The sequence below is a fragment of the Eubalaena glacialis genome, chromosome 1 (genome assembly GCF_028564815.1).
Source record: "Eubalaena glacialis isolate mEubGla1 chromosome 1, mEubGla1.1.hap2.+ XY, whole genome shotgun sequence".
In the NCBI taxonomy this organism is placed as follows: Eukaryota; Metazoa; Chordata; class Mammalia; order Artiodactyla; family Balaenidae; genus Eubalaena; species Eubalaena glacialis.
In genome coordinates, this window is record NC_083716.1 from 11,835,319 (window position 1) to 11,906,157 (window position 70,839).

The following is a 70,839-nucleotide window of genomic DNA, read 5'->3' on the forward strand; positions in this document are numbered from 1 at the left end:
GGGCTTCTGGATTTATTTTGAAGGTGGAACCTGCAGAGTTACTTGATGGACTAGATGTGAGGTGTGAGAAGGATGATCAGAAGGGACTCCAAGATAATTGGTCTGAGCAACTGCAAGGGTGGAGCTGTCTTCAGGGGAGAGGAGAAGGCTGCGGGTAGTGTGGGTGTGGGCGGGAAGAGGCGGATCCGTTTTGGACACACTCAGTTTGAGATGTCTTAGTCAGCATCCAAGAGGAGATGTCAAACAGGCAAGTCCAGGCTGGAGATGGAAAGGTGGGAGTTCTGTGGTCTGAAAATGGTATTCCAGGGATTTCCCTGGCGGTCCAGTGGTTAGGACTCAGCACTTTCACTGCTGAGGACCCGGGTTCGATCCCTGGTCGGGGAACTAAGATCCCACAAGACAAGTGGCGCGGCCAAAAAAAAAAGTTAAAAATGGTATTTCACATGTACTTGGGTGAAAATGATGTGTCGATACAGGTTCGCCGCTTGTCGCAAATGTACCACCCTGGTGGGGTAGGTTGATGGTGCGGGAGGCTGTACTGGGGGCGGTGAGTGAGGGGTGCGTGGGAACTCTGTGGACTTTCTGTTTAATTCTGCTGTGGAACCAAAATTGTTCTAAAAAACAAAGTCTATTTTTATTTTTTATATATATATATATTTTTTAAAGTACAAACAGATTATTTTTTAAATTCATTTATTTATTTATGGCTGTGTTGGGTCTTCATTTCTGTGCGACGGCTTTCTCTAGTTGCAGCAAGCGGGGGCCACTCTTCATCGCGGTGCGCGAGCCTCTCACTATCGCGGCCTCTCTTGTTGCGGAGCATAGGCTCCAGACGCGCAGGCTCAGTAATCGTGGCTCACGGGCCCAGTTGCTCCGCGGCATGTGGGATCTTCCCAGACCAGGGCTCGAACCCGTGTCCCCTGCATTGGCAGGCAGATTCTCAACCACTGCGCCACCAGGGAAGCCCTATTTTTTATATTTTTAGCAGCGCTGCACGACTTGCGGCATCTTAGCTCCTCGATCAGGGATCGAACCTGAGCCCCCTGCAGTGGAAGCGCAGAGTCTTAACCACTGGACAGCCAGGGAAGTCCCCAAAGTCTGTTTTTTTTAATGGTATTAAAAGCCATGAGACTTGATGAGTTGGTCAAGGGAGTAAGTGTGCAAGACGAGAGATCCTAAAATTAAGCATGCGGTGCCCACCTTTAAGTGGAAGGAGAGGTGGCAGTGGGGACAGCAAACGTGGTGGAAAGAACACCAGGAGAGAGCGGTATCTTGGAAGTCAAAGGAAGAAAGTGGTTCAAGGGAGGAAGGCATCAACAGGGTCCGATGCTGACAGTTGCTCAAGTAAGACGGAGATGGAACTGACTTAAATTTCCCAAGGGGGATGCCACTGTGACTTTGCAAGAGCAGTTGAGTGGGGTGGTGGAGAGGCAAGCAGACCGGAGAGGGCTTAGGAGAGTGGAGGAGAGGGATGGGAGACGATGAGTACAGAGAACTCATTTGAGGCACTTTGCTGAGAAGTGCTGCAGTGAAATAGAGCAATAGAGAACTGCTTTGTTTTGTTTTTGGTTTTTTTTGCTTTGAGACTGGAGAAATACAAGTATGATTGCATACTGAAATAATTAACCTGCCTTTGTTTAGCAGGAATCCCGACTTGAATCTTAAACGTACATAAAGGTCTTCCTTTTTCAGGTGTATCTTCATGGATGCAGCATGGTACAAGATAGAGAGTGCTATGCCAGGAAGATCACTTTCCTATGACTCAGGAAACCTAGCATCACTCCTAGCCAAAGCCATCTGGGCCTCAGTTTCCTGATCTGCAGCGTAATATGCTGATCTCCAAGGATCCATCCAGCTGTGATATGCCATGAATGTGTGACTTGAAAAGCAAGGGAAATCAAAGATGGGAAAGGCAGTCAATGTCTGTTTGCTTCTTCCACGGGAAATTAAAGAAAGCACAACTAACGTTGTAAAGATGTGGGCTTAAATATTTGTAGATTAAACCTAGTAGAGATTTTGATGTTTCCAACTACTGATCCCCTCCCCCCCCCCGCCCCACTGAAAAGCATATTCACTGCAGAAATTTTGTAAAACACGAAAATATAATAATGGAAATTAAAATTACCCATTATCCCATCATCTAGAGGTAAATGCTAATAACATTTGGGAATCGTTTCCATAAAGCTTTCTATCCATAAATATACTATATTTCCTCTCCTCTCCTACTGAAAACTCTCTATATTTGTATCCTACTTTTTTTCAATGACAGCTTCACAAGCACGTTCCCTACATCAGCAGTCCCCAACCCTTTTGGCACAAGGGACCGGTTTTGTGGAAGACAGTTTTTCCACGGATGGGGGAGGGAGGGCGGGGGCAGGAGGGTTTGGTTCAGGCGGCAATGCTAGCGATGGGGAGCAGCAGATGAGGCTTCACTTGCTCACCCGCCGCTCACCTCCTGCTGTGTGGCTGGCTCCTAACAGGACTGGTACCCATCCACCGCCCGGGGGCTGGGGACCCCTGCCCTACATCACCAAATATTCTTCATTCAGTTCTTACAACTGTTCAATATTCCATCATAGGAATATACTGTAACTTAGTCATTCTATTAATGGACATTTATAGCTACCATAAATAGCACTGATAAAAGAAGTGTTATGATGTTCAACTTTGCACACAAATCTTTGTATTTCTCTTCTTTCTTTGGCATAAATTACCAGTTGTAGAATTATTCACTGGTCCAATGGGTATAAACATTTTGAAGGCTCTTATGCATGTTGCCAAACATCATCTTAACACATCTGCCTCTCTTGCCTTCCAGAGAGGTTGTTAACAATTTACTTTCCCGCCTTCACTGTGTGTGTCCATTGCATCATGCTGTTACTAACCCTGCCAACTTCCTATAATTCCTTTTTAAAATGCCACTTTTCACCACATATAAGCTAAAGTTTATTATTTATTAAAACAGCATTGTAGGGGGAGTGAGTAATTCAGATTCCAGTACATTTTTGTGTGCCTACATGTGCTGGGCACTATACCGGGTGCTTTCTTGTTTGTTGCTAGTGAACACCACACCCTTAGAATGTGGGTGGCATCCTTTCCTTGTCCAATCCTAGGAGGCTGTGTTTAAAGACACACAGCTGGGGAATCCTTGGCAGTCCAGTGGTTAGGACTCTGCGCTTTCACTGCTGAGGGCGCAGGTTCGAACCCTGGTCAGGGAACTAAGATCCCACAAGCTGTGGGGTGGGGGGATGGGATGTGGGAAGACACACAGCTGGTCTGCTATATGGCCAGGATTGGTAACCAGGTCTCTTGGCTTCAAGCTGCGCACTTATGTATTTACTTAGTTTACTATATCTCACCTGCTTCAAATGGCTGAGCATATTCTTTATAAGAGACTAAAATATATTTTATTGTAAAAGACTATAATGTATTCACAGCTTACCAGTTTTTTTTTTAAGTTTTTGAGAATTAAAAATGTCAAACTCTAGAGTCAATGATCACTCTGAAATTCTGCTTTACCAGAAGACATCCTAGTCCCCAGTGAAAGTTATTCAACCAAAGGTGAGACCAGCAGGGGTAAGACCAGCAGGGGTAGGAAGGGGCCAAACTTTACTTGTCCTCTTCTTGCTCAGACTGACTACCAGTGTTTGTAAAGGCTTGAGATGAGCTACAGAAAGTGAGCAATGCTATTTTTTCTTTTTTATATTCATTTATTTGGCTGTGCCGGGTCTTAGCTGTGGCACGTGGGATCCTTGTTTCGGCGTGAGGGATCTAGTTCCCTGACCAGGGATCAAACCCAGGACCCCTGCATTGGGAGCACGGAGTCTTAACCACTGGACCACAAGGGAAGCCCCTGAGCAATGCTGTTTGGATGGAGAGTACCTTCAGCCATTGCAAACCACAGGCAGAACTTGAATCACGTGGGAGGGGTGTGTGTGTGTGTGTGTGTGTGTGTGTGTGTGTGTTTTCTTTTGGCAAGCCTTAGGAACTGTGTGGCTCTATACTTTCTATACATGGTCTTCTGCACAGCACATGTTGAAAATTGGCTTTTGGATTTTCAGACACTTGAAACAGGTATTTATAGCAATTTCATGAGGACAGTCTTTTCATGCCCCGAAACAAATTTTAAACTGTGACCATTAAACCATGGGTCTTTATTTTTGTACTCACTATCTGATATGCTAACAGGACAGTAAAAGTGATTTGAAGCTGTTCTATATTCCCTTCATTTCAGAAAGCTGTTCCAGCTAAGACTGGCCACAGTGTTAGCTCAGGACAGATTCCTAAGGATGTCCTAGGCCACAGCAGGTTTTTTTCCGGACACAGCAGGGGTGGACCTGGAAAGTGGCATAACATTTAGCTGTGCCTAACTTTCACCCATTGTGCCAGTCTCTCTACTTCCTGCGTTAGAATTACTTGTAATTTGGTCTCTGGAGACGCTTTCTGGGGAGGTGCTGCACAAATTCCCTGGTTATTGTTACCTCATTTGTATGCAGGACTCTGTAGAGTTTGAAAGTCCTACTCAACAATGGCTGAACATGCTGCCTGGAGTTTAAGCATCACGGTTCAATCCCGTTATAACGGAGAGGAAGCTGGCAGGAGCCCAGGGCCGGAGGAGGCCGGCAACAGGAGACGCTTTAAAAATCGAGCTTTTCAGCTGAATTCTAAGTCTGCTCCTGGTCACAATAGCCTGCCTCCTCGAGTTGCAGCTGCAAACCCGCAGCAGAGGGGCAGGGTGCTTAGAAATACTCTGAGTAAAATACTTTGAGAGGGGAAGGGAAGGTAGGGAGAGAAATGAGAAACAAGCATAGAAGGCCAGAGATGGGGGTGGGATTGGGGCTGAAGGGGTGGGTAGAGGGAGGGAGGAAAAATTAGCGGAATGGGAAGCTCAGAATAGAAGACATAAAAGAAAATGCCAACTAGTGCAAATACTGAGAAAGGATGGGTGGAGGGGGGACCGACGACTGGGGAACAGTTTAGAAAAATAGCAATTAGTACAGCTAAAAATAAAGACCAATTTAGAGACAAAGCCAGATACAGAGGAGAAAACTAGGACTCGCCAGAAAGACAGTTCCTCGTAAACCAAATCCTCAAGAAAATGGGGCTAATGATACCCCCTCTTGGGCTGTTTTGCAGAAGAAATGAGATAATAGATTCGAGTGGCGCTGCCGGCCCTGAGCAGGTGACTGGCGGCGGGAGAGGAGAAATCAGAAGTAGAGCGCAGTGCGGCCCGAGCGATTCCGAGCGTTGAGCGTGAAGGCCCTGCCGAAAGGTGCGCCACGTGTCCCGAAAGTTAGTGTCTCCGGCCAGCCGGTGTGCGGGGCAGAGGTATAGCTCCGCGCTGGAACCTGAGGGGTTCCTACGGATTTCCCCCGAGGTCCGCCCTTGGAGCCTCAAGACCAAGGGCAGAAGGCGCCCAAATTTCGGCGCTCGCGCAGCGCGGCCCGGGAGAGGGCGCCCACCGGCTCCGGCTCGGCTCGCTCAGCCCGCGGACACCGCGGCCCGGGTCCTGGCAACGCCTCGCTGGCTTTCGCGGCCGTGGGAAGGCCCAGCGCCCACGGAGTCGCGGGACGGGCAAGCCCGGGCGCTCAGGGATCCTGGAACCCGAGGGCAAGGAGGCGAAGGCCGTGGGCCGCACCTGGGTTTTGCAGAACCACGAGGCCTCAGCTTCCCGGTCTCTGGACCAGGAGGTGACCCTCGCCGGCCGCCCGGCAAAAGCGCGCGGAGCCACGAAGCGCAGTGCGCCGAAGGCGCCGCGTCCGTTTCCCAGGGCTGCAGGGAGAGGGCGGGAGGCAAGGATGGACGCTGGAGCTGGGGGCAGGGTAGGGCGGGGCTCGGGCGGCTTCTCTGGAGAACCCCGCCGGGCGGCGAAGGGTTCCCAGGACCCGCGAACCGCCTGGTCAGGGTTCCTAAGTCCCGGGCGGCGCGGACTACTTCCGAGAGAGTGCGCTCCGTCCTGGGATCTGGGCCAGGTCCCGGCGTTTGGGAGTCACCCGGGTGCGCCCTGCCCGCCCAGGCACCACGGCGCGGGGCCAGTAGGGCGCACGGAGCGCGCCACGCGGCGTCTGGCTGGGAGGAGGGCGGCAGGGTGGGGGCCGCACGCTCCGGGGCGGTGCTGAGCGGGCTCCTCCTCCTCGGCCTCCTCCTCCTCGCCTTCCTCCGGCTCAGCCGCCGCGCTGCCCAGCGGATCCTCCTTCCACCCTGGGGTGCCCGCGGCTATGTTTAACCGCGCCGTGAGTCGGCTGAGCAGGAAGCGGCCGCCGTCAGGTAAGCTCCCGGGACCCCGCGTGCTGGGGATTGGGGCGCCCGCAGGGGCTGAGATGAACCGCCCGGGCAGGCGCTGCCCGCCCAGGGCATCCTTACTAGGCTCGGGCGCGGCTCTGCGATGCCGCACCGAGGGGAGCCCCGGCCGAACGCGCCACTTCTCCCTGCTCCGTCCAGCGCCCCTATGGTCCCAGCCGCGGCGGGAGCGCAGAGCCCCGAGAAGCGCGCTGGGGAGGAAGTTTGTCTGAAAGGAGGAACAACAGCAGTTTTCTGTTTAGTGATGGTCTGGGAGAAAAAGGAGATCCAAAACACCTCCAAACTTTGGAGGTAGTATGGGCTCTAGATTCCGAAAGCAGAACGTCGCGCGAGTTCCCTCCCTTCGGGAGTCCTCTGCCTCCGCTGCGGGCGTTGGTGCGAATGATGCCCACGCGGCGCCAGGAAAGGCACGCCTGGACCCCGGGCATCCGACAGGGCTGCCAGGCCTTGGCTGCCGGACGCCTTCTGTTCTGCGCCGAGGAGCCGAACTATGGGGCAGAGAAGGAGGGTGAATACCAGGTGAAGGGCGCATCTGCAGTTCGCGCCAGGGAAGAGCCGACAAAGGATACAGTTTGGCTGTCACTCTGGACCAGCCACAATTTGGAACGATTTGATAGGACAAAGAACCCATGGTGAAGATGAAACCATGCCCTTGATTCCAACCATCTTACCCTTTTTGCTCCTAATAGCTAAGCCCCTTTGAGCGCTAATTGTGGGCCCGGGTCTGTGTTCACTCTGTTTTGTGAATTCTCTCTTCACCTTTAGGGCAACCCATTGAGATAGGCATTGTTCTCCCCACTTTACGGAGAAGGGAACTGAAGCCAGGAGCTATTAGGTAACGTGCTCCAAGTCACACTTAGGTGATGGAGAATCTTTCAAACCCAGCTCGGCCTGACTCTGGAGTTCAGAGGCTTTTCTGCCGCCTCCCACTCCGAGACGCTTCTGCTAGTACCAAGAGGCTGTACATGTTGGCCCATATCTTTTTTTCACCTAATGTATTTTATGAGGGACACTCTGGTGAAGAGGATGGACTGAAAGTAGGTTGGCTGGGTCCAAATCCCACCTCCACCACTACTAGCTGTGGAGCCTATCTGTGCAGATAAGGATCTGCAAAATGGGAATAAAATACCCTTCTTTAAACACTAAATCGAAGCTGGTTTCTCATCCATCAAATTTTGCAAATTATTGCATTTAATATTTAGGACAACTCTAATAAAGTAGGACTTAATAGAGTTATAAATTGCTTATATTAGAGTTAGTGTTAGTAATCATGTAAACCTTTCTGTGTTACCTGTGGGTCAAAGGATTCCCCTGTGGGCGTTCATTTTAGCCATTCCTTATTGTTAGATATTCACAGGCCTATGGAGTGGTGGTCAGAGCCTGGACTCTGAAGTTAAACTCCTGGTTCCCACCGTGACTCTATCATTCAGCTACCTTGGGCAAGTTACTTTACCTCTGAGCCAATTGCTAAATTATTGGGAAATTTGGAAGCTGGTTGCTAAACCGTAGGTAGCTTGAAATTGGCTACCAGTGGCCATTTACACCGTGGAAATCAGCAGATGCTAAAAATCAAGTTTTTTTGTTTTTGTTTTTCCCTGGGAGAGCTGGTTTACCAGCACACCTCTGCGTCCGTTTTCCCATCTGTAAAGTGGGTTCCATAGAGCTGTGGAATCAAATACATGAAAGCATATATATGAAGTCCCTAGTACAGTGCGTGGCATTACTGAGTAATAATGGTTAGCTGTTATCTTTTCCACCTTTTCCTATTATAAATAGAGCTGCTTTGAACATCCCTGCACAGTTCGCTTTTGGGTTGAAGTCTTCCAAATAGAACAAATGAATTATGGGACATACATGGTTTTGGGGTGCTGTTGCATATGGGCAGGTTGTACCCCAGAAAGACTGGGGGCAGTTTTAGGGACACCAGTGGAGTGTACCTCTTTCAGGGTAACACACTTTAAGGCTGATGAAATGTGGTTAGGTCACTGATAGAAAGATCAGTAGCTAAAAATCATGGATTGGTATTAAATGCCTGACTTCCAAGAGCCTGATTTCTTTATGATTTTTAGGTTTAATGTCTACCCCCTGATGGGAAAGGACAAATGAGCCCCTGCCAGTTTGGTCATCACCACCCAGCAGTGAGAAGGGGGGAATGTGGGCCCCGAGGCAAAGGCACTGGGAAGCCAGCCAAGTGGTCCATGGGACCCTGGACTGATTTTTTTTTTTTGGTAATTTTGAATTATTTTTCTTAAAGTGGCTCTCCAGATTGTGTAAGTTTCTGGCCCCACAAAAACCGGATCCATCCCTGCTGGACCCTGATTTGAGCCTGGCTGCAGTCCTGCCTCCCAGCTCCTTTTACTCCAAACCTTTCTTGCTTTTCTGCAAAATCTTATTGGAGACAATGTCTTTAAACTGAGGTTTGGTGCTCCCAAGCCTTAATTCCAAGTTTCGAAGTGCGATTCAAAGTGCAAATATTCTCCTTCCTGAGCTTTCGCAAAGTGTGTTCACGAACCACAGGGGGGTGGGAGTGGAGGTGGGCTAGACAAAATGCAGCTTTCCAGGCCCCCCCAGACCCTGCCCCCCCTCCCTGTCCCGGATTCAGTCCTGCGGACCCGAGGTGGGAGGGAGAGTTGGCTGCATTTTTGACAGTCGATTCTTAGGGCACTGAAGTGTGAGGACCCCTCCAAGGATTCTGTGCACCCACCCTGCCCCCCACAGCGACTTGCACTGTTGATGGTAAATGGGATGCTCTTCGCTTGAAAAGCAAAGCCAGAGCCACAGCCTTGCACCACCCCCTGCGAGCAAAACACGGGCTGAACCGCCAGGGGAATTCCCCGCGCCCCCGCCCCGAGCCTATTATACATTATCCCATTAAATCTCTGGGACCAGTTTCAGATTTATGGCAGGGCTTAAGTTTTTATTTAAAGATGACAGTTGACATAATTTAATGTCTCTGTTGTAACAACCCAGCGGCAGGGCCGGCTTGGCTGCTGGGGGAAATTTTCCCTGCAGAAAATCACTGGGCCGGGCCTTCAGATTCAGGGAGAACGCAGCGGGCACAGAGAAGCGGGGCTGAGCGAGGGGCGTGGTTTATACACGTGTGGTCCGCCCCTCCCCCCCAGCTGAGTCCACGGTGCCGACCTGAACACCACCACGGGCAGCTCGCGGACTGGTGGGTGCCGGGCGCTCGGGGTGCTTTACTTGCCTTCACAGACTTTGTATTTGAACTGATGTCTCCTTTACTCACTGTTAGAAATTGTGGAAACCAGGCAGGTGCCTGGCTGGGCCATTTCCTAGGGCTTTCTGGGTGAACTGAGTCATTTCCCTCCCTGGGGTTGAGTAATCCCCTCGGCCCCCTGCCGCTGGGCTCTGGGAACTTGCTTTTTAAATTGTACTAAATTTACACTCACCAGTTTCTTCTGCTTCCCCCAGATAGCTCTCCACGGCAGCAGCCCCGGGGGTGGCAGCAGGGGCCCAGGCAGGCGACAGAAGCAGCCCTGCGATAAGAGCTGTCAGGAGGCGCACACTGGAGCCAAACAGTCCCTTGCAGACTTCCGGGGACCAATTTCCCTTCCCAGTAGGTTCCCATCTCTCGAGGGCCCCGCCGAGTGCCTGGGGTCAGCTCTGCTGCCCCCGCTCTGTGGTGGGCTCAGGGACCCCTCATCTGGCTTGCCTTCTCGCCCAGTCCCCCCGCTGCCCGCCCCGCCCCTGGGTGGCTGGACATTTCCACCTCTGTCCTGTGTCCTCTCCCAAAGCTCCAGGAGGCCCGCTCTTCCAGGCCTCCTGCCTCCCTCTCTGCACCTGAAATGCAGCCTGCCCATCTTGTCTCTCCCTGGACAGCTGCAGAGGCCGCCCATTTCAGAAGGGACAGACCAGGGGACTCAGATCTCTGACCCGAGCCCAGAGCTGCCTGCATGACCTCACACAGTATCCAGTGTGTCATCTTGCTCGCGTGTATTTAGAGAGTGAGTGTGGAACGGTGGGCTTTTCTCTTTCCTTCCTTGCCTCCCTGCTTCTCTGCTCCACTTCCTTCTTTCTTTCTTTTCTTTCTTTCTTTCTCCAGTTGGGACATTAAAAACCAACAATACCATCATCAACTGTCTTTATCATCCCACAAATGAAGGATGTTTCAACAGCCCAAATAGTAGGAGAGATGTAATCTCGTGTAAAGAACTTGTCCTGATACACAAGAATCTTCCAGAGGCTGTTGCTTCTAGGGGAGAGGCTCTGGGTCGCTGAAGGACAGGGGTGATAGGAAGACCTGTCCCACTGTGCTCCCTTGTGTAGCTCTTGTCTTTTGTACCCTGTAAATAAATGTAATTATCTACTTAAAAAAGACAACCCAAGACTGTCCCACTCAATCAGCACAGCTCACTTGGTAAATATTTCCTTCTGCTTATTCTCATTCTTTCATGGACCAGTGAAGAAAACTTCATGGCAGTGTGTGGCATTGCAGGCAGATGGCCATCTGGGAATGCCTGGCCTCATCTTCTCAATTAATTTTAATTTCCCTGAGAAAAAGAGCCTGCCTTTTATTTCTTGCATCTTTCCCTGCCCTTCCCTTAACAGCCTCTGCAGCCAGACAGCCTAGGGTTGAGTCCCAGCTCATCGACTTCCTGGCTTTCCCCTTTGGAGCAAGTGATTTAACCTTGTTGTGCCTCAGTTCCCTCATCTGTAAAATGGGCCACCGATGGGCCCACCCTCCAAGGGCTGTGAGGTTGAGATGGGATGTAGTCAGTGTTCAGTAAGTGCCATCTCTTTTTTTTTTTTAAGTTTTTTTTTTTTTTAAAGTTTGCTGTTCTTTCTTTATTTATTTATTTATATTTATGGCTGTGTTGGGTCTTAGTTTCTGTGCGAGGGCTTTCTCTAATTGTGGCAAGTGGGGGCCACTCTTCATCGCGGTGCGCAGGCCTCTCACTATCGCGGCCTCTCTTGTTGCGGAGCACAGGCTCCACACGCGCAGGCTCAGTAGTTGTGGCTCACGGGCCTAGTTGCTCCGCGGCATGTGGGATCTTCCCAGACCAGGGCTCGAACCCGTGTCCCCTGCATTGGCAGGCGGATTCTCAACCACTGCGCCACCAGGGAAGCCCCCTGCCATCTCTTTTTACAACCGTCATCCTCCTCTCTGCTTTGTCCCCCGCTCAACCTGACAATCTATCAGAAAACAGCTATCACTATAAATCTATACATGATAGTGCCCGGCACTGCAGACCCTGAGGAAGACACAGCTCTTACTCTCAAGAAATACACAGTCTACCCTACTGACACCGGAGGGAAGAAGTTACTTATTTGCCCTGAGGTGGGGGCAAGGGGAGAGCGAGGGCACATTTCTGCATAAGTCAGGTCCCAGAGGAAGCATGGGGGCTTCTGGAAAGTGAGAAAAAATACGGACAGGGTCTTCACTTTCACCTCCAGAATTGGGCTCCTGGATAGTTTTTATTTTTTCTGGGCCTTTGCCTAGAAAGTGAGGATTCTAGGGAGGCTACAGATAACAGTCTGGCGTTCTTATTTCCTTCCCTCTGGTAGAAAGTGGAAACCGGGGCCATCTGTTGTTTAGTCCACTCAGAAGAGGATGTTGAGGCTTGTTTTTCCTCCGGACCCAAAAGGGTGCTCAGGAGCCCCGCAGCCACCGTCTGTCTCGCACAAAGCGTCTCTGAGAAGGCAGCGGAGTTTTGGGCTGCGGGGACCTCCCCAGGCAGACCCCAGAGCATGGCACGTAAGGAAGGGTCCCCACCCCTTTGGCTATCAGATATGCCCTCAGCTCACCCATCGCTGGGTGCTGGCGGGCAGAGTAGAGGTAGGGGTGTGTGTGGTGCAGACGCAGGTGCACAGGGGGCCTCTGGAGGGCTTGCCTGAGCAACTTGACTTTTTCTGAGGCCTCAGACCTCGTGGGAAAACTGCCATGAGGCCGTTTCTGAGCCCAGCTGACCTCTCCAGCCTGTTGGCCTGCTCTGGTCTTTGATGCTTGCTATCAGTATGATTATTTCAAAACGTTTTTATTTTTATTTTCTGCTAATGGCAGTTCATGCAAACCTCCCTACCAAGGGAATTGCATGCCTGAAGGGTCATTATTCTCAGAAGCTAGATACTGGAGCTGATAAACACTTAAGTAATATTTAGATAGAGGGTTTCCATGACCCAGTTTCTCTGGAGCCTTACATGGATCACCAGTTGTGAAAACGGATTCTCTGCTTCTAAGTGGGATGACTTTTTAAAAAAATGTAATGTTTGATGTGATATAGGTGATATGAGGTTTTAAATCAGTTTTGTGGGGTGTGTACTTTCCCTGAGTATTTTAAAGGAGTATGGTGTGTGTGTGTGTGGTACCAAACCATGTTAGAATTTAGGGTTAACATTTCTGCCTTTTCCTGGGCTTGAATGTTTAGTTTGTTTTCTTTAATGTGCTGTGTGTTTGGGGGGTGCCTTTGACAAACCCTCTGAGGATGTAAGTTGACTCTGCTGTTGAGGAAGCTGGATATGAGGAAGCTGGAGATTTTACTAAAATCTTTGACTTGGGGAAATTGTCTATGCAGGATCATTAGCCAGACCTTCCTGAAGACTAATAGCAGGAATTTGTTCTGATGAGTGTTAGAGATGCCTTTTGAGTATGGATTTCCAAGGAATTAATGTCTGGAGAAGGTCTCTGTTAGATATGACATCATAGCATCTATAAATAATGCATCACACAATATGCTGCAAGCAGTCAGACTCAGCCCTCTGTACCTGGATGCTGTGCCGGCTTTGAAATAACAGCTTTTACCACACAGAACAGCGTAAACGTAAATGGAAAGCGTATGCCCGTTGTGTTTATGTGCTGGATGATTCTGGCCCAGTCGTAGGTGGGTTTTTGTCTGCAAGGAATTGGACTCTTAGTTTTTGCAGTCTTCTCACACATAAGTGTTATCATTCTTTTCAAGGCCGTCATGTTCTGGCTTCTGTGAGTGTGAAGATCAGCAGATATCAAAACTAACAATGGCAGGCCATTGTGGCAGATGGCCTGGGCTCTGGAGGCAGGACTACCTGGGCTTGGACCGTGACTCCCCGTTTCTAGCTGGGTGCCCCTTGCGAGTTACTGTACCTCCGTTTCCTCATCTGTGAAGTGAGGATAATACTAACCACATCTGAGGGTCGTTGTGAGAACAGAATGATTTAACCCATGGAAAAAGCTTGGAATAGTACCCAGCACATTGTGACTAATTCGTTAAGTGTTAATGGTTATTATTAGCCAATGACAGATTCATCTGAAAATTAGTATATTGAAACGTAAGTATCGTGCCTGCAAAAATCTGAAGATCTAAAATGCTTTGAAGGGCCCAGGAGGTTAAAAAAAATTATTTTTTTCATTGCAGAAATGTTTTACAGATGATCTAAATGACAACAACAAATGAGCAGAGCTGGACAAAATGGAAACAAACAAATGTCATCACCAACTGCTCCTTACTAGCTTGAGTGATCTTAAAGCTGCTAGAGAGATAGCTTTAACTCTTTTTCCAGCTGTGCATTCCCAACCTACCTTCTTGTGTAATCCATCTAAAATGGAAACTTTTATCAATGAAAAAGGAAAGAAGAGTGTTGGACCTTTGTGTTTCCAAGTGCCAGGAACTGGGAAGGAGTTGGGAAGCTGGGAACTCTTGGTTTTGCTTTATTCTTAAGCTCAGAAGTAAACTTGCTTGCTGTGAAGAAAGGTTATTTCTTTCTCCTATACATCATTGGACTGATTGTAACATTTAAAGTGAACCAAGTTGTCTTAGGAAGCCCTTACTTAACATGCATCGGAAAATAGTGGAAGTCTACTTGTACGACGAGGATCCTGAGAAATGGAAATGCCTCAGGTTAGGGGGCAGTCTCTTAGGGCATTGCCAAAAGGAGTGGACCCCTGCCAGTCTCATTGGAGGTTGGGGATAATGACTGGGAAAAGAGAGACATCATTAAGTGAATGGAGTTTGCAAATGTTGCTCTAACTAGAGCAATCAAACCTTTTAAGCCAAAGGCCTTAATCAAAATTGAAAGACAATCAGGAAGTCTTGGCAAAATTCAAGTCAGTATTTCTGGAAAAGTGAAAACACATGGCAGTAGAGTTTGAGCAGAAGATTCCTATAGTAAAAGGTCTGCTAGGCCAGAAGGTAAGCAGAAGGGCAAGAAGAAATTTCTCTTTATCCATGACACCAAAGCCAGAAACTAATAACCATGGCTATTCGAGATACTTTCTGTGTCTTGGTATGCTTTCTGGGCCAGCCCTGAAAATTCTGTGCCTTCTGTAACAGTGTCAGCCATAGATGTATTTCATGACATCGATGGAAGGGAAATGGTAGCCTAGGAGGGAACTGAAAGGAAGGGCCACCCATCTGCAAACTCCTGTGTTCCAAGGCACCCTGGGGTTCCATAGAGGTGGTCCTGGTGGGGACAATTGCCCGCATATTTAAGTCCCAGTACTGGTTCCATCCAGCAGTTCCTTAGCTGGGTCACCTTACCCTCTGGACCTTTATTTCTCAGTCTGTTAAATAAGGAGACTAGATCAGATGAGTGGGTTTTGAATTGTAAAACTTTTTGTTCACACGAAAGCCAGCACAGAAACCTAATATGCAAAATGACTAGAGTATGAAATAAAAGAGGGGAGTGAGGGAGCAATTGTCTCATGGTGGGGATGGCTATCTTATCTCTCAGTTAACCAGAAGACCTAGTTAACCAGAGCACTCTATTGGCTAAATGGGAATCCACCAAGTGTATTTATTTGCAAGACAGTGAGGCCGTGAAAACCCAAATGTGGTTTGGTTTATTATTGAAAAGAACGTCAAGAGTTTTGGAATCACTACAGGCCAAGGTTGAAAAGTTATAGCCAAAGCAGTTGTTCTGCAATGGCGAGAGAAATTTCTGGCTACCTACGATTTTTCTGGAACAGCGAACTTGTGTCTCGAATTTATTTACTTAAGAGAAGATCTGCTAGGGGAGTGGAGTAAACTGTCAAATTGTATTCTTCGGGTAAAGAACAGGGAGTAAATTTGTGAAATGCTTGGCAGAATGAACCCTGTTGCAGAAACTTCTTACGATAATGATCTTTTAATTTGATTTATACTTCGTTGGGAAGAAATGCAGTGTTCAGAAGCTTGCCGTTCTAACATTTGCAAAGAGAGCAGGGAACTAATTTAATATCCACAAACTGAAGGTTCACTTTAGAGAAGTGTCAGGTCCACTTGTGATGTTTGAGTGAGTTTGCCTCTCAAGTAAAGGAATGGATTTGTCCCAAACAACTCTCTTGTGTGCTCCATCAGCAATGCATATTGCCTCTGCTTTATTTAGGCCAAATCAGCCAATCAGTGTATAGAACCCAGGTAGTTTTCCCAGATGCTAGGAGACCGAGTCTCAGCTGCTTGAGAAATTAATATGTTTGTTGACCTCCAATAGAATACAATAGATCACAGGAGCTGAGTTACTTCCATGTTCAACATATTCTGATACAACTTTCCTCCAAAAACATTTGAAACCATATGACCGACCGCCTAGCTACTTGCAGCAATTAATATTCATAAGACTTTTAAAATTTATCCTTTTAAAATGATTTGTTTTGCTGATTTCTTAATTTAAAGTTTATTTTCTCCCAGATTCAAACTTTTCTTTAGAGAGACATGTCTCTACTTTGAAAAAAAAAGAGAGCAGTGGAGAAAAGAAGTATTAGCTATAAAAATAGTTCACTTGATAAATCATTATTTTAAGGAAGCAGAGAGAAGAACTAATATTTTTTGAGGGTCCACTGTGAGCATCTAGGTGCCTGATGTGTTTCCTCCTTTAATCCTTCTGATAACCCCAAGAGATAGGGGGATTATCTTCATCTTACACAGAGTTTTGCCCATGTTCACATAGTTCGAATTGGCAAAACTGGCTTTAGAACCTGGGCCCATCTGAAGTGACATTCCATGGATTTTCCCTTGACTCCAGGAAGGGGCCAAATTCTGTAGATGAGGTGTGTTTGTGTTGTTACTTCCTCCTTCAGGCAAGTAGCCAGAGTGTGTTAGTTGGAGGTCCCCGTCCCCTTTCCTTTAGTCAAGAGGCTCTTTTTAGAGGTAAGAGTAAGAGAGTGCAGCAGATGTGCAGGTGCCAAGTCACTGATTCATTTAGCCTATGCCCGTCGTAACAGTGTCCCGCCAAGACATATTGGAGCCTGAGAGGCACAAGGAAAAATCAGTTATAATGATCCTATCTTTATTTAAATTTTTGGTATTTTGCTCATTATGGAATTTTTTTGCATTAATTTTGATTTTTCAGAATATTGCATGAAAACCTCATTTATATGATGCCTGAGTTTTTGGGGCACCCCCTTAAATTTTGCACCTCTGGCCAGTGCCTCCCTTTCCCCACCCTAGTCCCGGCCCTGGTACACACTTTAATTTATGTGCCAGGAAATGAGCTACCTGCTGGAGATACATCAAGATGCAGAGGAGCTTTCAGACTGGTGAGAGCCGGTCGTGCAGTCACAACACAGCAGGGTAATTATAAGACTGTGCACAGAATGTAATGGGGAAGAGTTGCTGTTGAGTCAAGGTCCCGGAGAGGAGGGCTTGAGGGAGACTTGAAGGCTGCCTGTGGGTCAGCCAGTGGACACGTGGGTGGGGGAAGGATATATGGGGAGTGTTGGGAAATGACAAGTCCCTTCTTAACTGGGAGCCACAGTTTTCCGCATCTGTAAAATGGAGGGAATAGCAGCAGCCCCTTCATAAGGTTGTTGTCAGGACTAGAATGAATTCACTGTGTTAAGCACGGAGAGTAGATTCTGGCATATAGCTTACTATTACATCTTAGCCATAATGGTGATGATGATGATCATAATGCCCGTTACAAGATGACAGTATCTTTGGGCCACATACACAGTCTAAACTTTGCTTTGCAGACATCCACGACAGTGATGGGAGTTCCAGCAGCAGCCACCAGAATCCCAAGAGCACAGCTAAATGGGCGGCTTCTCTGGAGAATCTGCTTGAAGACCCGGAAGGCGTGAAAAGATTTAGGGTTTGACTTTTTTCGTTGTTCACTGGGCTTGATGTACATACAAAGCAGTTTAGAAGCCTGTGGGTGGAACACAGGCCAGGTTTTAACACTGTCTGTCCCGACTTGAGAAGCAGAACTTCTCACCTGTCACGACCAAGATGGAAATGCTTTCCTGGGTAGTCATGGACCAGCACGGAGGGGCGTGCACAGACTGTTTCTGTTTTGTTTTTTTTTTAATTTATTTATTTGGTTGCACCGGGTCTTAATAGCGGCAGGCGGGCTCCTTAGTTTTAACACATGGGCTCCCTAGTTGTGACATGCGAACTCTTAGTTGTGGTATACATGTGGGATCTATTTCCCTGACCAGGGATTGAACCTGAGCCCCCTGCATTGGGAGCGCAGAGTCCTGTCCACTGCGCCAGCAGGGAAGTCCCTCTTTCTGGTTTTTATATAGCTGGATGGGAGGGGGGTGGGGTGATGAGGAAGAGGTACTGTGCTCATTGGCAGAATCTACAAAGAATTTCCAGCTCTGTGACACCTGGGAGGGGGTGGTCTGGGTCTCTCTGGTGTGAAGGTTTGTTCACTTGTATGTTGGGGATTCTCAGGATACATATTAACAGAGTGAAAGAGGCTGGACATCAGCTGACAAAGTGAAGATGAACTCAGAGAGGAGGGCACGTGGGTGGGGAAGTGTCAGGACTGCCTAGAAATGGCCTGCAGAAACCCCAAGTGTCAGAAGAAGCACAGGTGAATTTCAAGAATGCCTTGTATCTGCCTGAGTCCCACTGACTTCTGTCTTTAAGTCTTGGGTCAGGCCAGGATAAGCCCTCATGCTGTTGGTCTCTGTAGCAGACTCCAAGGAGGGGGTAGCAGGCATTTCTGGACACAGGGCCACCATCTAGAGCACCGTCTAGATCTCGGGGAGAAAACTTTTCCGTGCACAGCAGGATAGCTGGCTGTGCCACTAAGCCCCCAACATCTGCCAAAAGAAAGCACACCTCCAGCTTGAAATAGTTTTCACTGTGGCATTTTTAGACATGCTTAGTATGTTTTCTTTTCTTTTGTTTAAAAAAATGAGCCTGATTTTGGAGGAATGTACTTTGTTTAAACACTGGAAGGAACTAATATATCTTCCACTTTAATTTACTTTTTGGTAATTTATTGTCAGTTGAGAATTGTGAGTAGATTCCTACTTCATTTTTACTCTTCCTCACAGTGTCAAACCCATTAAGTTCAAATACATATGAAATTCCAGCTTTAACATTAAACATACACTTTGTTTTCAGGGTGGAGCTTTTACAGGGTGAATGAACACTCTCATTTGTTGAATTTTGACTTAGTTCTTGAAGGGAAATGCATTATGTTTTTTAAGTAGAATACTGTTTGATATTTTCTCTTCTTTTCATCCGTAGGAATTTTTAAAAAAGGAATTCAGTGAAGAAAATGTTTTATTTTGGCTAGCATGTGAAGATTTTAAGAAAACACAAGATAAAAAGCAGGTACTTCTACTCTATAATCACATTCTTGGTAATTTTCTTCTCTCCTTATAAAGTTACATTTGCCTTTCCAATAAATTTTGAAATTGCCTAGGGAAATCTGATCCACATTGGATTTTGGGGAAGATTTAAGCTTCAGAATAGCCTATGTTGTATTGATCAAATATTAACAATTTTTTTAAAAAGTGTGTTAATCTATTTTTAAAAATTAATCAATTTATTTATTTTCGTCTGCGTTGGGTCTTCGTTGCTGCACGCGGGCTTTCTCTAGTTGCGGTGAGCGGGGGCTACTCTTCGTTGCGGTGCGCGGGCTTCTCATTGCGGTGGCTTCTCTTGTTGCAGAGCACGGGTTCTAGGCGCGCGGGCTTCAGTAGTTGTGGCACTTGGGCTCAGTAGTTGTGGCTCGCAGCCTCTAGAGCTCAGGCTCAGTAGTTGTGGCGCACGGGCTTAGTTGCTCCGTGGCATGTGGGATCTTCCCGGGCCAGGGCTCGAACCCGTGTCCCTTAACCACTGCGCCACCAGGGAAGCCTTGTTAATCTATTTTTAAATGGAGCTGTTCAAATGGACAAATGTTTAAAGTAAAAATAATGATTTAAGTCATTGAGAGTTTCTCATCGAGTATGATTTCTTTTTAATGAATAAGTTGTGTGAATGCTTCCCCCAGAGTTTGACATGTCTGTGTTTTGTACGGACACCGTAAAGCAGATGTGTGGTGATAAAAGCACAGCGCACATCAGATGGATTGTCAATTATTCAGTATATCTTTACGAAACACCTTGTAGTTGGCAGGCATCCCACATAGAAAGTTTCTGACTGTTCTCCTGGGTGGATGTGTGCTCTTTGCAGGAGGTAGCCTTTAGCTCCAATGCCAGCCAGATTTTCTGCCACTGAAGGTTGGGTGTTGGGGAGGTGGAGGAGATTATGGGGAAGGAGGCTGGTGGATTGGGTGTGTTTACGAGGCTCATGCCTCTGTATTTCTAAGAGGCTAGTGGCTAAATGCCTACAGGAGCCGGTAATAATGTGCACGAGTGAGGTTTTTTTGTATGAGGCTGCAGGGAGTGGTGGGGATTGGGGCCATCAGGGGGTGGCCTGCCCTGCCTCCAGAGGCTGTAGCTGGTTGTTTAGCTGACTTTGGCAGTGAACGCTTTGGGGTCTGTGGCCGTCTGAGCTTTCCCTGCTTTGGGTTCTACCCACCTAGGTCTTCGCTTGCCCACCCTTGCCCCAGAACCCTGAGGGACCTTGCTTCCTAAGGCATCTTCTCCCATCTTTAGTCTGATGCTGCCTGTTTTTCCAGAGAAGCTGGACATTTGGATTCTTATGTGAAACCATCCAATTTTATAAATGATGGAACTAATTTTTTAAAAATGTAAAACCTTGCCTGCCAAACAAAACATATCCATGGGCAGATGTGGCTTGTGGGCTGCCAGTTTTTAAGCCTCTGGCTCCAAAAGTTGGAATCCATGAGGCCAAAAGCCATTATACATTTGCAGAAAATGTCTCTCACTGGTTTATTCAAAGGCTTTTCCACCTCAGACACCCTTTCCCCAAGATGGAACAGTGTGACCTTCGCTCTGTCACCTTCCCCTCTGTAGCGGCAAGGATGGATTCCAAGATCCCTTGAGCTGAATTTCCTAGGTCAGCCCAGAAAGCCGTCCCGGGCATGATGCTGGGCATTTGCTTCCTTCCTGCTTCTTCACCCTGGATGACTTTATCTGAGCCCTTTGGGTTGGTGAATGGTCTCAGGTGTTGGCTGTGCCCCTTCAGGCAGGCATGCCCATCGCAATCCTTTGCCCCCAGCACCCAGCACATGGCCCAGGGACAACTGTCAGTAAATGCTGGCCTGGGCAATGGATTCACCCGGCCTCACCCTAAAACCCTAGCTCAGAGTCAAGCAGGCAGACAGATGTCCATTTCTCTGCCTTAATTTGCGTGTTGGAGGTTAGAGGGGCTGACAGGCCAGCCAGCCACCCCTGCAGTGTACAACCCAGGCGGTTGAGGTCCCCGCGCGGCTGAGCTGGGACTTGAACCTGCCCCCTGAGCCGCCCAGTCGTTTTCCCTGCACGTGATGCTGACGTGCCCTTCAATTCAGTTGAGTTTGCCAGATCTTTGCAGCGCGCCTGCTCGGGGCCAGGCCTTGTGAAAAGCATGGGTGACACACAGGGACAAGACAGATGAGACTCTTTAGGGAACAGGCCTCTAGAGGGGAAGCTCCTTGTTAAACAAGCCTTTGCAAGTGTGACGAGAACAGAAATGGGAAGTGCAGGATCCGTGGAAGCACAGGCAGTGGGTGTCGGGAAGGTCCCTGGGGAAGTGACTCTTAAGCTGACATCTAAGTGGAGTTTGGAGTTGGGGGGAGTGTTCCTGGAAGAGGGGACAGCCTGTGGGGAGGAAGGCCTGGAGGCAAGAGCTGAGGGAAGACCAGAAGGCGGGAGGCTTGTGCTTGAGGGGTAGGCTGGGTCTGCTGTGTCTGAGACTGGGGCCACAGCTGGAGAACCGGGGTGTCAAGGTGAACACTGAAAAGCCACGGGGTTGGATTGCACTGGCCCGTCCACATCCTACAGCCAGAGCTTCCAGAATCTGGCAGCCCCTCTCTGCTCCCCCAGCCCTGACACCTAGCATATGACTCCTTGAAGGTTTGTGTCCTGAGGCCTGGATGTTGCTTCTGGGCAATGAATGCTGCCTTGCCGTCAGCTGCCTGAGGATGCAGACAGAGCTGGGAAGGGGAGGAGCATGTGTGAGGCCTGCGGGGTCCACACCTTGGTCTGGGTCATCACACTCAGCGTCGTCGTGACAGTTCCCACCCTTCCAGATGCTGGTCTGTGGTCTGGGAGGTTAAGCTGTGGCTCGCCTACAGCCGTCCAGCTCGGTGCAGACAGAGCCGGGATGCAGCCCAGGTCTCCGCTCCAGACCATGTAGTGGGTCTGGCTGCAGGGGAAGTAGAACCAGAAGTAAGTTCTGTTTCACTGATTTTAAGAAGCAGAGAGGACATAGCACAGGGAGAAGTCAGCCCAACTGCATTTCACAATCAGACTTATTACGTCTGATCCAGCATGAAGTTTGTGGACCATTAATCTCTACAGTGAACTAAGGCAGTTGTGGGATTGATGCAAGTCTCACTTTTGCATCTATTTAAATAAGACCTGTGCTGGTTTGTTTTTTTTTTTTCATCTTTTTACTATAATTATCCAGCCAGATCTCTGGTACCTTGTATAATTTATTTATCTTCTGTACAGTTTGATTTTCCCTCTATCATGCAGGCTCTATAAGGTTTATGATCTTTGTCTGTCTTCTCCCCCACTGGGACTGTGTGCCTAGGACAGTGCCGGGCTCGCTGTTTGCTTCCCAATCTCCACTCAGGTCAGCTGACACCTGAGGATCTGTCGTGGGTATGGTCCCGCCCTCCTGCTCGCCTTGAGCTGCAGTTGCAGCCTTAGGGGTGGACTTGAGAGAGGAGCGTGCCATCCTTTCTGCTGGGGCTTGCATTCTCAGAACCTCCAAACAGTGGACTGCTGCTGTGTCTTTGCTGCCTTCCCTGGTCTGTGCTTCGCCCCCTGGCAGACAGGAAAGCAGCCCTTTAGTTTGGGAGGGTCTCAACGCTCTGTGTTTATGGTGGGGATGCTGGGGCTTTAGGAAGTTGGGAGGGTGATGCCTCCCACCCTCCCTGGGGTTGTAATTGCCAGGTGTTCATATTCCACAATCAGCTTTCAAAGCAGTTCTCTCCCTTTGCTATTTCTTTATGATTTAACATTTTTCTATGAAGAGCCTCTTCCCCATGAAGTAGCATGTGAGATCCATCTATCTTTTAACATAAAGCAACATTTATGTCTTATAAAACCTCAGAAAAAGCTCCAAGAAGGTGTTCATTCTTTGGCTATCCCTGAATTCATTCATTCATTCATTCATCAGCACATGCATATTGGGCCTGTTTACTATGTAACAAGGATGGAGATGGATGCAGCAGCTCGTACAGATTTGTAAAAACCAAACCAAGTGGGGGTGGGGAAGTGGTGGGGTGGTACAAGATGTCTAATAATCATAACTCTGAGAGCAACTTGCACTGATATTTAAATATAATAGTACCATGCATTTTTATAGTGTTTTAGAGTTAACAGTTATGAGGGGAGGGGTCTATGGTATTTATTAATTTTATTGTATTTATTTAACACTAAAACTTGATCCAGGGTTTTAGAGTGTTTGATGTTCTTATTTAAAGTAATAGTAAAGATTTTCCTGAAAGGCTAAAACACCATCTTCTTTATTTAAAAAAAAAAAAAAAAACTACTTAAAAATCCAAAAGTGATGAGTGCTCCTTATATGAAAGTCATTCAGTTCACAAGCAGATGGGTTCATAAGAAGGGTTCATTCCCTCAGCATCCTCCAGATTTCACTCTGTCTCTGGTTTGGGCTGTGTCTTTCTGACCTTTGACGTGGACTTGGCCAGGTCCAGGCGGGACCGGATAGAAGCTCAGCTGCTCACGGTGTGGGCTGGGGTCTGGCGTGGGCCTGCCCGGCATCTCCACTCCTTCCTGGCTCACTGTGTAACTTTCCGACGTCCTCTACTGTCTTCTTACTGTAACCAAGGTTTCACTTACTTTACATCCCTGTCTACTGCATTTTCCTTATTAAAACTTTATTGTTTACTGTTTGCTGCTGAGCCAAAGAGGATGCTACGATTACATTTTTTTCTTCTCGGACCATTTTTTGCTTTTCTTATTTTTATACTCTCGGATAGCCCTTTAAAATGCTTCTCGATACGGTGTTACACAGGTCTCTCAGATCATCTCTGCAGTCTGAGTTGCCCTGGGGACTCCTCCCGGGGCCCCCTGACTACCCCACCCACTGGGGCGTCCCCAGGTCTTCCTTTGCCACCAGTGGCCATTCCCTCTGTCCCTCCCCTGCCTCCTGGACCCAGAGCCTCGTCTGTCTGGAGCCACTCCCTCATTTTGGGGGAGCACGACCAGCAATAGCTTCCTGCGAACGGGCACATGGCAGGTAGACCTTTAAAGATCATGTTGAGTGAAAATGTTATTTTTTTCCTCTTCTCCTGCTTCATGGATAATCTGATGGAGCATAGAATTGAATTCTACGTTAAAACTCACTCAGAATTTTGAAGACATTGTCCCATTATCTTCCATTTTTGTTAAGAATCAGTATGTTACATGTAAGCTGTTTGGTTTTCTTTGCTTTTTCATCACCAGTATTCTAAAATTGTACAGTCAGAGGCTTAGAGGGGGGTGAGGTTCATTCATCGTGTGGGGCATTTTGTGGAGCCTTTTAACCTGGAAATTTGTAGTTCTGGGAGATGTTCTTATATTGTTATTTTTATCATCATTATTTTTTAGTAACTTCTTTCCATCCGTTTTCTCTAGTTTCTTTCCCAGTGATGGTCCTCCTCTCCTGGACTGAGCCCTTAATTTTATCTTTTTTACCCTCCTAGTTTTTCATCTTTGTGGCTTTTGGCTCCTACTTTTTCTTTTGGAGATTTCAACTTTATCTTTAAATCTTCCTATGGAATTTTTCTGCTTTTGTTTTCTATAGACTGGGGCCCTCTAGTCTCTTCCTGGTGGCCACAAGCCAGATGTGTTTATATTTTATTTTATTTTGTATTTTTATTTTTAAAATTATTTTATTTATTTATTTTTGGCTGTGTTGGGTCTTCGTTGCTGCGCGCGGGCTTTCTCTAGTTGGCGAGCAGGGTCTACTCTTCCTTGCGGTACACGGGCTTCTCATTGCAGTGGCTTCTCTTGTTGCGGAGCACGGGCTCTAGAGCGCAGGCTCAGTAGTTGTGGCGCACGGGCTTAGCTGCTCCGCGGCATGTGGGATCTTCCCGGATGGGCTCGAACCCGTGTCCCCTGCATTGGCAGGTGGATTCTTAACCAGTGTGCCACCAGGGAAGTCCCCCGATGTGTTTATAAACTAAACATACCTCCAATCAGCTGGGTTGGGAGAAATTTGCTGGGCGTCTGTGTGCGGAATTTCACTTAACCCTTGTGTTCAGTTTGGCATCTCTTCCTTGCCCTCCTTCGTGTCTCTGTCTGCAGCTTCCCTGAGTCAATTTCTTTAGAGAAGAAAACTCCAGGCTCTCGGGGGTGGGGGGTGGATAACTGCTCAGAGCTAGGGGTCGGGACCTGGGGGTCTAACGGCTTCTTTCTGCTGCCCTCTTCATCCCTTCTGCCTGGGTTCCCAGATGCCCCTGAGTTCCTGCCATTTTGGGCCATTTCTTTGCATCCCCAGCCCTGCCGCCTCCCCTCACCAACCTTGCTGGTGCCTAGGTTTCTCCTTGCTGCTCTCTGCAGAGTCATTCGCTGTCCCTCCAACTGCTTTCCATTTCCTGAGCCTGTTCTCAGAAATATTCTCAAATCGTTTACTTGACATTTTCTTTGCCTCATTCTCTTTCTGAAGCTGATATTAATAAAGGTAGTGGCTTGATCCTTTAATTTCCTTATGTGTCCTGTCCCGTTGTCCATCTCTGGCAGAGTGATGGGGACAGAGGGGAATGGGCTGGCAAGACGAGCAGGACTCAGTGACAGGCAGGGTGCGGGGTGAAAGAGGCACTGGGGGATCACTGTTCCCGGCTTCCTGGAGTAGAGACGGCAGGACCCCCCTGCCAGGAGGGGACCACTTCTTTCCTTGGTGTTAGGTGTGAGGTGTCTGTGGGACATCCAAGCCCACATTACTAGAAATCAGTTGGCTACATGGTCAGTAGCTTCGGGGAGAGGGATGGGCTGAAATCTTGGGAGAGCTTGTGGCTAGGAAAGCGTTCAGCCTAGGGCAGAACTTGGGAAACCCCAGAATTTATGGGGGTGAGGGGGACAGAGGGACAGGAGCTGGCAAAGGAGACAGAAGCACGGAGGTGCTGGGGAATCCTGAGAGGGCAGCGGCGCTGAGCAGGGCGGGGGCCAGAGAGCAGTCCAGGAGAAGGACGTCAGTGAGCTGGTGGGAGGCCGAGCTGGCAGGGTGGGCAGAAGCCAGGGGCCGGGGAGCAGGTGGGAGGGAGAAAGTGGAGACACAAAATGCACATTTTTTTCTTTTGAGATGTTTCAGTAAGAAGTCACTAACTATAGGGGGATGTGGGGTAAAAGGTTTTGTTTTATTTTCCCAATGGAAAAATTGAAAGCACGCTTATTGGATGAGGGAGAGGAGCCAGAACGTACAGCGGAACGCTCGTCGGAGCGTGGGCTGCCGATGCCTTTGCCTTTGTTCTGGGTCGATTTTTGTTTCTGGGGCTGATACTAAAGTGAATTTGCTTCTCCTAAACGTGCACTTCCTGGGAGCAGCGTTGGAGTGCTGACTTCTGCTGAGCGTCGCTGTGGCTGATGCACTGCCAGGCGGGGAGGAAGGTCCCGGGCTTGGGGCGTGCCTGGGAGGCAGACCTGGGTGCACACGCTCCCACGGGCAGTCCTCAGGTTGATGCCGGGAGCCATCACACGGGCCCAGGGGGGATCCTTTTCCAGCACTGTCTGGGGCAGGGTTGGGCGCTGGGCACGGCTGCTGTCCACGGTGGGGCAGCTGCTCTGGTAGAGTCTGTAGAGTCTGGTAGGAGAGCGGCCGACCATCCTTCCAGGTCACACCGAGGGTCCCAGACCCAGGCGGCCTCACCAGTGGGGGATGTTCTCACCCTGTCCCGACAGGAGCTGCAATAGGGTTAACCAAGCTCTGGAAAATATACCAAAATAACTCAAGAGACCCGGTTCTTCTTTTTTGTTAAGTGTTCTTGGCGTGGACACCAGGCCTTCCCATGACCGGCCTGCGGTTGGCAGTCTCAGGGTTTCCCTTCTCAGTCACGCTTCCTAGCCCAGCCAGATAAGCTCTGCCCACGAAGCCGTCACTCTGAGTGATCAGTCAGAAATGAGGGTGGCCCTGGCCTGGGCGCCTCGGGGGCCCTGCACTCTTCCCAGAGACTCGGGGTGTTGGGGACATGCAGGGGTTGCTGAGAGGCCTGAGGCTGATACACCTACAGGCCCTGCCTCCCCGGAACCTGCTTCCTGCCCTCCCTCCCACCCCCTCCCGCCCCAGTCTAAGCCTCAAGCTACTCATACTTCTTCTTTTCAGAACCACCCAAGACAGCTTGCATCCATCTGGAAAACTCTGTGTGTGTGTGTGTGTGTGTGTGTGTGTGTGTGTGTGTGTGTGTTCAGGGGGAAGGGAAGGGGGAGGGGAGGCCTAAAGTGATTTCTGCTTCCAGGGCCTCACATGGAGTTTGCTAATCTGACTGGCTGAAAGTCTACTTTCATGAAGTATTGTTAAAACAGGAAGTGGTTTTCCAAAAACGTTCCTTCCTGACAGATGGGGGTGGTGGGAGGGAAGCTCATGGCTTCCTGGAGGGAGTGGGTCTTCAAGAGGCGGGTGGCCCCAAAGTACTGCCCCATCCAGGTCTCCACAGCGGTCTCCAGGCCTGTCCCCTGGAGTAGCCATATTAAGGCCCCCCTTCCTGCACATCTTGCCAAGGCTTTCTTTCTGGGGGGATGGCAGGTGGTCAGGCCTCCGTCTCATGGGGTCGTTTGTCAACTAGTCCCGGTACCTAAAGGAGTTAAAGGACTGCTTTTCGCCTTCTTTCAAGCACCTGCTATTGAAGCCTTCTGGTGGTTTCCATGAGGCCAAAGGGTTTCAGAGCCTGGGGTTTCCCAAGCCAAGCTCTGCAGCACGTGTGAGGCCCCAGGTGGGCTCTCTGGAGAGAATGGCGGTTTCTAGGCAGACCCCGAAAAGCCTCCTTGCATCCCCCCGCAAATCATAGCTCCGTGGCTCCATGTCAGAGGCATTTGTTGTCTGGCTTCCTCTGTAGGGTGAGCTAATACTGAGGCTCTAATGTTTGGAGAAAACCCCCATATTTGCCACCTGTGAGGTGCCAGCACAGGAAGTCAGAGAACATAGAATCCTCAGGGGACGCCCTGCAGGACCCCAGCACAGAGGCCTGCTGTGTTTAAGAGCACTCGCCATGAGAGCATTCCTGTACCAGCCACTGCTGGGTTTTGGTGCAACCTAAGTGCAGATGTGCACACCTTTTCGAACCCCGCTGACAAGCCCTTCCAGGGCAGTGCCTCCTTAGGGTTGATGCCTTCCGGCCCGACGGCACTTGCGCAGGCAGCAAGTGTTCTCTCTCTTGCTAATTCTCATACCTCCTTCCCTGAAAACAACCCCCAGCCCTGGAAGGCTGACAGTGCATCGCCTGCTGGGGGGATAATGTATTGCGCAGGCGTGGAACTGAGCAGAAATGCCAGGCTTTGGAGTCAGATGGTCCTATGTCTCCCTGTAGGCTCCCTGGATAAGCCACGTCACTTCTCCTGGCCTCTGTGTCCTCATCAGGGATGTGACACTAACAGGAAAAATGGCACTTTATGGGCGCCCAAGGGATTAAGGAAATGGGACCATAGTTGTAAAACACCTAGCATGTGTCTGGCACATAGTAGGGGCTTGATCACTGGTTGGGATATGTGTTCATGGTTTAACTTGATTTTTTTGTATTGTGGTAAAATAGACACAACATACATCTTACCACGCTGACCATTTTTTAGGGCTCTCACGTTTACCATTTTAACCATTTTAAAGTGTACAGTTCAGTGGCATTAAATACATTCACAGTGTTACACAGCTATCACCACTATCCAGTTCCAGAACTTTTTCATCACCCCAAACAGAGACCCCTTACCCATCAAGCAGCCACTCCCCGTTTCCCCCTCCCCCAGCTGACCACTCATGTCTCTGTCTCTATGGAGTTGCCTCTTCTGAATATTTCATAGAAACAGAATCATGGAACGTGTGGCCTTTCGGGTCTGGCTTCCTTCACTGAGCATAGTGCTTTCGGGGTTCATCCATGTTGCAGAACGTGTCGGTACCTTATTCCTTTTTATTGCTGAATACTGTTCCCACGAGGCCTTGGTTTGGAGCATTCACGGGATGGCTGTGAATGCTACTGAACGTCCCTCACTCTGGGCTGGGATTCTTTCCGACATCATTTCGGAATGGATAGTGTAGCGGTTTTGAGACAGGACATGTGGCCTACAGATGCATGGAAGAGCAGGGGAAGGGGCCAGGCCGACCATGAGCCCCCCCCCGCCCCCCGACCTCCCATCCAGCTCAGCTCTGGAGCCACAGCCAGATCCCCCAGGGCTCTTACAGCAGCGCTCCTTCTGGGCTCAGGCCGGGAAGGGCTGTGCTCGCCGATAACAGGCTCTCCGTGTCTCCCCCAGATGCAGGAAAAGGCAAAGGAGATCTACATGACCTTTCTGTCCAGCAAGGCCTCTTCACAAGTCAACGTCGAGGGCCAGTCCCGGCTCAGTGAGACGATACTGGAGGAACCGCACCCACTGATGTTCCAGAAGCTCCAGGAACAGGTAACCTGACTTCCCTACATGCACCTTGATTTGAAAACGGGCATTTTCTTCCCAGCCTGGAAGAATTCAGTTAAAACCAAATGTTCAACACCCTAGGAGCCGTCCCACCCGACTGGGCAGGCTGCGGCATGTGAAGGGGCCGTGGTTGGTGAAAGAGCAGGCTGGCCTGCCAGGCCCAGGATTTGACCCATTGGAGCGGCCCTCCGGCCTCGTTACTCTTGGTCTACACGTAGTTTGACCGAAAAGGGTTATCTGTCTTCTCAACCAGATGAGAAGGGAGGCTGGAGCTATTTGAGGAACCCACACTGAGGAAGCAACGAGTGGTAACCGCTGAAGGTAGGAGCAGCCAGAAAAATCTAGAAAAGCAAAAGCACGTGGACTCGGAGTGGCGGGGAGCCTGGGGCTTTTGTGCAAACATCGCCTCCTACTTCAGCTGGCCCCGTAGTCCACTTTGCCAACGTAGTCCAGTTAAAGCAGGAAAAGTTAGGTTTAAAAAAATGGACCTAGAAGGGGTAAACTTTAGGGTTCTGGCAAATTTTCGTATGAGGAATGCCAGCAGTAAAATAGGCAAGAGGGGTGAAACTGCATTGCAGAGATTTTTTTAGGCATGAATTTGCAGATGTGACTGTTCACAGCATGCTCTGTTCTTATGAAATGTTGTATGCACACATGTGGACCATGGAGCACTGACAGATTTCAAACTTCTGCTGGCCCTGTTCTTATTGGGGAAGCAAAGGCCTTACTTGGCACACAAGTGGAGACCAGCTCTTAGCTTAATTCAGCACTCCTCCAACATGAGCAAGCCTAGAGCCACCTGTTGTTAAAACAGAAGCTGGGCCCCACCCCCAGAGTTAACCCCTGGACTTGATGGTTCCCAGGTGGGTTGAGACCTTGCCGTCCTAACAAGTTCCCAGGTGATGCTCATGCTGCAGGTCCTGGGACTACACTTTGAAAACCACTGGTCCACGGCATCAGTTGGCATTTTTTTGATCACCTGGAGTATGCACAGAGCCCAGAGCCATGTTCCAGCATGCAGAAGGCCTCATTTGCTCAGCATCAGATAGAAAACAAATAGACAGGTAGAAAATAAAAATATTAGCTTGAGAATGTTTTCCAGTTGATACAGTGGCAAGTGCAAATTCCACATGAATTCTAAGTCAAATTTGAGTGTTGAAGGGACTCCAGTTAGCATGGGAGACTTGCTGAGGGCTTCCTGGAGGTGGTGATGTTGAGCCAATGGGAGGGATGCCATGGACATGGATTTGTGGAGGGAAAGGAATGCATGGTTAAAGGCAGTTCTTGTGTCTGTAGCCACACGGGGGTATCTGCCCCACCCGGACCTCAGAATCTTTTACAAACTTCCTAGGGTACTCTGAAATGCAGCCAGGACTGAGAACCTGCACTGAAGCCCCTGTGTTCTAGGTATTCTCAATAAGAACAATATCTACACTTCAGGGGTGCCCTTCTGTGCCCCCTTGGCATATATTATCTCATTTAATCTCCAGTGAGTACTAGTATTCCCATTTTGATGATGAGAAAAGCAAGGTTCAAGGAGACTAAGTGGTTTGTTAGCACAAAGTCCCATAGGTACAGGGTGTGCTGGAGGCCGATGCACCTGCCTTCAAAGACTGTACTCCGCACACACTCACAGCCTGTGCAGCTGTCCCGGCCTCGTGGGCAGCCCCTCACGGCTCCTCAAAGCCGCATGAGACCGGTTGGAGCAGAGGGGTTGCCACGTGAATACAATCCTTTTCTGGGATCGCAGAAGGCAAGGTAGCCGCAAGGGACGAGGTGGGCTGCTGTCTCTCCACGCGGTGGGACAGCTCTCCTGTCCCACCAGCTCTCCTTGTGTTAGGCCTGCGACACATCTCACAATGGAGCTAGGCCTTTGTGACCAGGGCACCCCCGTTGGATTCAGACTGTGGGAGGTTTAGCTGGTGCAGAAAGGAGGAAATACAAGGGACCAAGGACAATTTTTTTAAGTGACAAAATATTTTTAAAATAACTTTTATAGACCTAACTAGAAAAATCATACATGCTCAACAAAAGAAACTTGGGAAACCAAAATATAAAGGATTAAAAACAATTCATAATTTTATGCCTGGAGATAACATTTAATGTCTAGACTTTCCATCATTTCTTTTTCTATAAATATGCATGTGCACACATATCTAACAAATGTGGCACAATGCAGTTCAAACTACTTACTGTAAAGAAAGTACTTTTATACCCTGTTGTTAAAAGTCATTTATTTGAGGGAAGACAGAGGTACTAACTATCTTCCTCGGGCATAATTGGGTGGAAAGAAGGTATTTGGAATCTGAGCTGAGTCCACGGTGAGTCCCTGCGAAGGCCTCTGGGTTCTGTTTCACTTCAGAAACCTCTGCCTCTTGGGGCCCTTGCTGGCAACTGTCAAAATGTGTGCTCAGCAGAGTCTATGGGTCTCTGCTCCCCGAAGGCCCTCACAAGAGCCCTGCTTTCCTAAGTGAAGGAGAGTGGAGCTGAGGGGAGCATGTTTGGAACCACAAGATTTCACGTAACTTAAAAACCTCCTCAGCGGCTTTGGCTTTGTTGAGCGCCACTTGGCTTTATCACCGAGCTGTCTGAGCAGGCTGCTTTCAGCACCGGCTCGCCAGGAAAACTCCAGGGGCCTCAGCCCCTTCCCACGGCAGGCAGTGCCCCGAGCCCCGGAGGCTGCTGAGAGGGCAGCGTGGACTTTGGGACACAGCTGGAGCCTAGAAGGATGGGAAGATCTTCTCTGAGCATCAGATGAGATGACCTGACATCCACGAATCTCATTTAAAGGAGAGCTTCTCGGGTCTACATTCAGGTCCTGTTGATTCTTGGTTCACACACAGTTCTAACAGGTTCTGGTTTTTCAGTTCACAGCCCATTTGAAGTGCTGGTAGAGGCTGTGGAGTGAGGGGCAGCAAGAAGCGATGGCTGACAACCAGGGAGGAAGCAGAAAAATGATACTAAACACAAAACCACAGCACAGTGATTGGGAACCACTGAGCGTGGGGAATCTCACCGCCCCACACACCGCACTGGGGGCATCCCTGTGCTACAGGATGGTGATGCAAGTAGTGATCCTGATGACCCCAGATTATAAAGCAAAACTTAAATTGTGGTCAGCGTGTTCACTGAAGAATGTGTTAGGCGTTTTAATAAGAATTTCATCATAAATGATATCTTTTTAAAAAAATTATTTATTTATTTGTTTGTTTATTTATTTATTTATTTATTTGGCTGCGCCGGGTCTTAGTTGAGGCACGTGGGATCTGCATTGCAGCGTGTGGGATCTTTAATTGCGGCCTGAGGGATCTAGTTCCCTGACCAGGGATCGAACCCGGGCCCCCTGCGTTGGGAGCGTGGAGTCTTAAAGCTGGACCACCAGGGAAGTCCCTATAAATGATATCTTAAGAGAAGTTTGGGGCTTCCCTGGTGGCGCAGTGGTTGAGAATCTGCCTGCCAATACAGAGGACACGGGTTCGAGCCCTGGTCCGGGAAGATCCCACATGCCGCGGAGCAACTAGGCCCGTGAGCCACAATTACTGAGCCTGCGCGTCTGGAGCCTGTGCTCCCCAACAAGAGAGGCCGCGACAGTGAAAGGCCCGCGCACCGCGATGAAGAGTGGTCCCCACTTGCCGTAACTAGAGAAAGCCCTCGCACAGAAACGAAGACCTAACACAGCCATAAATAAAATAAATAAATAAATAATTAATTAAAAAAAAAAAAAAAAAGAGAAGTTTTGGGGCTTAAAACTTTGTTACCTGGAAAATTCATAATTAGAGAGACTGTTCTCTGATTTAATCCTGCTCTGCCAACGTGGCCCAGTTGTGTGCCCGGCACGTGCAGGTAAAGCCAGGTGAGGTGAGGGTAGTACTGAGGGCATCTCCCTGGAACTTTAACCTACAGTCAAAGGCTGCTGTTGGACAATTTTAAGTTGTGGGAAGCAGGAAGGAGGAGGTGATCGTACAAAGAGCTGATTTCTTCAATGAATTGCACTTCACTGCAGTGGCTTTTTGTCTTAAAAACTCCCCTGGGAGGTCTAGTTCAGTTCTGGTTGATTTGCTGGTGTGTGAACTTGTTTTTTCTTTCATTCCTTTATGCTATAAATATTGATGCAGGGCCTCCTATGTACCAGGAACTGTGCTAGGAACTGTGTGTGCAGTGAGGAAATCAGCACCTGTCCACCCAAGAGGATAGACAGAGATAAATGCTCAGAAGGGGGTACAACAGATGACGGGCTAAGAGTGACCGAGAGGGGCCTATTTTGGGTCTAGTGGTCAGGGAGGACTCCTTGAAGAGATGCCTGAGATCTGAGTGGCAAGGGGGAGCTGGGTGAGAAGACTTGGGGGCAGGACCTTCCAGGGAGAGCCAATGGCAGTTGCAAAGGCCCTGGGGCAGGAATCCACTGGGTATGTGGCTGCAGTGGAGTGAGGGAGGGAGACGAAGAAGCTAAGTTGGGAGGAACTGGCTGGGGTTAGGCCCTGAGGCCATGGCAACCAGTTTAATTTCAACGGTGACTATTTATAGAGTGTACCGGCTGGGCTCATAAGGTTTGGTCCTCTTGAAAGCCAGGCACCTTGGCTCTGATCCCCAGCTCTGGCTGTGCCCGTCCCTCATCAGCCAGGCAAGAGAATGCAGATGACTCGGTGCAGAGCCATCTCTGCTACTAGAAACTCAGCTGCGAACCCGCAGTCTCCTGACCATGGCTCACTGTTTGTACCCGGATGACCTAACCCCCTGCCCCCTCCCTTACCCCTCCCTGCCCATCACTTCCTGGACGCTGAGCTCAGATTTACTGTCACTGTCACCGTATGTTAAGTTAGGCCGGAGGGGGAAGTGGGAGCTCATGTTCCAGGACTGCCTCCATCTGACCCCAGGTGGGTCCTGTTTCTTGGTGTGGCTTCTGTGGCCTCATCGGTTAACGTGGGGCTTTCGGCAAACACGGCTGCCTCTCCAAGCAGCAAAACAGTCCACAAGCCTTCAATGCCCCATTTAATTAATTAATTAATTAATTAATTAACTTATTTATTTTTGGCTGCGTTGGGTCTTCTTTGCTGTGCACAGGCTTTCTCTAGTTGCGGTGAGCGGGGGCTACTCTTCGTTGTGGTACATGGGCTTCTCACTGCGGTGGCTTCTCTTGTTGGGGAGCACGGGCTTCGGTAGTTGTGGCTCGCAGGCTCTAGAGCGCAGGCTCAGTAGTTGTGGCGCACGGGGTTAGTTGCTCCGCGGCATGTGGGATCTCCCCGGACCAGAGCTTGAACCCGTGTCCCCTGCATTGGCAGGCAGATTCTTAACCACTGCACCACCAGGGAAGTCCCAATGCCCCATTTTAAAAAGTTGCTCCCTGATGGCCATAACCTTGTTTCCGTAGAGCGGACTTTTCTTTGACTTTAGAATTTAGCAGTTTTGAAACTTTGGCTAAGATGCCATCCCTCCCTGAGCCTCAGTTTCCTCATTTGTGAAATGCAGGTTATGGTAAGGCAGTTGTGAGGATGAAATGCGCTCATGTCTGTGAAACACTGACTTGGTGCAGCGCCTGGCGTGCAGCCAGCCCTCCACAGGTGTTAACTGTGCATGTCCTTTAAATTGTCTTAATGCAGTAGTTCTTAACTGGGGGTGATTTTGCCCCTCGTGGGACATGGGGCAATGTCTGCAGACATTCTCGGTTGTCATGATCGGAGTGGGGGGGCGCTCCTGGCACCTAATGGGCAGAGGCCAGGTTGCTGTCAAAACACCCTACAATGCACAGGACAGCCCTGACCGTCCCCCGCCCCCCCAGCCACGACCCCCTACACACACACGTATCTGGTCCAAAACGTCAGTGGTGCCCAGGTGGAGAAACCCTGGCTCAACGTAACTTTCAGAAATGTAGCAGAATCCACGTGCCTTACCCTGGCTGGGTCCCCACCTTTTAAAAAGCACCAAATAATGTCTATGTCAGTTTTCTACACTTCAGTGAATTCTGGGAAAACATTAAGGCGGAACCTCTTCACAGTTTACACCGCGCTTTTGTGTGTGCATCTCATCTGACTATCAAGTAGTCTTGGGGAAGGTGGAACCTGGCACCTCACTTTATGGGAGAAAGTTCCCTTGAGGGGAAGGTGACCTGACTGGCCTGAGGTCCCAGAGCTGGAAGAGGGGAAACGGGGCGTGAACCCAGCGCTTCTGGTTCAGCCGGACTCTTCCTGCCACACTGAGGCCCATGATCCACGGGAAGCAGTGGTGTTTGTTCTTACTGTTCTCCTTCTGGTCTGTGCCGCCATCTTCCTTTCCTGGGCGCTGGGACAGCAGCATGGTCTTTGGCGATTAAAGACCAACCAACGCTCTTACCTTCTTCTCCTTTCCCACCTTCGCCTCCCTTGCTCAGTTGTGCTCTCCTGTACCTCCAGCCCTGGCTGATTCTAGAATATTCCCATCAGTCACTAAGGCACTGAGAGTGACCCACGACATGAAGGGATCAAATTAGTCACAGCAGCCTAACATGTACAAGAAATGACAACGCCGGTCTGTTCTGGCCCTGTCAGCTTGGTGGCCTGGACACATGTGTCCTGCTCAGCTACATGGCTAGAACTCCAGGGAGGAAGGCCAGCACAGGAACCCGCTAAGCCAGCACTAGCCACGAGCACATCCTGTTACTGCCTTGCCCAGGATTCTGGACAAGTTAATTTTTTAAATTATTTTTAATTGTTAAATTACTACATGCATTGTTAAGATGAAGAGAAGAAAATTCACATAATCCAGGAGGAGATGAAATGAAAAGCTAAAATCCCCCAGTTCCTGCCTCTTCCCTCTCACTTTCTGCCTTACGTTGTGTATCCTTCCAGACCCTTCCCCGAAGGTTTGAAACGGAACACTTTGAAATCTCCTCAGTGACTTGAGGTTGTGCCATATGAAAGATTTAAAACAGAATTCTGCTCCTGCAAGTTTCTGGGTGCCAATTTACACACCTTTCTTGCTCTGAAGCCTCTGGTTTGAATTCCACAGCGTAGAATGATGGGTTCCCTGGAATAGCAAGGAGATTGGAGAAGAGGGAAGGGTCAAGGTGATTGCTCTCTCGGACCATGAAAGAGAAGCCTGCAGGTTTGAGGGGGGCATTCTTCTTCCATAAATCTTAGGGACCCCAGTGCCTACACTTACTGCAGATTTTGAGTGTTGCCAGGATGCCCTCACCCAGGCTTCGGGGTTGGTGCTACGTCTGGTCTGGGGAGGGCAGAGTGGAGGTGGTTTTCTCCCCTGAAAAGGAAGTCCTCAACCTCTGATGTTTAAAAAAAATCGAAAGACTTCAGTGAGATGTCAGCACTCCCAGCCACATCCTTGACAGCGAAAGGAACCATGCACCAGGCCCCTTTTTAGCAGTGTTGTTTCTTTGAATTTCCCCAGAACCCAAGAAATGAGAAGCGCTTCCTTTGTAGACCTCAGTAAGAAGGGCTGGGCCAGCTGGTGAGGACCCAGGGGTGGGGGGGAGGGGCTGCCACGCCTACTGGGGTCGTCTAGGAGTCCACTCCCTACCCTAGCCCCTCGATTCTCCAAGTCTGCGTGCGGTGGGAGCTGGAACCGGACTTACTGGGCACCTCAGTCTTGGTGCCAGCTGCCTTTTGCTCTCAACGGTCAAGGCCAGTCCAGAGAATGACGTGTTCCAACGGGCAAAGCCAGAAAGAGCGGTTCGTGGGTTTTCATTCAAGTGGAAGGAGCATTGGATCCTGGCGTTTGCCATGGCCCTCTGGCTTCTGAGGGTGGGGAGGGAAGGACAGCATTTAAAATACTTTTATTTTGTTGTGTTTTTTTTTACAACTTTAAAATGGTGTTTAGGGGAAGAAGAGGGGGTGGGGGACGGGTGCCAGATAGCATTGAACTTTCTCCCTGATGGCCAAAGGCGAAAATAAAACGCCTTCACCCCACGTAGAAAGCATGTCATTTCAGCTTTGGATTTGAGTATTAAGGACTCCAGGAACAAGTGGACAAATCGCCCCCTCCCCACCCCGCAGCAGTGAGACAGCACCAAACCCATGGGTGTGCGAGGGGATTGCTCCCCGGGCAGGGGTCTCTGTCTCTGTCCGTGTTTGGCCTCTTCCTGGATTCCTGCTCTCACCCTGGCACGGCGTCCACCTCGGCGGGGGGCCTGTCCAGGAAGCAAGAGCACTGTCTAGGTGACAGAACCTTCTGTGTGGCCTTCCCTGGTGCTTTGGGACAAGGGCTGACCTGAGCTTTATCTTCTTACTTGCTCTCTGCCAGCTGCCCTCAGGCCTTCTCCCCCATCCCCTGGGGGAGCGCACCCCATTCCCCCATCCCCAAAGGGGGCGATGATCTTTGATCAGGGGTGGGGACGTCCCCATCTGCGCCTGGCCCCAGCAGCCTCTGCAGCGCCCCGCTGATCCTTGCCTGAGGGCTGGATGTGGAGGCTGGTTTTCTTCACGCTTTGTGTCTGTCCGTGTGGTGTGAAAGCATGTCTGAGGTCTAGGTGTGCAGTTGCATTCTAGAACTACAATTCATGGACAGTTATGTGTTCTTTCAGTCCTTTTCATGTAAAAACTAAACCAGGTTCTTGAAGCAAATATGAAATCCCATTAATAAAATTTTCTGTTGCAGTAAAGGATTCATGTTTTTTCCTCCTGGTACCCAGTTGAAATAACATGGTGGAGGGCTTTGAAGAGGAGGTAGGATGCGTGTTTAGTTTAGGTCTCTAATGGCCTTGTCCCCTAAGACGGGTTAAAAGATTGATTAGGCTTGAAATGCACTTGATCGAGACAGGGATGAAACCTTCACGGAGGGGCCCTCAAGGCTGGTTAAGCTTCTCATTGTCTATATGGATGAATATGCGTCCGTGAGGGAGTCCTTTTCTGGAGCAGCAGACTCGGAATAGTCTCAAATTGAAGCACCACGTGGATATTTTCCTTTGCAGAAAGGGGCACGCTAATCAGTCGCGCGGTCTGGGATCTGGGGAGGGCGGGGCGTCTTGTATAACGACTTTGAGTGGGGGGAACCTCCTGGCAGGAAGACCCCCTTCTCTGTTTTCACTTCGAGTCCCACCGCCAGCAGCCTGAGGGTTGGCTCCCAAGGTCACGACACTAAGCAATTTACAGTCCTGGCGTCCAGCCCCCAGATGTGGGGCTGCCGAAACCTGAAACCTGCTGGGCCACAGCTGTGATGGCAAAAAAAAAAAAAAAAGGTAGGGAATGCAACTTAGCTGCCAACTTGAGTTTTCTGCTCCGCAGGCCTGCAGCCCCGCCCCCCCGCCCACCTGGGTCTCCACCTTCTTCTTTCGCTTCCCTGCGGACAACGAGAGGCGCATGGTCAGGGGATGGTCACGGTCCAGCCCCGGTGAGGCCAGTCCTCCCCATCAGAGAGTCCTGGTTTTGTGGAACCTTCTGGAACCCCTAGGGCCATCTCATTTTCTGTGCTCAAGCAGGAGTGAGGTGAAATCAATAATTTGACTGTGTTCATTTCCAAGGGCTGTCGTAATAGATTATTGTAAACTGAGTGGCTTAAAACAACAGACATTTTTTTCTCTCACAGCTCAGGAGGCCAGAAGCCTGAAACCGAGGTGTCGCCAGGGCCGTGCTCCTTCTAAAGGCTGGAGGGAAGACTCTTTCCTGCCCTCTTCCAGCTTCTGGTGGCCGCTGGCAGTCCTTGGTGTTCCTTGGCTTGTGGCTGCATCACTCCAGTCTCTGCCTCTGCCTTCCCATGGCCTTCCTCTCTTGGTGTGTCTCTCTGTGTGTTCCCTCCTTTTCTTATGACAACACGCCTTGGATTTAGGCCCACCCTAAGTCCAGGATGATGTCATCTTGAGATCCTCAACTAACCCTATTCCCAGATAAAGCCACATTCTGAAGTTCCAGGTGGACCTAAATTTGGGGGGGGGGCACACCATTCAACCTACTATACTGACCTTTGGGGATGTTTATTTCCCACTTATACACACAAGCACTCGTTAAAGAACGTATTTGGGATCACTGTTTTTAGTTTACGTGCATTTTAAAAATTCTGTATTCAGTCACTTAACACGTACATTTTTCCATGTTAAACTCCTATGCAATCTTCATTTTTAATGACTGCCTCTTGCTCTGCCATATGAGTGGCAGGATAGCCTGGAGGTTAGGAATGTGGGCTCGAGAGCTGGACGGCCAGAGTTTGCATCCTGCATCCTCTTTGCATCCTCTTTTACTCACTGTTATGGGCTGAATTGTGTCTCCCCTCAAATTCATATGTCAGACTCCTAAGCCCCAGTACCTCAGAATGTGACTGTGTTGGGAGATGGGGGTCTTTAAAGAGGTGACTAACGTTAAATGAGGGCCTTGGGGTGGGCCCTACTCCAGCCTGACCAGTTGTCTTTATAAGGAGTGGAGATTAGGACATAGACACACACAGAGCAGAGACCAGATGACCCTGGGGAAGATGGCCACCTACAAGCCAGGAGAAACCAACGCTGCCATCACCTTGATCTTGGACATCCAGCCTCCAGGACTCTGAGGAAAGAAATTTTTGATTTTCAAGCTACCCAGCCCTTAGTACTTGTCATGGCAGCCGAGCTGACAATATACCAGCCACTGGGGCAAAACACCAAATCTCCAAGTCCTCCTTCCTTCCCCTGTGTGATTGGGGTCCTCGGGTTCGGTGAGGATTAGAGAGGATGCTCCGTGCATTGCCTGGCGTGTGGTTTGAAGGTGCTCTTAGTGGGGCTGGTACCACCCTGAATTGTTTTGCCAGCCCTCTGTCATTGCTCAGTGGATGGATTCTGTTCATTCACTGGGTGAATGTTTGTTGGACCTCCGTCATGGCCATTTGCCCCGTGATAAAGATGGCTGTGGTCAGCAGCTGGGTACCTGGTCTTTGGCCACTTTCTTTCTTTTCTTTTCTTTTTTTTTTTTAATTTATCAATCACTTTGTTTTTTAAACTTTTATTTATTTTTATTTTATTTTTGGCTGTGTTGGGTCTTCTTTGCAGCGTGGGCTTTCTCTAGTTGCGGCAATCAGGGGCTACTCTTTGTTGCAGTGCATGGGCTTCTCATTGCGGTGGCTTCTCTTGTTGAGGAGCACGGGCTCTAGGCGCGCGGGCTTCAGTAGTTGTGGCACGCGGTCTCAGTAGTTGTGGCTCGCAGGCTCAGTAGTTGTGGCTCACGGGCTTAGTTGCTCCGCGGCATGTGGGATCTTCCCGAACCAGGGCTCGAACCCGTGTCCCTTGCATTGGCAGGCAGATTCTTAACCACTGTGCCACCAGGGAAGTCCTGGCCACTTTCTTGAAAGAGATTTTTAGGACATTCTCTATCCTCTAAGCCATCTTCACTGAGCACCAACCACGAGGAGCCCTGGGATGGGAGCTGCCTATTGCCATGAGCTCCTAGGCCAGTGCCCAGGAGACCCTTTGCCGGTGGCAGTGAAGACCCCATGCAGAGATACCAGGCAGCTCACAGCCCCAGAAAATGAGACTCTTGGAATCAGCATCCCTTTTCTTCTTCAAATCTGTCCCAGTCTGATGGCTGCAGCTGCCACCCCCTGACTCGGCGGCACCAGGAGCTGCACCTGGAAGCAGTTGAGGGCTCGTGGAGAGGGCAGCCCCAGCCTGAAGGCCTTCACGGGCATCTCACACCCGCCCACGGCAGGGAGTGGCCCGTCCGCTCTCGTTAAATAGCTCGCAGCCCCCTCCCCTCACGCTTGCTGACGCCAGGAGTGCCAAAGGGGCAGCCGAGCCTGCGGTGTCCTGGCATCTCCTGGAGGCTGAGTGAGTCCTGCCAGCTGCTCGGCTGAAGCCACCTCCCCTCCTCCCTCCCCCACTGCCTCCGGCCTGGCCCAGGTGCCTCCAGCCCCAGCCTTTTTGCTTCTCTTCTTTGAAGAGCCACGGCAGGCAAACAGGATGTTCCACTCCCACACGTGGAGACTCAGACGAGACACTTGGGTCGAACCGCATCCTGCTGGCAGAGCTGGGTCCCATCCGCTGCGGACCTGGTCGGGATGGGGTGCGGGGCTGGGGCCCAGGAGGGGCACTCGCGAAGCTGGTTTCATTAGTCATTTTTCGAGCATCGTTCCAAACTGTGAACTTGGTGGGCATCTCAAAGTTCCCTTTGGGGGCTCTTGTGCCTGGAAGGGCCGAATAATGCAGGTGGTGAGGGATGGCAACACCTGCACGAAATGATAATGGCATTCCTCATCTCCCGCCTCACCCCTGGCTATGATTCTTGTATTTTCTGGGAGGTTTTTTTTTTTTTTTTTTAATGAATAATTTCTCCAAACCTTAGCAAATCAGTCTAGGATTACAAGATGGCTACAAAATAGATGGCTGCCATGGAGAGGCACAAGGTGGGAGCTTACAGAGGCGTGGTCTTTCTGAGCAGTGAGGACACCCAGGGAAGGGCAGGCAGTAGTTTAAGAGTTTAAAGAAAACCCAAACTCTGCTGAAAGCAAAATGATTTAAGCGGTTCTCCCATGGTTGAAGCCGTCTTGGGAAAATGAAGGTGTCAAGGCCGAGGTCCAGTTCTCCCAGCCCCCAGGTAGATGTTCTGAGTCCCTGGACACTATCAGACATTTCATTTACAAAGTAGTTTGTGTGCCTGTTGAGAGAGGACAGATTTAAAAGACGTTTTACCACCCACTTGATAACCCTGCCTGGCAGTGAGCAACATTCTAGAGACCCCTGGAACTTTCCACTTGTTGAGCCCACTGGTAGTGCAATAAGTGAAGGCACCAGGGTGCGCAGGGCGGATTTTCGGTCTGCAGAATGCCCTGAAAGTTCGGATGAAAGGTCTGAGAGAGATGGAGAGAGATTTCTTGAAAGAGACTGTATCCCTCGACCACCAGAAAGCGCTTCCCTTTTGCTTCTCCTCTTCCCACCCCTTTGCAGGGCAAGGGAGGAGGGTGGTGGCAAAGGATGGGGTGGGAGGAGAGGGGATCCTGGGAAGAGGGACCGTGGCTGAGAAGAGAGGGGGCAACTCTCTGAGGACTTGCGGTGAGGCAGGCGGCAGCCCTCTAATCTGTCAGGGTTTCTCCCCTCGCACCTGATGAGCGGACCTTGGAATGATTTCCTTCCCAGAGACGCACTCCTGGAACTGTGTGAGCAAGCAAGTGTTTGCATTCCGCAGCTGACCGCTATTTTCTTTAACTAAGGCCTGTTCCCGAAGCCTCTGCTCGCCAGGACTGCCGTTTCACTTCCCTGACCTGCATTGAATAAGCCCCATTTTGTTTCTGGGCATAATAATAGGTTTGTTTGAGATCTTGGATGCCAGACTTCCGGGGGTCTTAACAATATTGACATCATCTGATATGACAGTGACAGTGGCCTTTACACTGTCGTCTCTACAGAAATGGTTTCTCTTCTGCTATCTCAAGTTCCTGGAGCAATACATCCCTGTATTATCTACCCAAATAAAGTGGAAATTCTTAAAGTACCTCTTGATACAAGGGTATAAGTCAGTGCTGTGCGAACCTATACTTCCGTGGAAGATATAGATAGGTTTGTTTCGTGTGACTCTCTAAGCTCTTATATTCCATTGAGATAATTTCGTAATGACCCAAAACATCCAGGAAATCCAGCTTGTCTAGCACACGACTTACTTTAACTTTCTTTGTGTGTTTGGCATGTATTTTCCTCAGCACGTGATAGGTATTTAATAAATATTTGATTGGATGATTCATAGCCTGATTAGCCTCACCCTTCAGATTTGTTTCCTTTTCCCCTTAGATCTTCAACCTTATGAAGTATGACAGCTACAGCCGCTTCTTAAAGTCTGACTTGTTCTTAAAACACAAGCGAACGGAGGAAGAGGACGAAGATCCACCCGATGCCCAGACTGCAGCTAAAAGAGCTTCGAGAATTTATAATACATGAGCCCTCAAGACACTGGCAAGACTGGCAGCTTTCGGAAGTGAAGGAACTCACTCTCAGGACCGTGCAGGGTTTATAACCTCTTTGTTATCTGCAAGGACTGAAATGTGCAAAACCCTTCCATGGGATATGTGTATTTTATTACCTGCTTGACCAGTAAGTTTTGCATGATGGCTAATCTTACATAAAAAGACAAATAGCTTTGAAGTTTTAGTTCTCACACACACACAAAGGGGGAATAGTCCTTAAAACACTGGACAGTTGAGTATTTTACAGCTTGATTAAACTTCATGTGAGGCCACCAGGTGAAACTTACAGCCACCTCTTACCTATGAAGTCTTTGCCTTGCCTCTGTGGGTGGGTCACATGTGTCCACAGATTCACTTGGTGAATCAGCTCAAGAATGAACTGATCTGACAAACTCAGGTCACTGGGGGTTTGTCTGTCAGGTGCCTCTTGGGTTAAATACTTCTAGAGAGTAAGTTCAGTGCTGGGAAAAGAAAATTCATCACAGCCTCTAAAGATCTGGGGAGCTGCGTGTGGGTATCATCAGAGGGCTCTTATTTCTTGCGCGTGGGTTTGTCCTGGTTTTGCCCATAATCCGTGACATTTCGTGCAACAATGATAAATAGTTCATTTTGACAGAAACAAGATCTCAACCGGGAAGAAAGACAAATGGGAGACTGTTCAGGGTCCCCATGGTGATGCAAGGTGGTGTTGAATGGGATGGTGGCACCGGCCCGTGCTGATGATGGAGTTGGGGGGATGTTCCCTTCTCTTGCAGCGCATTTGGTGAAACCCTTTCTTCTTGGTGCCTACCCCTTGCTAGACTTGTTAACTCTGGGCTTGAGACTTCAACCAGAGGAAGGAAATGCTGTCTTTGGAAGTCCCCTCTTGGGTGAAGAGGCTGTGAGTGAAATCCTGCTGGGCCCAGGTACCCCCAGCAGAGCCCAAGGTCAGGCGCAGCTCCCTTCTGCTCATTGCTCCTGCCATCTGCTGTTGCCAGACCTTCTCCAGCATGTTTGCCAAAACTTAAACTCCTGTTTGTACAAACAAAGCAACCAGACTCTTTCTTGAGAGCCTTCCAAGTCAGACGTTCCCATTTGCAAAATTCCCTGCTGTTGAGCATGACTGTATGATTTATCAATCAAACCGGGACACTTGAGAGAGAAGGGGAGTGAGCTTAATCATTACGCTGGGATAATAGGCATCCGCTGGTTCTGTTCTTGGTGAAACCAGTTTGCATAGTCACCCTACTGACCACCCTCTCCTAGGGCGACCACTTGGGCAGTTCCCCGGATTCTCATTGTCCATTCACTGTGGTCGAATGCCCCCTGTCCTTCCATCTTGGGCCCGGGGAAGGGATGGTCTTAGGGAGCCATTCACTGCTGCCAACCAAACCACCCAACTGAGCATTCATCAGAAACAGCAAATGCTTGATTCCCCCCGACAGGGGGTTTTCTGCCTCCCCCAGGTCATCCCCGACATGCCTTCTCTCTGCCTGGGATGAGATAGTAATGCTGTGAATGACACCCAAGGCCCCTGTCATCTGGGAAATTCAGTCCATCTTCAAGCAGAGCAGATTGATGCACTCGAAAGAGTAAGGAATAAAAAACAACATGGGTTCTCTAGCTCAACTTGCAGTTTACTAGCCAGAAAAGTGCAGGGATGCAGACCCACACCCCCACTGCACTGTCGCAGATGCAGGATAATTTCAAGGTGCCAGGGAACTGAGCGAGCTGCTTGGTGCTCTCTTTTGAGAGCCTGTGCTGGGCAGGTCCCAGAGACTGCAGGTGGGCTGGGAACCCTCTTTCTGGCTTTTACCCTTTTACCCCTGGGTTCAGAGGCCCTTTGAGGTGGTGAGCTCTTCATAAGCACATAAAGGAAACAGCCAGAGTTAGCTGGAAGACTGTCTGCCAGAAGAAAGCCTCTGGCTTAGGAGCTGCCTGAAAAGCTGAATGCGGGTGGGAGGGTGAGCTGCTTATGGTCAGCCACGGCTTACTTCTCACAGCACTTCCTCCAGCTTGCTCTGGCCGGGCTGCCTGCATCCCTGCCAATCGCGGAACTGAGGCAGGTACAGAATTCAGCTTCCTAAAGCCATTGCAGAAGTGAGACAGAAGTGTAGGGAATCTGTGTAGCCAGACCTACACAGATGCTTCTACCCAGGTTTTCACTTTCACCCTATGTCTGTCCATCCGTCCATTTATTGATTAATATTTAAATTGTGTCTGCAATGTGCTAGGGATTGTGTTAGGTGCCAAGATTCAATGGGGGGAGTATAGCAGCCATGACAATTCATGCTCCAGTTCACAGGTGTTCTAAAATGTAGGTTTTATTATTATTCAGGTATGGTAAGCCCAGCAGATGAGGAGACGACTATCATTGAAAGGATAGTTTCTAAGAGAAAGGAGCAGGTCACACCATGCAGGGCCATGTGGGTAATCACCAGGGTCAGTCAGAAGGTGGAGAGAGTGAGGAAAACGTAGGCAAAAGCCTTTATTGTGGTTTCCTTGGAAAAGGCAGGGCAAAGGGTAGATTTGGCTAGTTGGTATCATTTCCGTGGGCTCTGGGGCTTGGGGACTGTCCCTAACTGGTACCTGGGCCTGAGTCATTAGGGCAGGTGGCCCAGAGTGTGAGAGCCCCATAAAGAAGGGACCTGGGGATATGAGCTCTGGATCTGTCAGTTGTTTTCTATCTCTAAGAATCAGCTAGCACTGGGAGGGGCAGTTCTTCCAGTGCCAGCCAGGACCCAGAGGTCAAAGCATCAGAGTAAAACACGCTCAAGACAACAGTCTGCAGGGTCTCAAAATCTCAACCCACAGGCCATAGATGTTGTGTTTGATGGGGCACGTGTCTGAAAGCTTTCAGTGCAATTGCCTTGGGCAGATCGCAAATGTGATCTCCAGTTGGCTACAGGCCCCATCATTCCCTATTGCCTTATAACAGGCTATTCACATTTTACATTTCTGCTGGCTCTACAGTTTGTGCCCTGATCTCCATCTCCTGTATGCAGAGAGCACGACCTTGATGACATTTTCCTCTGTGACTTTTCAGTCATTAATGATACCTCCAGATCCACTCTGCTGACCCGCCCAGCTTTCTCAGAGTCAGTTGCAGTTCACACTCCTGCACCATCTTGCCTTCTCAATCACAGAACTCCCCTCCAAGGCAGGGCGGGGGTCACCTCACACTTGAAGAACACCTTTCCAAAGGCTTCTTTCCCATTGCTTCATACACAAAACCTTAAAAAGTGGGAGAACATCTATTTCTCCCATTTTAGAGATGGGAAAACCAAAACAAAGGACACGACTCACACGTGCTTGTGAGTGGTGGAGTCTGAGGCTGGAACCAAACCTTCCATCTCCCGACCCCAGCTCCCTTTTTGGTTCATCCTCTGCCTGGACAGGGCCCCAGGGAGGCCCAGGGCTGGGGTGAATACTGGCATTTTGGTAAAGATGCTCCTTTACTCGTACAACAGATGCTTAATGAGCACCTACTACATCCCAGGCCAAATACTAGCTATAGGAAGGTAGGGGGATTAAAGAGTGAAGCATGGAGAATTCCCTGGCAGTCCCGTGGCTAGGACGCCACACTTCCACTGTAGCAGGCATGGGTTCGATCCCTGGTCAGGGAACTAAGATCCCACAGGCTATGACGTTGCTGCCATAAAATAGACAAAAGTCATACTATACACAGTTCAAAAAAAAATAAAGAATGGAGCATCAACCCTGCCAGCAGCTGGTCGGGAGATGAGATGGGGTTTTTAACCAAAAACTCCGCTGCAAGAAAGAAAGTGACCAGCCCCGGGGAGAGAGACTGAGGGGACAGGACCGGCTGGTTGTGTTCATCTCTTAAGTTCACATGCTCAGTTGTTTTGTCTTTTCCCTAAATATCAGGGAGTTAATTATGCTTCATGTTGACACTGGCGGTGAAGTGATTTCATTCGAAAAACATGAGAATGAGTACTCTCTGTTCTTATGGGGATAAGCTTTTTAAATTCCAGTCTCAGGTTAACTCCAGAGAATGAAGAATTAGTTAACTACGTTTCCCATTACGATTTTGCTAATATGTCCCTTCACGTGTTAGAGTTGGGAGCTGATGAATTGGTACCCAACTCCCAGGTCCCCGCTCTGAATTTGCGAGCACGCTGTTTATACGCTTGGCAAATGCTCGGCAAGCGCAGTCATGACTCGCATTCTGTCATTATTTACTTTCATTTGGGCTGCGGATGTTCTAGAACTTGCATTTATTTAAGTGCTAAATGGTCTTGTTGTACCATTAGCTTCCAGGGCTTTAAAACTGTGTTTCTTCTCATACACTGCAGTGAGCACTGTGAAAGGGCTGATGTCTGGGCAGGGAGGGGAGAAACCTCACACACAGATGGGGGCAGGGGTAGAATCTCTGTCAAAATGGTCCCCAAATGGTTCTCCTTGGATTCCCACAAGCACTGCAAACTTTGCAAGTCCAAAGTTGCTGAAGCAGAAACCTGGGGGTCCCTCCTTGGGGCCTCTGAGTGAGGGTCTTGCAGGGTACCCTCGCTGGGGGATTGCAGGGGCATTCACAGTGTTGCATCCACCTGGAGAAAGGGGGGACCTTTTCCCAACTCCCAGAAAGCCACTGGGTCGAGAGACCTGGAAGTGGCCTGAGGTTCTCCCCTTTCCTGACTTCTCGTCTGATCCATCAGCAAGTCCTCTAGATTCTGCTCCACAATCTATCTTGAATGCATCCATCCTTCCCACCTCCACGGCCCTGGGCCCTGACCAAGCTGCCTCTCTCGTGTCTTGCCCGATGGAGCCTCCTCACAGGTCAGTCCTCCTCACTCCACACCCCCTCCCCATCTTCATCCAGCATCCACCTTTTAAAAGCACAACCATGACCAGGTTACTCACCTGGATAAGCCCTTTCTGGGCCTTTCTTTGTGCTCAGAATGAAAGCTCAGATCATGACCATGGCCTCAGGACTACAAAGCCAGGAGAGCTGAGCCCCGCCCCAGCTCACCTTCTGTCCCTCTACAGCTCATTTCAGATGTGAGCAGGACACGGACGCTGCTTCCTGCAGCCTCTGCACAGGCTGCCTCCTCCTGACCTTGGCTCCTTTCTGTCTCGGGCCAAATGTCAGCTCCTGGGAGAGGTCTTCCCCGAGGACCCCACTAAGCATCTCCCTGCCCGCTTCCCAGCGCCTTCAGAGCCCTGGCACGTGGCTATTTCTCTGTTACCAGCTTAGGACCTCTCTCCCCAAGGACAGGGATGGGATGTGTTTCACTGAGTTCCCAGAGGTGGGTCTACTCCCTGGCCCCGAGCAGCCACGTGGTAGGCCCTCCATAAATGTTCCTTGAGTGAGCAAAGGAATGTCAAGTGGGTCAGGATCTCAAATTTTGGTTGGTCTCACTCACAGCCTGGCACTCCAGTGTTGCCCTTTGGCAATGGTCAACCCTTGTGATTGCAGAATTGGGAGGCCCACCACTTCCTGAGTACCTCCCACGTGCCAGGCATTGTGCAAGGTGCAGTGCAGATGGTGCCTTGGGCAGTGGGTGTGGCTTCCACTGTATCAAAGGGGGCTGACCTTTGGAGGCATTGAACCTGCACCAGGTCACCATGGCTCATGGTTGGTGCTGCCAGGATTGGAACCCAGGTCTTTTAGACCCCTCCCCACAGCCCCTCCCAGCCCACCATCTTTCTCTATACCAGGCTGGGCCAGATTTCAACTCAGACAAATCTTTGGCCATTCCAGCTAAAAAATGGGACTCTCTTTCTGCTCTCTCGGGGACAAAGCCACCACCCAGCTGGTCTTGACCCATTCTTCTTTTTCCCTCGCAGGATATGCAGAGAGTACTTTGCCCCAGCAAGGGAGGTAGAGTCAAATTCTCCTTTAAAAAGTCTGGTTTGGTATTTGCAACCAGTTTTTTTCCCCAGTTAGTGATATATCATGACCATCTTTCCATGCCAGTAAACATACTTATACACCATGAAAAAAAAAAAAAAAGTCCAGTTTCAAGATTATCTAGGGAAGATAAATGTTTCCCTTGTGCTAATTCCAGCACAGTTTATATGCTATTTTGCAACGCGGGCAAACTGTTTCCTTCTTATTTAAGCATTTAAACTCTGTTTTTTAAACTGTTATGGCATACAGATCGCGTAAGAGTAACAGATGTCTGCTTGATGGAGATGTTCCCAGGAAAAGAATTTGCTGCTTCTTGGTCTCCAGAGGAAGGATGCCTTTGCAAGTATGTGGCTTTTGGTCCACATGTCACCCCTCTTACCCTCGTAAGAAGAATGGGGGAAGAAATATAGTGCCACTGGCTGCCTTGTAAATATCTGTATTTACAGATCCTGGTGATTACAGAGGTGAGACCCTGGTCTCCCAGGAGGGCTGTCCCTTCCCCTCCTGGAGTCAGTATTTCTCTGAATTTTCTTAGGTGGTTAAGGTCATGGCCCATCTGGAGACATGAAAATGTGGGTCCACTTCTATTAAATTTTGCAGCTTTCCCCAGAATCTTAGCAGTGGAAGAATCTCTATTATTATTATTATTATTATTACTTTTTTACTATTGACTAGCATGAGAATTTTGATTAAGATCATGTCATGGAGTTTGCCTAAATTCTAACCCAGCTCCAACGTTTATTAGCTGTGTGATCTTGGGCAAGTCACGTATCTTTCCAAGCCTAAATTTCCTCACCTGTTAGATGGGGATAACATTGACTCAATGAGATTTAATGAGATAATACATATAATGTACATAGCACAGTTCCTGGTCCATGGGGGGGGTCAATAAATATTAATGATCCAGAGTCATGTGGTCTGTTCAAGGTCACACAGGGAAGATGTAGCAGATTCCTAGTCTGGGCTAATTCCTGACTCCTTGGCTGGGGCTCTTCCTCTACGTCATTTGAGTGAACACAGGAAGAGCCCCAGGGCCAGGGAGCTGGATCTGAATACTGCTCAAATGATTGATGTAGAAAGTGAGTGGGTCTCAGAGCAGGAGAGGGTCAGCACCAGAGGACATGGAGGGCAGCTGGGGAGGGAAGGGGAGACCAGGGTGGGCCTGGGATTGGGTATCAAGGCCGGGAGGGGGCTCCGTTGCCAACCTGGAGCCAGGTTCCTAGTTCAGCCCAGTGGCCAAGTTAAAGGGCAGGAAGTCTGAGAGAGGGTCTCTGACAGAAGGGGTTGGCGTCTGACCAGGGAAAAAAGCAGTGAAACAGGGAGCTGGTGGTCTCTTCTGGAGCCCTTTTGCGTCTGAAGGAAAGGGAAGGGAATCCAGTAGATGTCCTTTGGGGAGCTGCTCGTTTCCTAGGCGACTTTCCCTCGGCCTGCGAGAATGATGGTCTCCCCGGGGAGGAGCTGCCCTCGTGCTTTCCAGGATGTCCCCGACTCTGCTTCTGCGAGAGGAGGGAACCCGGCACAGGGACAGCTTTCCTGAAGTTCTCGGCTCGGGCTCACGGGGGAGCTGCTGAGCCATGGAGAGAGGGCGCAGCTGGGCTCTCTGCGGGGAGGGGCCGGCAGCGGGGGAGGACCCTACCAGGCCCTGGGCACCACACCCACCCCCGGGGAGGGGAGGGGTCCCCACCCCCACAGAGGCGCCCTGCGGTGCCCCCTCCCCAGGTCCAGTTGTAAAAGGGTCTTTGTGCTAATCGCCTTCCGAGAGCCCGGGTCTGGGGATGGGGCAGCCCTGGAACTGCCAGGTCCATGCCCGCTGACCAGGGCCACCGCCCTGGCTTCTAGGTGTGAGTGGCAGGAAGGTGGGCTCCCTTCCTAGCCGCCACGGTCCCACAGCCGTTTAGGCAGGAGGATGAGGCACTTCCTGCGTTTACACTGAGGTTTTCTTTTGCCTTGTCCCCCCGGCCCCGCTCCCCCCAGGCCCCCACCTTGGCCTCTGCTGGCCCCAAAGACCCAGACAGGCCATCAGGAGAGGACTGTTTTGTTCATTTCATTCATTTCTAAAGTCACTGTTAATTTTCTTTTAAGCACTTGGAAACAATGTTTTGATGTGAGTTTATTAAAGAACTGCAGGACTTTGTACAGTAAACTGCCTGGTACAAAAGCTGCATTAACAAAGAGATCAAGAAATGACTAGCTTTGTGCACAGAGGCTTAAAGGTTTAAAATTGTTGAGATATTAAATTTCTCTCTTTCTCATCGGTGGATTTTAAAAGTATATCTCCAAACCCTCATCTTTTATCTCTGGTGTTTTTTCTGAAATGTAGTTATTTCTGAAGCCTCCAAGATAAGAGGTTAAAATTTCACTCTTTCCTCCCCAGCTCTCTGGGCTGCATTATTATTTTACGGGTAAGGGGAGGGCTTTTTTTTTAAACTGAGGAATAATTAATGTTCGGTAAATATACAAATCTCGAGTGGGCAGCTCAGTGACTGTCCACATTTGTTTACACACATGGAATCACTACCAGGTCCAGCTATAGAACAATGCCAGCATCTGGGGGACAGCTTTTAAAGGGCATCTTCTCAAGAAGCTGTGCTTTTCATCCTACCTTCTGTATTTCCTGTCTCGGTTCTCACGGATGGAGATCTCGGTACCCTGTCCCCAACTCCTTGTCCAGCTGTGTGGAGTGAGAATAAAGTGGCCCCGCCTTCATGCACAGAACTCTTTGAGACTTTCCTCTGATTTTTTTCATTAAGAAAATAGTTACTTTGCAAAATAGTTAACAGCTAAGGTGCCATTCTGCCTTTGTACAATTTTGTGGCAAAGTTGGGAGGGATTTCAGTGGATTCGTCCGTATCTTTACATCCCTGCTTCTTCAGTGCTGACCAGTTGCATTGCTCAGTTTACCACTAACGCGTTACTTTATGAAAACTACTTATAGGAAGAGTTTCAAAACATTCAGAAGAGTAAAAATACGATTACAATAAAACCATTGTCTGTATTTAATCATTGTTAATAATTACCACTAATTATTATTAATAATTATTAGCCATGTTTCCTCTATATGTTCATATTTTTTTGCCAAACTATTTTAAAGAAAATTAGATGCAATGGTTCACCTAAAGTAATAACATTTATTACACTTAGTAAACTGAACAATTATTCTCAATATCATCTAATACCAACTCCGTATTAAAACTTCTCAAACTACAGGACATTTTAATTTTTAAATTTTATTTATTTATTTATTTATTTATTTTTGGCTGTGTTGGGTCTTCGTTTCTGTGCGAGGGCTTTCTTTAGTTGCGGCAAGTGTGGGCCACTCTTCATCGCGGTGCGCGGGCCTTTCACTATTGTGGCCTCTCTTGTTGCGGAGCACAGGCTCCAGACGCGCAGGCTCAGCAGTTGTGGCTCACGGGCCCAGCTGCTCCGTGGCATGTGGGATCTTCCCAGACCAGGGCTCGAACCCGTGTCCCCTGCATTGGCAGGCAAATTCTCAACCACTGCGCCACCAGGGAAGCCCCACTACAGGACATTTTGAAGTGTCCGTTTTTCAAACCAGAATCCAATCAAGGAGCTAGCATTGTAATGTCTCTCTGCAATTTAGACCAGTCTCCCAATCTTTTTTATTTTTTGTTTAATGGCATTGCCTTTTTCGAAGAAACCAGGCTAAATATAGTATAAAATGCTCCACATTTTTGACCTGTTTTATTGTTTCTTCATGGCGTCATTTAGCTTGTATTTCCTTTACTTCTGAGAATAAATTAACATTATGTATGCTGACCTTTCTCCTTAGTCCAGAGGCTCCTGAATTTTCTCAGTTCGCGATGCCCTTGGAGTCTCATAAATCTTTTCAGTGTTCTTAGGTTAAGCAAACAAACCCCAAACTAACTGTTCCATTTATTAAACAGGTCCAAACAATTTAATAAGTATTTGTGTCCTAACAACTTCATAGTTGATTTATAAAATCACACACATACATCAAAATTTAAAGAGAGTATTTCTATTTCATTCAAAAATAACCAAAATTACTTACTAATGGAATGTGTGCACCTGTGGGCTCCAGCCAGCTTCTCAAACCTTGGAATCAGATTGACGCCACCACCCTTAGATCCTGTCCCATAGCGATTTTCATGCGGTACTTCCTTTTTATCACAGCAACCACCGAAAACCCAGCTTTAGAAAGATATGGCTCCATCAGAAGGAATGTAGCATGATCTAGTGTTGAAACCATGAACCACCTTGAGTTAATTCAGTGTCAGCTATCCCTGTGTTTCCCTTGAAAGTATAAGATATCCTCTGGCACTCCTGTCAGTTTGCGGTGGCCTCTGGGTGCCTCAGTGGGCAGTTTGGGAACCACAGTATGAATCCAGCATCTGCTAACTTCAGCTGCAAGGATTACAAGCGGCCAGAAGAGAAAGTGAACAAGCACAGGTTTGTCTCAACTAAATGAACAGAGAACACCACCTCCTTACCTAGAGCAGTGCTTCCTAACCTCACTATGCATCAGAAACATCTGGGAACCTTACTGCAACGAACACTCCTGAGCCCTGCCCCAGGGAAACTGACCCGGGGGGTTTCAGGTACCTGTTTAAAAAGGGAGCATCCCTGGTGGTGTAAGTAACCCAAAGACACTGTGTTAGGACAAATCCTCTGAGGTTATCTCTGACTCAGAGTTCACTCTCAGAGAAGAAAATGGAAAAAGACAATATAAAGTTTCAACGAACAAGGTCTGGGTCTTAATCCAGCCAATAGAGTGATTCAGTGGCCTTGTGAATGCCCCTCTCTAGAAAACCTGTTCTCTTGAATAGGTGCTGGTTGAATACATCTCATGTGACAGTCCCTGAGCTCCAGGCAGTGTGGGACCCAGAGATGAACAAGGCCAGCCCTGCCCTTGAGTTTCTCCAGCCACTGAGAGGAAAGGGACATAAATAATGTATCTCCAAGGCATGACTTAACATCAGGGTGGATTTAAACCCTGTCATTGCAGTTTTCCAGGGATATTGACTCTCCCCTCCCATTCCACACCAAAGAGGCCATTTCCCTCAATCTCAGTAGGCAAGGGGAGTTGAGGGCTCTTTTTCCATGAGAATATCAATGTTTCCTTGGTGAATTATTTAAACGTCTCAATTGAAATGTTGGGAGCTGGCCTCTCTCAGCAGTCCCGGCTGCGGCCTGTGCTCTTGACTTCAGTGCTTTTCCAATTCCCTTCTCGGAAACAACTTCAGCTGTGAATCTGAGAAGAAGCCACTGGAATTCTGGTTGATCAAGGTTAAATCATTCTCCTTCAAAACTTGCATCTCCTCAGACATTTGGGGGCATCTCCTGTACAGGAGATGTGGGTATTTCTGGGTCATTTCCTTCCTACAACCTCCCCTGAGAGCTGGGTGTGTGGGGTGGGAAGGTGTGGAGCCTGGACACAGAGGCCAGAGTACCCCTTAGGGAGGGCTTACTTGGGAAGAAGTCAGACATCATCTGCCGAGCCTCAAGTAGGAGGAGAATCCCCCCTCCCTGGTGGCATCCAAGCAGAGGCTGGGCACCCTCCTGTGGGGCGTGGGACAGGGCCTTCAGACATCACCTGCGATTGGACTAGCTGAACCCTGAAGCCTCTTTCAGCTCTGAGAGGCTGCGGGTTTATATTCTGGAAGATGCTTCTCAAGAAAGGCAGGAACTCAAATCTTCATTTTCACTCTGAGGGAAAGCAGGAAACGAGCTTAAAAGGGAGATTTAGGAGAAAAAAAAATCCCCAAAGGCATAATTTGTTTTCAACATTTGCACAAACTCTTAAGTTTGGGCCCCGGAGAGCTTTGAGGACACCATCAAAAGAAACAATCGCCTTGGCATAAAAAATAAATATTAACCCCGGAGCCTTCCTCTGTAACCAGCTGCCCTCAAGAATCCCATCACTGCCAGCTGGATCACCACCTCACACGTGAAAAGGATTCTTTCTAGGCCAGAGAGGCTAGATTGAGCTCCATCCTACAGAAAGGTGGGGAAGAGGGGAGAGAGGAGCACGGAGGGGTGCCAGGGCGACTGCCGGGGGTGAGGGGAGAGGGTGGGAGAGAAACAGGGATTTTAACAAGTTCCCAGAACTTGGTATTTGGATCTCCTTCAGGGTTTGGAGGAAATAAAAGGAAAACACATTGGACTGTGCCTCGTCAACCGTGCAGCTGCTCTGAGACTGGAGCGTGTAGGTTCTGGGTTACTTTATTAACCCTTGTTCTTAATGAAGGGAGGCCAGAAAGATTGCCGCTGTGAAAGAGTTAATGCTCAGTGTTGCAGGGTGATTTGCCATTCTGGCTTCCTTAAACAACAGTCCCTATCCTATAGATCCCAAAGCACTCACTCTTCCAAGTGATCTCCTTTGAGCCTCACCAGAAGTCTAGAGGTAAAACACTGGTATCAATATGCCTATTAAGCAGATGGGAAAAGTAAGACTCAGAGGCGTGTGACAGCCGCATGGAGAACACGGGGGTATTCAAGCTTAATTTTTCTGACTGTGAATCTGGCGCTTTGCCCCCTGCCTGTCCCATGAACCCCAGGCTCTCTGACCATCTGAACTTTGGCTTGAGGAGTCATCAAGTCAGTTTGGCTTCGCTGTCCCCAAAGCAACTCTCAAGTAACTTTGGAACACTGGCTGAGTTGTCATTCTGGTTTTTTTCCCCTGCCTTTCTTTGCCTGTTGTAGGCACTTTTTAAAAACCCATTGAATTGTTTGTGAAAATGAGTGACAGTACATTTGCCAAAGCATCATGTGGGTGGCGGCATTCTGCTGTCTTCTGCACACACAAAGGAAGGATGCCACTAATTACATCTCTCCCGCCTGGATGTGCCTTATCTGCCCCTCAGCGCGGTCCCTATTTATGGTGTTCCCGGCTCAGAAGTGAGAGGAAGGAGGGCGAGGGAGCCTGGGCTTTATTCTCGCTATGCTGTTTACATAGAGCCAAGCAAGGGCGCTGTTGAAGTTCGTATTTCCATTTTGTTGTTGTTGTTGGGAGGCGGGGTAGGAAAGGAGGAACACGGGGTGTTTCTTGGAAGCAAATTGGGTGGGGGAAGGCGACATACATTGCAACTGAGAAATGAAACCTTCTATGGTTTAACTTGCAGCAAGTTCAAAGGATGTGTTAGGGAAAATTGCAGGTGCTGGTTCTGTGGTATTTGGAGTTTAGATGAAAAAGAAAAGCAAACAAACTGCTGGGCAGCTCATCTCAAGAAGAGACTGGCTTGAAGGTCACCCCTTCCAGCAGGAACCGTCCTTCTGTGGGTCCCAGAGGAGGCAAGGGCAGTGGAAGGGGGCAGAGGGAGCCGAAAGAGGGACAATAAAATATATTTTTTGAGACAACCTCATTCACCCAGCTTTCTTTATGGAAACGGGGTGAGGGGAACAGATCAGGCATCTCACTGGAAGATTTTAAGAGATGCCACAGAAGGAAAGAATTTTCTGATGTTCCAGTTTTGCTCAAGTTCAAGCTGTAGAAACCGCAGAGTTTCTTCAGAGGTGAAACCAGTTCACTGGACCGGTTTTTTTCTTTAACTGTAGAAAAAACAGGTTCCAAGATGCTACTCACTGTGCAAAACTTTATCACAGAGGTCTAGAGAGGGAAGGGGCTGGCTGATCTCTTGATTCCTTCGTTTCGGATGTTGAGAAGCAGAAATCATCTGATCTCTCCCTGGGTTTCCACCCAGCCCCCTCTTCCACTCCCCACCCCCCGTCTCCCCCTGCCTCTGTCTCCCCCCGCCGTCCCCCCCCAGTAGAGGCCGGCAGAAAGCATGGGATCCTGATGCCCATTCCCGCATCCTTTCCACCTCACCCTTGGGTCTTTATAGATTTCAATTTCACGCACACCTTTTTTAAGGCTTCCCCTTAAACAGATTTGTCTCTGAAGTGTTTTCCTAAAAAAATGAGCCCCCTTGGCTCAGGCTGCCACGCCCTCAGCCCACTGGTTCTCCTTCCTACCGCTGAGCTGGTGGCTTTGCATTGTGTGCCCTCTGCAGTGGCCTCCCTTTCTATTTCGTGGCTGTCAGGGGTCAAGGATCCGGTGGGGCAGGAGTGGAAGCATGAAGGACCCTTGTGCCGATGGATGTGTCCTGTAAGTTGACAGCATCCATGTCACCATCCTGGTTGTGGTGCTGTACTAGAGTTTTGTAAGACGTCACTGCTGGGGGGAAGCTGGATGAAGGGTACATTGGGTCTCTCTCTCTCTCTCTCTATTATTTACCACTGTGTATGAATCTACTGTTCTCTCAAAATAAAAGACTTCACTTAAAAAAAGAAACAAAACAAAGCAAAAACAACCCCTCCCCCCCCCCCCCCGCATCTCCATATTACAGTCAATTATGGGAAAATACTTCCAACAATGTACATTTTTGAGAAAGGTTGTTTTCATCTTGTAGCTAGGAGGGCCCACACTGGGCCTTGTCAAAAGGCTGACCAGCCCACAGGCCATACAGGCAGACAAGTTTGGCTCTAGGTCAGTAGTTCTGACACATAGAGCACATCAGAATGACGCAGGGCACTTGTTAAAACAGATTCCCAAGCCCTCCTCCTAGAGTCCCTGTTCTGGGTCCAGGGATCTGCATTTTAACATGTGCCCCAGGAGCATCAGATGGAAACTGATCACTCATTCGCAGTTCCCTGGTTCCGTTCATTACCCAGAGCGGTTGCTTACATGTGCTTGAGTACATGTATGGGAAATGCTCACAGGATGTTTGTTTCTAGATTTTTTTCTTTAAAAAATAAACACACACACCTGGGGTTCAGTTGTTTCAGAGGATGTTCCATGATTCTTTTTATGGTCGTGATCAATAGCTAATATTAATCAAGGCCTCGTTGCAGACCAGGTACTAGGCTAAGCACATATGTATATTAGCATTTTAAATTCTACCACAACCCTGTGGATAAAGACACAGTGGCACAGAGAGTTTAAGGAACGTGTCCAGTGTGTTGCAGCCTGGATGTTGTGGGCTCACCTGTAAGACCATTCTCTCTAAATGCTATGGTCAGAACGTTTGTGTTCTCCCAGCTCTCAAATCCATATGTTGAAATCCTAATCCCCCAGGGGGATGGTATTAGGAGGTGGGGGCCTTCCGGAGGTGATTAAGAGATCCAGAGAGAACCTGAGCCCCTTCTGCCATGTGATAACAGTGAGAAGTCAGTAGTCAGTAATCTGTAACCAGAAGAAGGCTGCTGGCAGACTGATCTTGGATTTCCAGCCTCTAGAAATGTGAGAAATAAATGTTTGTTGTTGTTGTTTTTTAAAATTTATTTATTTTATTTATTATTTATTTTATTTATTTTTGGCTGTGTTGGGTCTTCATTGCTGCGTGCGGGCTTTCTCTAGTTGTGTCAAGCGGGGGCTGCTCTTCGTTGCGGTGCGCGGTCTTCTTATTGCGGTGGCTTCTCTTTGTTGTGGCGCGTGGGCTCTAGGTGCGTGGGCTTCAGTAGTTGCGGCACGCAGGTTCAGCAGTTGTGGCTCACGGGCTTGGTTGCTCCATGGTATGTGGGATCTTCCCGGATCAGGGCTCGAACCCGTGTCCCCTGCATTGGCAGGCGGCTTCTTAACCACTGCGCCACCAGGGAAGCCCAGTGTTTGTTGTTTATAAACCACCCAGTCTATGGTATTTTGTTATAGCAGCCTAAACGGACTAAGACACCAAACCACAGAGCTCCACTCCCCCGAGCATGGCACCAAACGCCCATTGGCATAGCACTGGGTCTGCTGCAAAGGATCTGGGCTTGGGGGTAGGGCCCTGGGTTCCAGTTCTTGCTCTAACACAGCCAGCCATTGAGCATCAATCCAATCCCATATGCTAAGCCTCTTAGGCTAGATCACATTTCCCCAAACTTTAGTCCTCTGTGTACCACCTTCATAATGCACCTCATAATACTGAAGAGTTCACTCACTTGTCAAGTGTACTTATTTTAAAAAATTAAATTGAATCACTGCTGTAAGTGGCCAATCAGTGTCAAATGTCCTAGAAGACAATGTACAGTTGATGGAAACATGACATGATTAGCTCTGACTCAGGTTCTTTTGCCTTCAAGTCTCTAAGCCTGAGGTCTTCTCTCTCTTTTCTAAAAAGGAGAGAAGGTCGAGACAGAGTGATGTCAGCACTAAACTGGGGTGTTATGGGCTGAACTGTGTCCCCTTGAAATGCATGTGTTGAAATCCCAAGAGGTGATTAAGTTAAAATGAGGCCATTAGGGGGAACCCTAGTCCAATCTGACTGGTGTTTTTTTAAAAAGGAGATTAGAATGCAGGAGTGCACAGAGGGGAGGCCATGTGATGACACAGGGAGAAGACGGGACAACTGTCTGCAAGCCAAGGAGACAGGAAAAACCAACCCTACAGACATCTTGCTCTTGGCCTTCTAGTCTCCAGAACTGTGAGAAAATGAATTTCTGTTGTTTAAGCCCCCTACTCCATGGGACTTGGTGCGGCAGCTTTCCCTGTAAGATAGCCAGAAAGATTCACAAATTAATGGGAAGGAAATCACTTTCCTAGAATGTTGACTTAATATTGCTTGTGTCTGAGCACCACCCCAAAGCATCTTATATGCTGGGGAAACAGTGCACATCTGGTTCAGGGGTCCCCAATTTTTCTAAGGGGGAGCCTTATACTCCTCATTTCACCATAAAGTGGAGAGGGGTGAAAGTCTCAGTGAAGGTGAGATGGGGGCTGTTCAGCCCCCTAAGGGTCAAGGCGAGGTCAGCCAGTGGTGACTTTGGCTCCGCTGGGACTGACTTTACTCCACAGTCTCCTATCCTCCCCCTCCCTCATGTTCATGAGCCTCATTGCCCCCTTCTCTCTGCGCCTTCCCATCAGGTGAAAGTCGTGCTTTGTCCAAATTTCCCTTGGAAACCCCTGCAGGAAGGCACTCTGTTGAAGACAGACCAGTCTGCTTCCCCTCCAGGATGGGACAGATTCCTGGGTCTGAGGACAGGTCCTAGCCCAGTAGTCGCCTCTATGGACGGGCCAGGCTGGGTGAAAAATGCACGTCTTTAAACAGCAGACTTACACGCAGGGGCAAGATGATCTCCCCAAGTAGGGCAGTAACACTAGCTGATCAGACCCACGTGCCCCCCTCAGGCTCACTCAGGGAGTACGCTCCTGCATGGGATGGTTCGTGGAATTGCCTCAACTATTAAAAAGGTCACTTCTCTCTCTTGAGTGCGTGGAGTTGAACCTCTATGTTAAATGAGCTTCCGACGTGACCTCCTTGTACTAAGACACTCTCAGACTGTGCTTGGGGCTCCTTTCCCCAGCCCGGCCCGGCATACATGTGACGGCCTCCCTTTCCCTGTGGGACCTCCCAGGGCTCTGGGCTGGCCCATTGTCGCCCACTCTGCCACCTCCTCCTTCCCTGAGGCATCCCCACCCCCATCAACCACAAGCTCCACAAGTTACAGGCCATGACCTTCTGGGGCTGGGCCACCTCAGTGGGTCTGTTCCCTCAGCAGCTGGCACCCTGTCCTTTCCCTCACTGTCTGCTTTCAGTAACAAGTATACACTTTCTTTTTACATATCTGAGGCAAATAATACATTTATGTGGTTTGGTTTATAGTTCTGCCTTAAAAAAAAAAAAAGGCCTTTTGTTCTGGCTGTCGGCTGGTTGGCAGATTGATAAGGACGGTTGACCCTCTGATCTGTACTTGCTGGAGGAAGAGGAGGGGCCAAAGGTGGACCAGGAATTGAGGGGAAAGGGTAAGAGCCGGCTGAGAGGAAAGGGCCTCAAACCCCTGCGGCTGCAGTGGACAGAGGCCATCTGTATCTACCCCGTAATGATCTCCCGTGTGGTGTGCTGGATCCAGCAAACACAGCCAGTTATGTGAGAGCCAGTTATGTGCATCTCTTCCCAACTCCACACTCAGTGACATCACACTGGTAGTGTGACATCAGCCATGGTGGGAATGTTTACACCACAGAAATCAGCAAAGGCTACAATCAGGGCTTCCCCCCGGAGCCTGTTGTTACATATTTTCTAGCACACCTAGGCAGGGGTGGTCCCTAATATCGCTGAAGACCAGCAGGGGTCTCTGGGCAGGTAAGTGACAGAGCCTTGAATTCCTGGTCTCTGATCATTTCCTTTCTCTATAGGTCAATCAATGGATATAGATACAGAGAGAGAGAGATACATATAAATATCAATCTATCTCTCTATATTTATCTCATCTGTCTGTCTATCTCTGTTTAATTCATAGGACCGGGGTGGGGGAGGTCATTCGAAAAAACCATAAACACATCCTCAACTGGGCAATGGGCAAACAGAAGAAAATAGCCAATGGCGACCTCAGACCTGGGCAGTGGGTGCATGAAGGATAGGGGGAAAATGAACAGAGAAACACCTAGTAAGCAGCTTTAGGAGGACAGAGACAAAGCTCAAATCCATACTTCTTTAGAGAATAAAAAGATTATTTTAAAAATTTATTCCTTCTTCCTTTCATTCCTTCACTCCTTTCAGAATTTGCACAAACTATGGTACAAAGAGGTGTGATGTCACTAACCCCCTCCCAGTCCTCTAGAAATGCCCCAGCACCCAACTTCAAGACCAGCCACAGAGAGGACCAGGCCTTTTCCGAAAACTGCTCCTGGCTGGGGCCCCGCGAGGGACTGAGTCCAAGACTGTCATCATCGCCTTGCCCTTGTTTGCTGCATTGTGTTTAAATTGCCTAAGCTTTTCCCATTCACTCGGATAAATACTTGTGTATCATTTACAAGAACATGAACAAAATCCCTGAACTGCACATTTCAACCTCAAACCCTCTTGTTGTTTCTGGAATATTTGGCGAGTCCTGAGCCACTGTGAAGGGGACGCCTTTGTAGCTGGGCCAGTAACTCGGCCCAGATGCTCCGTGCTGGTCACGGGCTGAGCCCAGACTGCACAAAAGGACCTCTCTGGACCCGCAAGACCTGCTGTAAACATCCACTGAGTCCATCACATTTTTACTGTTGTTCTTTCCCTTCTTGTTGTTGCTGGTTTGGGCTTCCTTTTGTGGGATTGGCAGAAAGATGGCTTTAGAATCAAAAGCTAGGCGGTGAGGAAGTTGGCAGGGAGTGCTCGCTTAGCTCTGTGCCAGCCTACTTCCAGTTAAAATGGGGCCCAGAGAGCTGGACACCTGGAAATTACAAAGGGGTGAACTTGGAAGGTCTTGGCCAGCGGCTGAGAGGTGCCAGGGGTACCATCCGTTGTGCCAGGTGGCACTGGATGCCACCAGGTGGTGCAGAGAGAACAAATAGGACCCAACCCTGCCAACTGAATCCAGGGCCAGTTGTGCCACCAACCTGGGCCCAGGGGCCAAGGCTGGGCAAGACATCCCACTGGGGACCACCCTTTGTTCCCAGTCCCAGCGGCGGCCAGGGTCTCAGACATGTTTCTACAGATGAGGAGGGTCTCCTCACACCTAACACCCCGTCCTCACGGCTCTGGCATCTCAGGACACGTGACGCCATTCCAGCCCAGTATGTGCCAAACATGGCCGATTCCAAACCGAGCTGGGCTGGATGAGCTGTGGGAAAAACCCAGAAAGCCCGGTTAGCTGCCCCAGACCCTGCTGGCTGGGACCACGCTGCTCCATGCCCTCCCTGTTCTGGAGACAAGATTCTCTTGGATGACAAAGTCCCCTGGAAGGAAGGGACCCTGGGGGAGAGGACGGACTGGTTGTTGGCCACTCCATGTGGGACGCGCTAGAAACGAGGAAGTTAAATAGACCACACGAAGGGGTGGTCCCAGCCGCGGCTCCTGGGGCCGTGGCCTCCCGGGGAGCCGGCGATTGCGCCACTGCTGGGCTTCTGGGACCCTGGCCTCTGAGTCACCAAACCCCACCTTCCTGAAACCTCACGGGGTTGGGGTTCTTTTGAGAGAGAGAAAAACCTGGGAGGTGAGAGGAGGCTAAAGGGAAGTGGGGCAGGAGGGAGAGGGAGGTCAGGGTGCCGGAAACAGGCTGAGACGAACAAGAGGCAGAGCCAGGCAGAGGAAATGGACTCGGGGCAGAGACGCAGGAGACTGACACCCACAGAGACGAAGCGAGCAAGAGAGGCTGCAAGAGAGAAAGAGAGCAAGGGGGAGATGCAGGCGTGCTTCAGACCCGCCCAGTCTGCTCCCCCTGCCAGCCCCCTCCCAGCACCTGTCTGACGAGGCCGGTGGGGTCCCTGGAGCTCCTGACTGGGAATGTCCACAGGGGGCTGGAGGCCCCTTCTCCTCCCCGGCGGCCTCTGGGGGGGTGTGAAGGACACTTAGGGGCTCGGGGATGCCTGGGTCACCTCCAGCCCAGCTGCACACCCCCCTCCCCACAACTCCCCCTGTTTCCTGGCACTTCCCAGAGGGAGGCAGACCTGGCTGCGGTGAGGTCTCCCTCCAGCTGCCGCCCCAGTTCCTCTCACTGGGAGAATGGGGTGCACCCCTCCGGGCCCTGCCAGGCTCTCTGAGCCCCCCCCAAGTCTGGTGTGGCATTGAGGGTCTCTCGGGGCTCGGGGGCCGTGTCGGCAACCTCAGCAGGGATGCGGCTCCCAGGCTCCTGCTGCAGCCCAGGCAGCACTGAGGATACAGAGGCTCAGAGACTCCCCCGACTGGGCCAGGATCATAGCCTGCCGGGGGTCGGGCTCTTAGGTCACTGAGGCAGGGGTAAGCACTTGAGACCCAGCAGAGGGAAAGAGGCAGAGAGAGCTGGAAGAGAAGGTAGCCGAGGTGGCCGCCCCTCTCCCATCCTCTCGGGGGCCATCCCACCAGCCTTTTTTTTTTTTAACTTTTTGGGTTTATTTATTTATCTATTAATTTATGGCTGTGTTGGCTCTTCGTTTCTGTGCGAGGGCTTTCTCTAGTTGCGGCAAGTGGGGGCCACTCTTCATCGCGGTGCGCGGGCCTCTCATCATCGCGGCCTCTCTTGTTGCGGAGCACAGGCTCCAGACGCGCAGGCTCAGTAGTTGTGGCTCACGGGCCTAGTTGCTCCGCGGCATGTGGGATCTTCCCAGACCAGTGCTCGAACCCGTGTCCCCTGCATTGGCAGGCAGACTCTCAACCACTGCGCCACCAGGGAAGCCCCACCACCAGCCTCTCTTACTGTGCTACTTTCCTCAGTGAGCTGGGAGGTCCCCACTTCTGCAGAAACACTTCTTTCACTTGGGACATATGTCCTCCTTGGCAAGCAAATGCCACCTCAGCAAATGTCACATTGGCCGTATGGGGCAGCTGCTGCTGTTAGATCAGTGTAACAGGTGAGGAAACAGACTCAGAGAGATTAAGTAACTTGCCCAAGGTCACACAGCTAGTAAGTGGCAGAGCCAGGATTCGATCCCAGCTCTCTCTGGGTCCAAAGCCCGAGGTCTTAATAAACGTGTTGTATAGCACCTGGAGAACAATGGAAGAGGCCCAAAGAGTTGGACACATGTTAAGAGGAAATGAGCAAAACCCAGGGACTGAATTGTTTAGATTAAGTTTTGAGAATGGCTCTGCATTGCTGGAAAACACAGCCCTTCCTGTCAGGCCCTATCGAATGGCTGGCAGTGAGGGTGTGGGTTCAGCAACTATTAGCTTGTGCTCATTCGTGTGTGAGCCGGTACCTTTTCTGTGTGCACATGTCTTCTCTTCTTTCCTGGACAATAAGCTCCTTGAAGGCCCTGCAAAGGTGCAGTACTTCACATTCAGTAGTTCCTCTATCAATATATGGTGAATGAATGAGTAGTTGGTCAGCATTTATTCTAGAGAGGTAGCGCTGGAAAGGTCCTCAAGTTTATGAGCAAATTCACTGCCATAATGTCCCCTCCCACGCCCATTGCAGACATTACTAGTTGATCGAGTCATTAAAAAAAAATTTATTTATTTGGCTGCGTCGGATCTTAGTTGCAGCACACGGGATCTTTTAGTTGCGGCATGCAGGATCTAGTTCCCTGACCAGGGATGGAACCTGGGCCCCCTGCATCAGCAGTGTGGAGTCTTAACCAACCACTGGACCCCCAAGGAAGTCCCGATCAAGTCATCCTTTTCCACTGAGCCACCATTCAGCCTCACAATCTTCCTCAACATAGTGCTCAGGGCAGCTACTTCTATTGATGATAACAACAACCTAGCAGATGCTGCTGGTGCCCTGCACAGATGTCTTTCACCAGGTGGGTGTGTCCACACTCCAAGTGCTGCAGAGCTTGGCTGTTAAGGACTCACAGTTACATTCTTCTTTGGAGGATTGCCCCGGCAGTCTCATCCAGAGATACCTGGCAGGTTTGCAGCTCTCCTTCCCCTCATATCCTTGGCCAATGGCTGATGGCTGCAAGGCTGTCACATCCAGCCCCAGGACACCTCTGTGCATAATGTACACTCCAGATTTCCTCGTGGGGTCAGGTTGAGGCAGGACTTCCCCTGTAACGGTATCTTTGCCCAGCTGCCTGTCCTGCTTCCTTTACTCCCTCAGTACAGGCATACCTCGTTTTATTTCTCTTTGCTTTATTGCACTTTGCAGATACTGCATTTTCTTTTTACAGATTAAAGTTTGTAGCAACCCTACGTTGAGCAAGTCTATCGGCACCATTTTTCCAACAGCATTATTTTTAAATTAAGGTATGCACATTGGTTATTTTTTTTAAGATATAATGCTATTACACATTTAACAAATTATAGTGTAGTGTGCACATAAATTTTATATGCACTGGGAAGCCAAAAAATTCACGTGACTCGCTTTATTGCAGTGGTCTGGAACGGAACCTGCAGTATCTCCAAGGTATGCCCATATCTGCATTTGCACAAGAATCTTGGTCTCAGCCTCTGCTTCTAGAGAACCTGCCCCAAGACAAACAGCAACATTGCTAACATGTATTGAGTTTTTACTAGGTGCTAGGCAGAGTAAAAATTGCTCTACATGGCTTGTCACAGCAACTGATAAGGTTAGTATCCTTACCCCCATTTTACAGCTATTGAAACTGAGGCCTGAAGTGGGTAGCTCTGGGTCGTGTCGCTGGTATGTTGCAGGGCTAAGATTCAAACACAGATCTCTCTGCTCCCAAGGTGCATGTTCATTAGCACCACATTGAGAAGGATGCAGTCTTTCCTCTCCCCCTTCCTGCTTCTCTTAAGCTTCGTAGGAATAGAAAGAAAACTACTGAAGCTTTGTCGTGGTTCAGTCAGTGCTTCATTTGACTTGGTTGGGGCACTGAGGGCACTTTGGGTTTGAGGTGACTTTCCAATCTGCCCATGGCCCCATCGTCCTGCCTTGGCTTCGTGTCCAAGCGGCTCCTGTCACAGGCCCCAGGCTTGCTGCCTACCAGGGCCCCCTCCTCATTGCAGAGTCCCTGGGTCATCTGAGGCCACCTCCCAGGAGAGGCAGCACTGACCCTGGAGAACAAGGTCTCCATCTGCTCCACTCTCCGCAGAGAGAACGTGAGGAAGGAAAGTTGGCCTGAGGGGACAAGCTAGATAACGGGGTTAGAAGCTGGTGCCCAAGTGGGAAGGGCAGGAAACAGTGATGGGGTGTGAGGGCCACCTGCACGTGCCACATGTTTCTTCTTCTTCTTTTTTTTTTGCCACACCACGCAGCTTGTGGGATCTTAGTTCCCCGACCAGAGATTGAACCCGGGCCCTTGGCAGTGAAAGCGCAGAGTCCTAAACACTGGACCCCAGGGTATTCCCATGTGTTTCTTCTTTTAAGGGAGGAGCGCGCCAGGTGGGTGGGTCTCCTCTGGGAGGTCTGTACTCGGCTGGGCCTGGAGGATGCAAATGGACCAGGTGACCCTTCACCGGCCCTCCTACCCTCCTGCAGGGCCTTTGACCCATGGCAGGAGGTATTGAGAACACCTGCTCCGGCCCTTCTCCAGCTGAAGGATCAGAGGCTGTGGTTAGGACTGGAAGAATCTTAGCCCAGGGAGGGGTCGTGGCCATGTCGCTTAACAAGAGGCAGTCAGGAGTGCTGGCTGAGTGTGGGCATCGGCACTGGCCGTGCTGAGGGTGAGAAATCTCTGGAACCCACATGAGTGATCATTTATAGAAGAAAAGGATCGATATGGCCATACGTACAGAATACTGAGCAGATAAAAAGTGACGAGACCAATCTGTACATGCTGATTCAGAACCGTCTTCAAGATGCTCTGTTGAGTGAAAAAGCCAGGTGGAGAGTAGTGTGTATAGTCTCCATTTTGAGTAAGATTAAAAAGGAATATATACGCAGGAAATAGCTCCAGAGAACTACACCAGAAGGAAAACTCTCTTCCACTAGGAAGGGGGATTGTTGTGTGATACTTTTTACCAAAAACAAACAAGCAAAAAACTGAAAAGAAAAATCAAGGCCTATGGCATCAGATAGAGCTGAGTTTTGGGGCCTGCTTCCATCACTGACTGGCTGTCTGACTTCCGGTAGGTTATTTCACCTCCCTAGACCTCAGCGTCCCCATCTGTAAAATAGGGATAATAATCATAGTGACACCCTAACAGTCGGGTGGTTGGGAGGATTGGGTGAGAAATGCATGTTGAGCCCTGACCCAATAAATACTGTTAACTGTTATTATCTTTATTGATAAAGACCCCTCGCACAGGCCACTGTTCCTTAGAGGCCTGAAGGCAGTGGCAAACTCCCTTCTTTTGAAGAAACTTGGTTGCCGTGAATGTCCCCTGGGTGGCCAGTGGCAGGCTGAGGGCTTGGAACTAGGTGGTTCTCTCCGGCTGGAGACGGGCTGGCTCTGACTGCCTGCAGCACGCACAGGCGTTTCACTTACACGCATCACTGGACCCCATGTTTAGGGCTGCAGGGACGAGACCACCCTTCCAGCCTTCCGAGGGCACAGTGGAGGACTCAGGGAGAAAGTGGCCCCGCGGCTTATCAACCACAGGACTTGGAGCAAATAACGGAACCTTCTCCTCCCAGGTTCCTTGGCTCCAAGACAGGACCTCATCTAGCCCGTCTACTTTTTGGAGCTGAGCTGATCAACTGTAAAGGGCTGTGCAAAGAAACCGAAGCGGAGGAGAAACTTTCCTCAAGATCACATGGTAAAAATGTAGAAAGGTGGTCTGTTTCATACATTTGGTTGCCACATAAGGATTTGTTTGGGGGGAGAAAAGTTTCTGCTGCTAAAACAAGTTTGGGGAAAACACACATCATCCTGCTGCACTGCCTGCCCTCAGAACCCGATTTTCTAAGTGAACAGATCATTAAGAAACAACACAGGGGGCTTCCCTGGTGGCTCAGTGGTTGAGAATCCGCCTGCCAATGCAGGGGATACGGGTTCGAGCCCTGGTCCGGGAAGATCCCACATGCCGCGGAGCAACTAAGCCCGTGTGCCACAACTACTGAGCCTGCGCTCTAGAGCCCACGAGCCACAAGTACTGAGCCCGCACGCCTAGAGCCTGTGCTCCGCAACAAGAGAAGCCACCGCAATGAGAAGCCCGCGCACCGCAACGAAGAGTAGCCCCTGCTCGCCGCAACTAGAGAAAGCCCGCGTGCAGCAATGAAGACCCAACGCAGCCAAAAATAAAATAAATTTAAAAAAAGAAAGAAGCAACACAGGGACGAACCCTAAAACCAACTCTAAACAGCAAACCAGGAGATGGTCTCAACTCAAAAAGCAGAAAGAGAAGCCCTTTCAGATGGACTCCTACAGACCCCCAGCCAAAGATGTGGGTCCACCGGGTTGGCAGGGCACATCCTCTTCTCTGCAACACCAAAAGCCGATGATGTGGGCGTGGTCTTGACCTCAGGGACCCGCAGGAGAACTGGCTCCTGCTGTGCTTGGGGTCCCTCTGGGCTGAGAGGTTGCTGTGTCCTAGAGGCGGAATTCAAGGGACCCCTGCTACCATCACAGCCCAAACCCTCGCCAATCCTGACCATCCACATCCCTCCGCTTCTCTGCCTTGTGTTTTATCTTGAAATCCCAGACCTCATACCATGTCATCTGTAAATATTTCAGTGTGCATCTTCAAAAGTTATGGACCTAGAAAAAAATAACCACAGCAATATTATCAATTAAAAAAGGAGTTATTTAAACAGAACCCTAAGCTCTCTAATAAAAACAATAATAAGCTGGCATTTACTGAGTATTTGCAGCATGTCTAGGTTCGTGTCACATTGCATTTAAACCACACTTCTACCCTCTGAGATTGTCATGCCCTATCCAAAATTTCAACACCCGCTGCCCACATAGTGCCTACCCTTCCTCCCTACTGTAGTTTATATTTTCTTACATATTTTAAAAAACACTTTTAATTTTGAAATAATGATAGGTTCACAGCAAGTTGGAGAGACAGTACAGAGAGGTCCCATGCACCCTTTACCCAGTTTCCCCCAATGGTGGCATCTTACGTCACTATGGTACAACATCAAAGCCGGGAAACTGACATTGGTCCAATGTGTGTGTAGTTTTAGGCCATTTTAAATACATGTGTGGATTTGTGTAACCACCACTGCAACCAAGGTACAGAATACTCCATCACCACAAAGATCTCTGTCATGTTGCTCTCTGTAGTCAAACCAAGACACCCACTACCCCTAACCCTGGGCAACCTCTAATCTGTTCCCCATCTCTACAATGTTGACATTCTGAGAATGACATACAAATGCAATCATGTAGCATGTGACCTTTTGAGATGGGCTCTTTTCATTCAGCAGAATGCCCTTGAGATCCATGAGAGTTCTTGTGTGTATCAATAGTTTCTTCCTTTTTTTATTGCTGAGAATATTCCATGATATTGGATGTACTGCCCTTTATTTAACCACTCACCTATGAAGGACATTTGTTTCCCCTTAGCACTGTTGACAAACATACTACATATTTATGTGTCCTATTTATTTTCTCTACCCCTCTAGAAAGTACGCCCCATGAGAGCAGGACTTGTGCCTTTTGTGTTCATTTGTTCATCTCTCTAGGACCAGGGATAGTGCCTGGCACATAGTAAGAGCTCACTACACATTTGTGTAGCGAATGTTGCATGAGTTTTTTAGCAGAAGAGATTTAGATTTGGGGAACGTAAATAAGTTGCCCAAGTTCATGGAGCCAGTGGGTTGCAGAGCTGGTCTTGCACCCAACTCTCTTGGTTCAAAGCCTCACTCTCAACCCACTTCTGGACCCAGCTCTTTCTTCTCTCTGGCCAAGCGTGGGCAAAGCGGTCGCATTTCTGTGTTTCCCTTGGCTTAAAGGATAGCGGTTTTCGAATGGAACTTTCCTGACAACCCGTGAAGCCCAAAGGGAAATAAACACGGGAAACATGAGGACTTATGAAACGCTGAACTTATGAAATAGAGAGATTCTCTTTTTCTTTCCATTCCCCCCCCGCCTTTCTTTAAGGAGAGTGAAGATTTAATGAGATGAAGCTTGTAAAATGCCTAGGACAGTGCCTGGGACAGAATGTATGCGGAATAAGCATCACTTTTTCCCTTCCTTCCTTCTTTCCTCCTCCTTTACCAAGTTCCTAGAGCCATTAGATATTAGACACCACAGTCGGCCCTTGGCATCCAAGGATGTGGAACCCTCATCCACCTCATCCACCCAGTATGGGGGTGCAAGAGAAGTAGAAAAGACAGTTCATATCCTTAAGGAATTTATAATCTAGTCAGGGAGACAAGGATGTAAAATGCTTGGTAAATAGTAAAGCCCAGGGGCTTCCCTGGTGTTGCAGTGGTTAAGAATCCACCTGCCAATGCAGGGGACACGGGTTCGAGCCCTGGTCCGGGAAGATTCCCACATGTCGCAGAGCAACTAAGCCCGTGCGCTTACTGAACCTGTGCTCTAGCGCCCGCGAGCAACAACTACTGAGCCCGTGCGCCACAACTACTGAAGCCCGCGTGCCTAGAGCCCGTGCTCCGCAACAAGAGAAGCCACCGCAGTGAGAAGCCCGCGCACCAGGACAAAGAGCAGCCCCCCCTTGGCGCAACTAGAGAAAGCCCGCGCGCAGCAACGAAGACCCAACGCAGCCATAAATCAATAAATAAAATAAATTAAAAGGGACTTTCCTGGTGGCGCAGTGGTTGAGAGTCTGCCTGCCGATGCAGGGGACACGGGTTCGAGCCCTAGTCTGGGAGGATCCCACATGCCGCGGAGCAACTAGGCCCGTGATCCACAACTACT

At 49.4% G+C, this 70,839-nt stretch overlaps 1 protein-coding gene across 1 annotated transcript; it reads left to right on the forward strand.

Moving 5' to 3' along the window:
* The first annotated feature begins 6,198 nt into the window (after positions 1–6,198).
* RGS10 (regulator of G protein signaling 10) lies at positions 6,199–43,100 on the forward strand. The gene is made up of 5 exons (XM_061192754.1): positions 6,199–6,267; positions 17,183–17,301; positions 18,693–18,779; positions 28,964–29,107; positions 42,789–43,100. The coding sequence occupies exons 1-5, from the start codon at positions 6,219–6,221 to the stop codon at positions 42,933–42,935; spliced, it is 546 nt and encodes a 181-aa protein (XP_061048737.1). The 5' UTR covers positions 6,199–6,218; the 3' UTR covers positions 42,936–43,100.
* Positions 43,101–70,839: the final 27,739 nt, after the last annotated feature.

Coding starts and splice junctions, on each gene's coding strand:
- RGS10 (XM_061192754.1), top strand. CDS start 6,219: ATGTTTAACCGCGCCGTGAGTCGGCTGAGCAGGAAGCGGCCGCCGTCA. Junction 6,268..17,182: donor CAGGAAGCGGCCGCCGTCAG/GTAAGCTCCCGG, acceptor TTTGCTTTGCAG/ACATCCACGACAGTGATGGG. Junction 18,780..28,963: donor AAACACAAGATAAAAAGCAG/GTACTTCTACTC, acceptor TGTCTCCCCCAG/ATGCAGGAAAAGGCAAAGGA.